We start from the raw sequence: 72,089 nt of genomic DNA, 5'->3' as shown, positions 1-72,089 counted from the left end.
GTTAAGCTAACGGGAGCAAAGATCAAAAGGATTAGAGAGCGGATACATGTTGGTAACCATGTCGTTTGTTAACATGACCATGCTTAGCAATCCACTGTGATACTATTATGTGTTTACTTTTTGATTTAGGTGTAAAAACCTTTTACTTTGTGTTTATGATTGAATGAAACCTTGATTATTGGATTAATTGCTATTTTGGATTGTTTTTTTATGTTTAATTTATCTTGTAAAGCTTGTTAAAAGATCCATACGTGTTAATGATAATTATTTGCTGTTAATTGTCAAGTAAATTGAGTTGTATGAACATCTGCTCGATTGCTTGTCTCTTATGATTTTGATGACCATCAAGATTATATGTCTAGGAATAACGAATGTGAAACTAGGATTAACTCGGAAATAAGTAAATTAATGTGTGAGCCTTGTGTGATAAACCATCAACAAGAGTTAAATTGAATTAGTAATTTGATTAACTATTATTACAAGTCTTGCTTGCTACAAACTGAACACTAGGAAGCATGTTAGTTTAATAAACTGATCACTGTTTGAATTGACTTGTTTGCTAAGGGATTAGTATTAGTGAACGCGAATTTAATCATTTTAGGAATCGGTGAACATGAATAAATGAATTTGTGTATGCAATTGTCTATGCTTTTAAGGTGTAATTTATCTAAACCAAAGTACTTGAAGAGATTTATTTATCTATTAGTTTATCAAGATTTGTTAATTTATTTTTCATTTGAGATTTAATAAACCATTTCTTTACTGCTTTTGTGTCTTTTGTAACCTGTAATCAAATATTTTAAATTACTTCACTACCATTCCCCTTGTGTTCGACACCCTTGCTTATCAAAGCTATACTACACTCGATCAGGTTCACTGCATGTAAGGTGTGATTTAGATGCCATAAATTAGGAATTATAAATAAAAAACTAGTGCATGAAAAATTCACATCAAGTTTTTAGCGCCGTTGCCGGGGAACAATTTTCTATTAATTTAGTTTATTTGATTATTCGTTATTAGCTTTTAGTTGTAGTTTTATTTTAAGGTTTATTTTCGATGATACCATTTCACTTGTCGGGAAGGTTCTTGTTGTTATTTACAGGAATTCGTGATCATACGCATTGCTTGATTTTATTTTTTTGCATGGGTTTTGAGATTGCAAGCGATTAGGCAATTCTTGACTTGTTTAGTCTACTACTTTGGTGATTTGTCCAACTCAATCTACGAGGCGTAGTATAGCAAGGCGTATCCAAGTGGTTATGTGGAAGACTGAACTCTTACTATTCTTAACTAGTTGGGTCAAATCTTGTTCTAATTTTTAGTTAATGGTGCAAAGAAAGCAAAGGAAATAGTCTGACAGGTCCCGAAAGTTTTTGCTTTCACAAACCACCTCTTGCATGCAATGGATTTAATTAACAATTGTAGCTTGATTTCGACGAAGACGATTGATTGTGATATCCTTTTTAGTTATTTTGGTTTGCTATTTTTTTTAATTATTTATTTTTATTTTTAGTTTGTTTGAATTTTTGTTTTCCATGTTGATGCTCTTTGATTGTTTTAGATCTTTGCAGAATTTTCGCCCTTAGAAAGTTGGCAGTAAGTTCAACAGCTAGATCCGACTGTTGCTTTATCACGAGAGAGAAAGTCGTGTGAGAATTTGAAGTTTATAGTCAGGACCCACCTTTTTTTTTCCATAAGTGTGGGGTGCAAGTTGATATTGTGAGAGTATATTATTTAGAAGAGTGGCGTTTCTACCATATTTAGATTCCTGTGGTATGGATGAGTTGTTCCCACACCATGGAGTTATATTTCAACGCAAGGTAGAAGTATCATCCCGGCTGCCACGACATGGTTGACACTTTCCTATGTCATGGGGGAGTTATTTTTTATCGTAAGTGGAGGCTGCCATTCTATATAACACAATGTGGTCGAGACTTTCCCACGTCATAGTTACTATACATTGCATTTATTTGCAATCTTTTGCACCACATTTTCGAAGTCGGTGCTCTTGATTTTATTTACCGGTAAATTCAGAAGCAACAATCTAGTTTCCAGTCTTCCAACAATTTTCGGAGCAACTTTTAGTAGTCCCATTTGATCTCACCACTACCACCCCAGGGGAGTCTGTTCCAATTCTCTCTATTTAATTTTATGTTCTTTAATTGTTTTAGCATGCAATGAGGACATTGCATCAAATAAGTGTGGGGCAGGGGGTCGAAAAAGGTATTTAAATTGGAAAATTAAAAATTGTTAGATTAGGAAATTTTTAAAATTTATAAACTTGAAATAATAGTTTAATTTAGGAAAATCTAGTAATAATTAAAAATTGTGCTAATATTGTATGGGATGATCCGATGAGAACCCAAATGTTTACTTGAGCCTACACATGTTATAGTGTATTTGTGGCTTTCCATATCCTAGTGAAAAGTCATGAGATATGAAAGGTAATCTGATAGTTTATATGGCATAATACATTTTGCAGCCTAAGTCAGAAATCTATCCAGGAGAGCTTATGTAGTCATTGCACTTAGACTAATACCTTAACCAATAAAGGTTGAAGTTAAGCTCATTGCTTAAGCATGTAGGATTTGAGTGGAAAAAAGTGAGATAAATGTAAAAAAAGAGAGAGAAATTACCAAAAATGAAAGAATTTTAGAGCTATCAAAGTATGAAGATCAAAAGATCAAGATTCTGAAGAAATCCAAAAAGTTGAAGATACCAAAAATCAAACAAAATGTGGTGAATTCAAAGAAAGCAAATATCAAATATTTGAAGAAGTGACGAATTCAAAGAGCTCCATTGTGGTATCAAAATTGTAATTTCTAAAATTTATGTATGCTTGGCTGTTTAGCCAAAAATACCTTGAGGTTAAGAGAGATTTCTGAGGATTGATTCGAAGGATTGCAAAAATGAATGTCGTATAAGCTAAGAGGTGAAGGTTCATAAAGATTGTGAGTATTTAGGAGTGGAAAGTTCTTGGGAATTTTAGACACAAATACATGCATTGCGGTCTTGGGAGAATGGTTGTATTTGAAATGGATTATTCTATGCGATATTGGTGAGATAATAAAATCATATTGCTTGAGGGCAATCAAAAGGCTAGTGTGGGGTAGTTTGATAACGTCTATTTTATGCATATATTTATGATATTTTCTTATTATTTTATACTATGTTTTTATGTTATTTATATCTAAAAGATACTTAATATGCTTTGAAATATTCAATTACAGTAAAAATGGGAGCTGGAATGCAAAAGGAAGAGAATGGACCTTAAAAGATGTAAAAAGGATATTGTTGGCAGATTGACCCCTCTTTAGTGTTTCGGGTATATCCGATGACTCATAACTCCAATTGGTGAGATTCAAAATGTTCTGAAAACTAGACTAAATTTCCTATGACGTATGTGACATGGCATTTTTGCTAATTCCGCATTTATCGTATCAAAAATCAGCCTTGAAAATGAAGCATAAAAGCTGGACGGAAATTCCCTCCAAGTTACTTATTCCCCAAGCATCACTTACCTTATTTTTATTTGCTTAATCCCTAAGCCACCATTAGTTTCCTTATTCCAATTTAACTCTAATATTACATATTAATATCATTTCCCTTCAACTATAAATACCCCATATCATTCCACCATTTTCATAATCTATGATATTCCACTTCGACTTGTGCAACAAGAAAACTTCATAGTTGCCGTTTTGAGGGTCTAGGAGGTGGCCGGAAGGTCGTAAAGCTAACGGGAGCAAAGATCAGAAGGATTAGAGAGCGGATATGTGTCGGTAATCATGTGGTTTGTTAACGTGACCATGCTTAGCATTCCACTGTGATACTATTATGTGTTTACTTTTTGATTTAGGTGTAAAAACCTTTTACTTTGTGTTTATGATTGAATGAAACCTTGATTATTGGATTAATTGCTATTTTGGACTGTTTGTTTATGTTTAATTTATCTTGTCAATCTTGTTAAATGATCCTTATGTGTTAATGATAATTATTTGCTGTTAATTGTCAAGTAAATTGATTTGTATGAACATCTGCTTGATTGCTTGTCTCTTATGATTTTGATGACCATCAAGATTATATGTCTAGGAATAACGAATGTGAAACTAGGATTAAATCGGAAATAAGTAAGTTTAATGTGTGAGCCTTGTGTGATAAACCATCAACAAGAGGTTAAATTGAATTAGTAATTTGATTAACTATTATTACAAGTCTTGCTTGATACGAACTGAACACTAGGAAGCATGCTAGTTTAATAAACTGATTACTGTTTGAATTGACTTGTTAGGTAAAGGATTAGTATTAGTGAACGCGAATCTAATCATTTTAGGAATCGGTGAACATGAATAAATGAATTTGTCTATGCAATTGTCTATGCTTTTAAGGTGTAATTTATCTAAACCAAAGTACTTGAAGAGATTTATTTCCCTGTTAGTTTATCGAGATTTTTTACTTTATTGTTCATCTGAGATTTAATAAACCATTTCTTTACTGCTTTTGTGTGTTTTGTAACCTGTAATCAAATATTTTAAATTAATTCACTATCGTTCCCCTTGTGTTCGACACCCTTGCTTATCAAAGCTATACTATACTCGATCGGGTTCACTGTCTGTAAGGTGTGATTTAGATGTGATAAATTAGGAATTATAAATAAAAAACTAGTGCATAAAAAATTCACATCAACAGGTATGGTTGGAAGTGAGTCTTGAGCAGGAGGGTTATATGGAACAACAGTTGAGAAACGGTTCGAACCAATGTGGTTCAGAGTTTGTGGATCATAGGAACTAACTAGAGCAAGAGGACCTCCAGTGAATTCACATAGGGTTTGTGCAACATTTCACTCATGCCCTTGAAGTTCATCAAAAAGTTGTTAGAATTTTAGCTTCTTCAGATATCCAGTACTCTAAAGACATGATTTCACATTTCCCCATCCCTTTCCTAGACTGTTAATGAACTTGAGGTTGTACTCTAGTGGGTTTCGGACTATTACATGAGCAACCATGTTGTTGACAACTATTCGGTATCTGTTTGAGGATGAGGAAACAGATTCACCAGGTGTTGTAGTGAAAGTTTCGAACTCGTTGACAACCAAGGTTAGACACGTATCCTTCATGTTCTTTGACCCTTAGAACAAATCTTGAAGTGTGTTCCAAATGTCCTTTGAGGATTTTCATAGTTTGATGTGCTCAAAGAGAGAATGTGGAACAACAAACACCATTTCTGAGAAGGCAAATTGATCTGCATGCAGCTTCTCCAGATAGTCAACAGTGAGAGGTGTTTGACGTTGTTCATACTATCCTATGAGAGTTGCAGCAGCATCTTTAACAATGGTACTAACTGGAACATGTGGATCTTCTTTAACATATCTCCAAATAGATTCACCTTTTTCTTTTCCAAGTAAAAGTCTTTCCATTCTGACTTTCCAATGATCATACTCTTCAACAACTAGCATTAGGGAACGTGTAGGGCATCCCACGCTTTTCGCTATTTGCATTGAGTACATTTTTTGTGAATTAAAAGTAGTCATTGAAGTTAAGATATCTTGAGAAAAAGTGGTATATATGAGAACTTTTATATTGAACAAATAAATGATCGAAATACCAAGATAATCTCGAATCAACTATAATTTGTTCTTATGGATTGAAAGGACAACCATTAAAACTTAGATACCAATTATGATGAAAAGGATCTGATTGAGTAGGGACAAGGTTTGAAAACTCAAACCTTGAGCTAATTCTTAAGATCAATGTCTGCTTCTAATTATGAGTTCCAGTCAAGTCTAGAAAGACCAGTCGAGACTGAAGATAAGAATCAACAAAGTACTTCAAGTTTTAAATCCGAAGTAATGAGAATGATCAAAGTAAAGACGATAAATGTGCAAATAGAATGTTTTAAGATTGATTTAAGAGTAAAGTGAATGTAGAGTAAATGCGAAAATATCTATCTTTGGAGCAACAATTTGTCACATATTCTTGTCATTAAACACTCCTTATATAGAAGGAGGAGTACATCGTACAAACTTGAATGCATACATAGGACTAGATAAAAGAGTTACATCTGACACTCAGATTATCCACTTTGAAAAAAATAAACTTAGTCCTATGTACTGTTACATCAAACAAAACGACAAGAATTATAAACGTGTTGACTGGTAGACTGATTCGGACATAGACTTCATTCAGGACATCTTCATTCACTTGACTTCTGGATGTAAGCTTCACTCCTTACCACATGCAATGTTCCAGACCAAATACTATTCCAAAAATGGACTGAATTTGGAACATGGAAGATTGGAGATTACTAGAGGTTCACTTTCAGATTCCAACAGATATGAGTTCTTCTCACTATACTCGTGGGTTGTAGGAACCAATGTTGTCTCACTAGGTTATCTATCGTACTATAGTAGGTTGATATGTCGAAGTGATATGTTAGATCTTCATGGTTATTTTTTTATATATGTTTTTATATGTTGCATATGTCGACATAGTGCGGTTGGGTCGAGGCAAAACTACTATGTGTAGAAGCCGAAAAAACCTGGGAGTAACCCATACATAAGTTATGGTCCGAAAAGGCAAGCCAGACTTATGTTGTGGGCTCGGGAGCAATCCAGACATGAGATGTGGGCCAGGTGGGAAGACCTGACTCGTGACGTGAGCTTAGGGGTAATCCAGTCTGATGGTTGTGGACCTAGTTTACATGGTGTGATATTGTTGTGTGGTAGTATTTTGGGGGAACTCACCCTAAGTTGTGGCTTGCAGTTTGAATTTTATGGTTTTAGGTACTTCAAATGACAGGGGAATGATGAAGTCTTGATCTTGAAAATCATCCAGGTTTGTATGTGTTTTGATGATTTTTGGATAATCTTATTCATAGATGTGACTTTTGAGAACTTGTTTTGTAATACTTATGGATTTTTGGAATGGTTTTACAAATAAAAAAATTGCTTTGATTTTTGGGATGATACAACACACCTTATAGTTCTCATAATTCCTCTATCCCTTTATTCATAATCACACATTTGTGTTGCTTGATCTTTAGAAAACAATGGCTCCCAAAATGATGAACTGGTCAGATGAGAAAAAAAAAGAAGTTAGCACTAGCATGGGTGTTGGTTTCGAAAGATCTAGAAAATCGAATGTCTAGTCAATTTTGCGTAAAAGTTGGAAACATTTTCCATGATTTAATGGGTTGTCGAAGTCTTAATCTTGATGTAATACGTTCGAAGTTTCGCGATATTAGGGGGAAATGTCGTGAGTTCAATGGAATTTATCGATGGGTTTTGAGCATATCTACATTCCTATGTGATCATGCAACCCTAATTGCTTTGGATCTAAGTTTTTCTCTATTGAACATGCAAATTGAATACCAAAGCTATGAACTGTAGATCTAGTATATACAATTTCTAAATTCACACACACATATATATATATATATATATATATATATATATATATATATATATATTAGGGTTAGAAGATTAACCCACTTGTTATATTGTAATAACAAGAACAATCCTTTCTTGATCATGACTTTTGAAAGCATAGTGCCCCAAGTGTTGCACCTCTAATAGAGTCACAAACACTCAACACAATAAGGATGACTTAGAGAGATGATGAAATTAGACAGGGTTTCTTACAATTTCATAGGGGCCGAAATCCTTAGTCAAAGGGGTTTATATAGTTGGGGATATTAGGGTTTTTAGGTGGAAACCCTAATTTGCTTGCTTAGGCCTTCAGCAGTCCATGGACCTCCATTATATAAGCATTGGACGAATTCCATAGGTCCTCTTATAGATTTTGTGCAATCCTCCCATAGGAGTCCATTAGCCCAACTTTGCAACTATCAATGATTTGCAAAACCAATCCCTCCATTATCAATCAGTTCCGTTAATCCCATAATTAATATCAAATTAATTTCTAATTAATTACTTATTAATAATATTATTTCCAAATAATATATTAATCTTATAATATCTTAATAAAATCATTTTGAGTACCAGTTTATTATTCATATAATAAATCATACTCTTTCTCTCTCTCTCTCTCTCTCCATTATTCATCATATCAAGTTGCATGAGTGAAGGCAACCCAAAAGGACCATGCTCATAATCAAATCAAGTACATACCAATTATAGTTATGGGCTTAGACACCAAATCCAATAGTCTCCCGCATAGATAAGTCTAATAACTGTAATTACAAGTATGACTTCAGAATTTGATTAGCAATCGTAGCTTTCAAAGGACATTGTCGAACCCTGGTCTTATCAGTAACGCGTCCTTTTGATTAGGGATCAAATATTCCTCCGTTCTACAAGATATCATATAGACATGAGACATGGATTATAGTCATTCTCTATGTCTAAGGTTTGTTTCTCGACTTTCTGATTTATGACGACTGACTCAGACTACAATTGAACACATCAACTTAGTCCAGGCTTGACCAAGCGCTTATGGTGTCATCACAAAATCATTGAGGGGACCATAGATATCACTTTTATCCCATTAAGGTTAAAGGAATGGATAAACTTCAACTCATATGCTTGTATTATTTACTCATCAAATCACACAAAAAATATGTTTTATAACATCAAGTTACTAATGTGTTTACATATTATCAATGTGTAACAAACTTGTAAACAATAACTATATGTCTCCCTTTCAAGAATATAAGATATTATTGTCACATAATCACTCGTGATAAAATCCATGAAGTGATTCAAATGAGTGCGGTTTTAATCCAATACTCAAATTCTTATTTCAAGAGTACTCACTAACACTGCAGCAAACATTTGCTATGTCTTACCTCATTACTTACTTCCAACATATGATTAACTATGGATGTTTGAATAATCTTATTATTGGGGAAGTAAAACATGCGAAGTGAAACACAAGAATAACCTAATATGATATGGTCTCAAACTTTTGAATATAAATAAAACACTTATTATTTAATCACCATATTAATTAAACCTTACTTATTGTATACTGTTTTGATCAATTAACTAAATACTTGAATTAAAAGAATAGTTCCATGCTCCAAACATACACACTATGTTTATTTATGGTTCTTCCTTTTTGAAATAGATCAATTAAACACAATTCCAATGATGCTCATTTCACAATTCCAAATCCTTATCACAAGTGCAAGAATACCAAATTCTTGCCACTACAAGTATCTGTTCAAATCTAAACTTACATGCAATGTTCCTTTTGTAATGTCAAGGCACCTAAGTCACAAAGACTTTTCCAATGATATTACAAAGCATTCCATTGAAATTGTCAAGGTACATTCCTTAAACATCCTTCTTGCATAAAAGTTTCTAACTTGCACATATATTCTTAATATCCAACTCTGATTATGGAAACATTTCCATAACTTCTATACCACTATCCATTCTAAATAGAATCATATCTATTCATAATTATATCATCTTGGACGATGATCTTGGGTGTTGTCGGGGAACCCTGATCACCCTGTCCCAATCCAGATCTAGATCCAGTCACAAAACGTTGCTTAACCACCATTCTAAAATTCCATCAGGAAGATATCAGATAATCCACATAAATATCAGGGAACCAACTCCAAACTAAACCCTAGGGTTTGTGACTTTCTTGCTACGCGTGTGGGTCTTGTGCTCTCAGTAGTACGGGCCCATACTAGCTTCCACACCTACCCATATTTGCCTCAAGTATCATCACAACACCCTAACAATATACATATGCATGGTGGTTACTCAAACCTCACTCCTAGAGGAATGCTAAATATCTCATACTAGGCTACCGACCTCGCACAACCCACCCATGAAACTTCCACCAACCATGCAGCACTCTTGTATGTTATTCATACATAACGCTAGACCCAATAGACATTCGAATACTCGGTCCTACTCTAAGCCTACAACCAGAAAAGGAATAGGAAATAAAGCTAAACCAAATATTCTCGGGCTATAAGATCTTAATTATGTACAGTCGTGATACATACACTAAGCAACTACAATAATGATGTCAATTTCATATAAGGAAAAACCTAGGTTATCAGGCGCGCACGATATAATTGGGAAATTCTTTCATGCAATTCCTGAAGATCCATAGCCTAGTACTAGCATGTTTTTCTAACATATCACAATATCAAATAACTATATGGTATTTTGGGTTCTACTAACTGGCTCCGGCTGATCATACACTCTGCATCCTCTTTTGATATTTTGAAAACCATTTGAAAATATTTTCCTTGATTTGAAACTGGATTCACACGAGTGTTCCTCCAATTCCCTCAAACCAAGGCTCTAATACCAACTTCTAACACCCATAAAAATAATGCTAATTTAATACTTTTTAAAACATTCAAAAACCAACAGTTATCATAAATTTGTTTTCAAAATAGTTCCATATCAGAGTATCCCAGAAACAGGGTCATAAAATGTGAGGAGTTGTATGATCACACATTTACCTTCCCGCGATCATCCAAAGTACTTGAAACCAAAACTAAATATGTAAGTGTGAAGCTTAGTGAGTTCCCCCAAAACACTCATACACACAACAATACACATATAATCACAAACAACATACTATGGGTCCAGTCAACCATCGGGTTGGAATACCCCAGGACCTCAACCATCGGGTTGGAATTTCAACATACTCTGGGTCTAATCATCCTCGAGATAGAATAACATAGGCCCACAACCATCAAGTTGGAATGCCCACATACTACAAGTCTAATCATCCTCCGGATAGAATACTCATGGCCCACAACCATCGAGTTGGAATGCCTAGGTCTATTGGCTTTTGCGAAAAGCAGATAAGCCTCAACCACCAATCAAACATGTGCACATTTATCAGATAATTACATAACAGTTTATAGTCATACAAACCAATCTAACAGATCATAGCAACATAATAACATCCTGTCTACAAGGATACCGATCTAACAGATCATAACAGTATAACATCAGCCTATTTACAAGGATACTTATCTAACAGATCATACTAGCATAACATATCAGGATAACAATCCAAAAAGGGCCCGCCTTGGTGCCTTCACCCCTTGAGTATAGTGAGGAAAACTCACCTCACAAGTATCGAACTGTAGTGATAAGATCAAACTCTCAAATCATAGCTGCGAACTCCACCACCTATATTCACCATAGAACCACTTACATAAATTCCCAATTTACTAAAATACCCCAAGAAGTTAATCTGGTCAACCCTTGGTCAAATTCAAAGCCAATGGTCAAGGTCAACAGTCCATGTTGACCCAACTCATCGAGTGCAGTTCACTGACTCGTCGAGTCCTTCCAGAACTCGAGAAATCATGAAAACCCTAGTTGACTCACCGGGTTTCCAGACAACTCATTGAGTCCATGAGTGTCCAAAAGTCAGGAAAACCCTAATTTACTCGTCGAGTCGTCTTGCTAACTTGCCCATCGGACTCGCCGAGTTGACCATGCAACTCGTCGACTCCCTTCAGTCCATTTTCCATTCAGACGTTTTTAAGGTACCCTAAAGCTCCAAATTGTAGATCCAACTTCCTAAGGCAAAGATTCCAAATAAAGTAGCAAACTTTACATGCATGCAAGGTCTTAAAGGCTTAGAACACTAAAAATCAAGTCTAGAATGAGGTTTAGGGCATGGTGAGCGGTTCATATGAGATAAAGTTGATAGCTTTATGAGTTTGTGTTCTGGAGGAGTCCAGATCTGAAGTTGTAACTTCAAATCATGGCTAATACCTGAAATGGCTCACATATATGCTAAACATGGCCCTAAACTTAAGCATGGAGAGATCTAGCTAGGGATAAGTCAAGGTTACGACTTGTTACCTTCCAAATGATGCCAAGATGAGATAAAGTCAGATTCACAAGCTCTTCTTTGCTCCAAGCTCCTTAAGCTCCAAACCTTCTTCACAAAATTCACTAAATCACTCTTTAAATCTCATAAACACTAAAGAACAAGATCTATACTGATTAGGGTTTCTTCTAGCCATCAAAAGGTGGTAAGGGACTGGAGGTAAGGACTTAAAGTCCTTTAGATAGGGTGCAAACCCTAAAAATTAGGGTTTCATCTTCCAGCTCCTACTCGTCGAGTAGATCCAATAATCCATGCTGGCTAACCCGCCTCTACACGATGATTTAGGCCAACCAACTCGTCGAGTAGGTCCATAAATATGTACATAATGCTTTACAACTCATACCTAGGAGTCAGGGTGTTACACTCTGGTCATAATGTTATTCCCAAAAACCCTTTGTATTAGAATATTAACCTTAATTAGAGTCTAATTATTCCAACGTGTCTCCAAACTCCCACTTGGAACTAATCGGCTATCTAAAAACATGTGAGCGGAAGAAACCATAAACGTATCCACAAAGTCAAGTGAACACCCAATCTGTCTAGAAAATCTCCCAACTGAACATCATGCATGATACCTATCAAGGTATCCCACTATGTCTGCTCAATACCCTCTCCTTATGGGGAGCGCCGTAAGGTATCCAAATCTTTCCCTTGAACAAAACAATCCCCTAACTGAAAGGTACTTGTGATTATCCATAGCGAAAATCATATGGAACAAAGTATCCATAGGCATTTTTCTTGCCCACACATCATGCCAAAAAGAATAGATCATACGATGCCCCACCCGAATAAGGAACTGATAGTGAAGGTCAAAGCCCTGATATCCCAAAAGATGTAAGGAACGGATAACACCATTCCAAGAACCAACCTATGCTATCTTCAGAATAAAATAAAGAACAACCTCCGTCTCTACAGTATAACATACGAACAAATCTCACCCCCAAAGAGTTCTAACATTGAAAAAAACTCTATCTTCAACGAAAAAGCATAGCCATGTCTAAGGCAAAAAAAATTGCCCATTCCCAAACCGCCTTCAACTCTAGCTACTAGAACTCTCTCCTACCTAACCCAATGCAATCTCCTCTCATCCGAATCATAACCCCAACAAATCTAACTCTTATAGTTTCAAGTGAGAGAACCACAGACAAAGGAACCGGTAACATTGACATCCAATAACTCCCCAAAGAACCCAAGAAATTTTTTCAATAAAGTAAGATGATCACCTACAGATAAGGTATTAGATTTCCATGTTGGAAGCTTACTATGCAATCTCTCCAAAAGAGGAATCTAAGCACTAACACGGTCCATACATTGGCTAACTAGAATACCCAATTGGATAAAGGGAATAACAATCGGCTCACATCCTATCAAACCAACTACCTCCTCCACATGAGAATAAGCAATTCCCACCCCCAATCAATTTTCTTTTGAACAAATTGATTTTAAGGTCGGATGCTAAATAAAAATACCTCAAAATACAAACCATCTTCTTGGTATTTTCAACCGACCAAGAAGACAATAGAATCGTGTCATTGACATAAAAGAGATGGGAAATCTCCAAGCTACCAAATTAAAAACCCTCAAAAGTATTTGCCAATTGAGCTGTAACACCTGGTTCCTAGTACGTATTTAAATTCAAGTAATGTTGTGATTTAGTCTGGGACTCAGTGAGTTGGAGGCCCAACTCGTCGAGTAGACTCGACATTATGCGAGGATTTAAATGACCTACTCAATGAGTCGGGAGACCGACTCAGCGAGTAGGAGTTGTCTGGAAAAAAAATCCTAATGTCTAGAGTTTGCACCCTATTTAAACACTTTATATCATCCCAAACCAACCTCCATCACCCTCCTAACTCAGAGAAGCCTTAGGTTGAAACCCAAAGCCCTCATTTTGTGTTCTTGAGCCTTTTGGTGCCTTTTTGTGTGTGTTTAAAGTTGGAGAAGAAGAAGGAAGCTTGGAAGTTCCAATATAAGCAACGAGATCCAGAAGTTTTACTCCATTCTCGGTTCACTCAAAGTAAAAACCTGGAACCTTGACCATCTATTTCTTAGATTTTGATTTGGGGCTATTTCATCCCTTTTATGATTATAGAGAAGCTAAAATCGGATTTTGTGGGTATTCTTGAAGTTGCACTTCGGATTTGGAATTATTGGGGGTCCTTATGGCAATAAGGTGCCAACTTTGTTGCCATAAAGACCCCATGCATCTTGTAGACCTCCTTTTATGGATTTTTGAGCCAAAGGCCCCATGAATGTACATCAAGTTTCTCGCCTTACGTATAAAATGGACCCTAGGATGCATGATCTATGGTTTTGATGCGTTAAGACCCATTATAATCGACTGTATATTTTTGGACAATGATGGACTCGGCGAGTCGGGGTGTATTGTCCACAAAATCCTTTGTATTTATCGACCAGATGTTAAGATCGAAGGTTCTCTAGTTGTTTAGGTTCACTAGGGACCTGGAAATCATAGAACTCGGTGAGTGGATGAACAGACTTGGCGAGTTCAAAGAATTTTCCCAACCACATGAAGACGGACTCGCCGAGTTCAAGGGGAACTCATCAAGTCATAGACTGAACACCTTCTTATGGATGATGATGGGCTCGACGAGTTCAAGGACGAACTCGGCGATTCGGTTGAAGATAGTCTGATGTGTTTTTAAATGTGAACCCATCAAGCTCTTGCTAGAATCGACGAGTATGGACGAGGTTATGGCATTATATGGAAATGGAGACTCAGCGAGTTGGTGGACCAACTCGGTGAGTCGAGTCAACCATTTTATAACTTTAACCAGATGATTGACCATTGACCAAGGTGTTGACCTTGAACTTTTCTTGGACTTGAGTTGACCCTTGTAAGGGTTACGAGTACGAATTGATAAGTTAGAAAAAGTTGTTGTGTATGGATTGAGGATTCGAGGAGAGTTAGTTTTCATACGGAGATCAGTGTAGACGCTACATGACTTGGAGGTGAGTTTTCTCCCAGTAGGAGTGGGTCTACGGTCACAATGTTGGCCCATAAGTAAGAGTGTTGGATAGATGATTGCCTTTGTGATAATTATCTAGCGTTGATATGAGATATGATTGTTATGCCTGATATGATTATTGTGTTTGATATGTTTACTGTGCTTGATATGTGTTAGCAGTATTAAGCGTGAAATAGTCCCCAGTTACCCATTGAAAGATACTGAATAGGGATTGTAGCTCCCAGTTACTGGTTGAACGATACCAAAGGGGTGGTTAGTTCTCAGTTATCTGTTGAAAGATAATGAGGAGGAGCCCAACTTTTGGCTATTCCCGATAGATACCGATTAAAAGATATCGAACATTATGCGTTATTTGGTATGAGTATGACAGAGGAACTCGCTAAGCTTTGTTCTTCTGGTTTTTAGTTTTGGTTTCAGGTACCTCTTCATATAAGGGGAAGGATTCGGCGGGGTAGCAGCGCATCACACATTCACACATGATATTCCGCATTTGAGAAACCTGGGATTGTACTCTAATATTCTACTACTTACGAATATGGTTTTGAGACTTGTGATTTGTGACTTTATGTTTGAAAGGATTTTAAATTCTATTTTCTGTTAATCATTTTACAAGTAATATACTTTAAAACAAAAAAATTTGGCTCTCGAATTTGGGATTTTACAAGTTGGTATCAGACCCTTGGTTTGAGCGATTCATGCACACCATCGGGGGTGTCTTAACTCAAACTGAGGGCTTGATAGATTTTTATAAGAAAAATAGTTTTATAAAAATTTAAAAATAAGGAGTTTGTGAAAGAACAAGGTGTCTGATGCATAAAACCGGTCAAGCTCAAGTAAGTTTTCCCCAAGATACCCATACATGCTATGTTATGTTATATGCTGTGATTATGATAACTACATGCTAGACTAAGGCTAAGGATCTAGGGAGGATGCCTTGTATGCTTGTTGTATGAATTTATTGAGCTATATGTTAGGGCTGGTTAGTCAGCAGTATGGTAGCCTAGTTAGGTTATGTTTGGTAATGGTTACTCAATGCTCGAATGTTGCTTGCTTTGTGCTTATAGGGGTTCCAGCTGGCTTTAACTAACTATTAAGCGAATATGTAATAGTATTCGCAAGCTAGTTAGGTAAATATGGTAGGGACTCCTTGTGAAACTGATGGTGGAGAGTAGGTCGGAGAATGCCCGAGTACAAGCCTAGGATGAGATTAGTCTGGGAAGCTATATTAGTAGAAAAGACTTGGTGAAGTTGAAGCAATCCTTGAGGAAAGTACGGATAGATGTGCAAGGTAGTATGGGACCATACTATTGGAAGCACAGGATCTGTACTCGAATCAAGGAGGGATGAGATAGAACCAGGAAACTTGGAGAGTGTGTGTGAGATCTCTCGAGAGTATTTATGATCCTAATATTTATGCGTTTATTTCAGTATGGCTATTACACGACATGGAGCAGGAGGTTCATGGTCTGGGTCAGGATCAGGATCAGGCTCAGGTGCGGGATCCGAGGAGGTTGATGACGGGCTACGCAAGTTCATCGTGTCTGAGATCACGAGAGGCATCCTTGAGCCGATCCCGGTCATTTTCAGGTAAATCAAGGAGGGGATTATGGAGCTAATGGAGGACCGCCTCCCAACATTCAAGAGCGACTTGGTGTTCAGCCAATCGAGTTTGTGCACACTGTCCTTCAAAGACTTAAGGGGGAGTGTTGTGCCAGACTTTCACGGGGTGAAGGACCACATTATGGCCAGGAGATGAATTGTAGATATTGAGTCTGCACAGTTGACAAGCTTCTTCCCGGAGGGGTCGAAGGTCCGCTTTGTTGCGGGTTGTTTGAGGGATCGAGCCAGAGATTAGTGGGAGTTAGTGGGTGATTCACTGGGGGAGAGCTGGTGATTCAAGGCGAGAGGTCACAACATGGACCGACTTTATGTTCAGTAGCGAGGCTAGACACTACCTCCAGTAGGGTTACACAGGGAATGTTGCCTATGTTATGGATACCCGAGAGGCGGGTCAGGCGATGGTGAGTGATGTTCCAATGGTACGAGAGTACACATATGTATTTCCAGAGGAGCTTCCTGGGATACCTCCGGAGAGGCAGGTAGAGTTCAAGATTGACCTGGTCCGTGGTGCGGCTCCGATAGCCAAGGCACCGTATTGGTTGGCTCCTCCTGAGATGCAGAAGTTGTCTACACAGCTGTCGGAGCTGTTAGACAAGGGATTCATCAGACCTAGCAGTTCGCCTTGTGTAGCCCCGATACTATTCGTGAAAAAGGACGAGTCGCATCTGATGTGTATAGATTATCGGGAGCTAAATAAGGTAACGGTGAAGAACCGTTACCCACTCCTGAGGATTGATGACATATTTTTCCAGCTTCAGGGAGCATCTTGGTTCTCCAAGATCGATCTGCGTTCGGGTTATCAGCAGATGAGGGTCCGAGAGGAGGATGTGCATAAGACAAATTTTCAGATGCGATATGGTCATTATGAGTTTATGGTGATGTCTTTTGGGCTCACCAATGCTCCTGCTATGTTCATGGATCTCATGAATCGCGTGTGTAGACCAATGTTGGATCAGGTTGTGATAGTTTTCATTGATGACATCTTGGTTTATTCCAAGACTCGGGAGCAGCATGAGGAGCACTTGCGGGAGGTATTAGATACTCTTAGGAGGGAGAGCTTGTATGCCAAGTTCTCCAAGTGTGAGTTATGGTTGCGCGAGGTGTAGCTTCTTGGGCACCTTGTCAACCAGGACAGGATTTCAGTCGATCCGACCAAAGTGGAGGTTGTGATGAGGTGGGAGGTCCCGAGGTCTCCATTTGAGATTCGGATCTTCCTGGGATTGGCAAGTTATTATCGGAGATTCATTCATGACTTCTCCAATATAGTCGTGCCTTTGACCCGGTTGACAAGGAAAGTCATGGTCTTTCACTGGGGGTCAAAGCAGCAGGCTGCACTCGAGACTCTGAGACATAGATTGTGTGAGGCACCAATCTTGGCCCTGCCAGAGGGCATGGATGATTATGTGGTATATTGCGATGTATCCATCGCAGGTAGATGAAGCCTCATTAGGCGAACTATTCGACGCATGATTTAGAGTTGGGGGCAGTTGTTTTTACCCTCAATATTTGGTGACATTATCTTTATGGGCTCTGTTGTACCATTTACACTAACTATAAGAGTTTGAGGTATCTTATGGATCAGCCTAATCTGAACATTAGACAGCGTCGATGGCTAGATGTGGTGAAGGATTGTGATTAGGAGATCCTTTATCGCCCGGGGAAGGCCAATGTTATGGCCAACACGCTTAGCCACAAGGCAGCCCCGATCAGAGATGTTTGCCTAAGGATGACGGTAGTGACTCCACTGTTGGAGCATATCCATGAGGCGCAGGTCGAGGGCCTGAAGGAGGAGCACCGGAAGTGCGAGCGGATCATAGGCCAGGTGGCCTCATTTGACTATGATAGTAGCGGATTGTTGACCCTACATAGGAGTGTCTGGGTACCATACTGGGGCAGAGTACGGCAGATCTTGATGGATGATGCCCATAAGTCCATGTTCTTCATCCATCCATGGGCGACAAAGATGTATAGAGATCTTCGACCTGGCTACTGGTGGCCCTACATGAAGCGGGACATCGCCTGGTACATTGAGAGGGGTTTGACCTACAGAAAGGTCAAGGTTGAGCACTACAGGCCTCACGGAAAGACGTAGCCATTGGACATGATGGTTTTTATACAAACAATCCTATGTGTGCATGCAACCCTAGATTTGCATCTATGTTTTCACTATTAGATATACAACTTTATGACCACATGAATAAAACCCTAAAGTATGTTGCTATTTTTAAAATTCATATATAAGATTAAATCACATACCTCTTTTTGTTATGTTGTAATAACAACTTAAATCTTCACACCCTAAGTCTTGAAAGGAAGCACCACAAGTGTAGTGACTCTAATGGCTCACAAACACCATAAGCAATTGGAGAGTCTACAGAGAGAGAAGAGGAGAGGTAGAAATCAGCCTAGGGATCTCATAGAAGCAAGTGGGAAGATTTCTTAAGGCCTAGGGGTCTTTATATAGGGTTAGGATTAGGGTTTCAATCCTTATCCTTATCCAGTTACTTGCCCACCAAGCAACCATAAGATAAGCCTTGATAACCCTTATCTCTTGGACCACATGGACGCTTTCAAGGATATCCAATCCCTTGAATTCGTCCACCCTTCTCCAAGGATAACCATTGCCTTATTTTGCAACTATCACATAATTACAATTCAGCCCCTCCATTTTAATTAATTACACCTGATCACAAACATTTGCATTATCAATGTACAACCAATTAGTAAACAATAACCCATATATCTTGGTTTTAAGACCATATGATATTATCGTCTTGCGATCATTTTTGTCATATTCCATAAAATGATTCCAGCAAGTCCGGGTTTATTCCAATGCTCAAAACTTGTTCATAAGTGCTCATGAATGTTGCAGAAAACCTTTTCTATGTCTAATATCTATTAGACACTCTACATACCAATTCATGACAATCTTCATTCATACCAACTTCCAACATATGAACGATTGTGGATCATTCGAATAATTCAATTATTCTTAATAACTCAATTATTCTGGAAGTCAAAACATGCAAATTTGAAAGAACAGTTAAACAATTAACATAAGACAGTAACCTTAGTTATAAACAATACTCCTTTATTTAATCATCAAATGTCAACTACATTTATCCATTATATGTTTCTAAAACTATCTAATCTAAACTAATATCATCCTTCAGCCCAATGCTCCTAGCGTGCTGCATGTGCTTAACCCTACGCAGTCCCTTCGTAAGCGGATCTGTTGGGTTATCTTCTGATGATATCCTCTTAACCACGATGTGTTCTTCTTCTACTCAATGTCTAATAAAATGATACTTTCTGTCGATATGCTGAGATCTACCATGATCCCTCGGTTCCTTGGTCAAGGAAACCGCTCCTTCATTATCGCAGAAAATTTCCATAGGCTCTTTTATGGCAGGCACAACTCCAAGGTCAACAATGAAGTTCTTCAACCATATCACCTCCTTGGATGCTTCGCTCGCTGCAATGTACTCTGATTCACACGTTGAATCAGCTACAGTTTCCTGTTTGGAACTTTTCCAAGTCACTGCTCCTCCATTTAGGGTAAAGATCCAGCCCGACTGCGAACGGTAGTTGTCTCTGTCGGTTTGGAAACTTGCATCACTATACCATCGCACCTTTAATTCATCACTCCCTCCAAGGACTAAAAACCATTCCTTGGTCCTCCGAAGGTACTTAAGGATATTCTTAACCACAATCCAACAAGCTTTGCTCGGGTTCCCTTGATATCTACTGACCATGCTTAAGGCAAAGGCCACATCAGGTCGAGTACAAGTCATAGCATACATGATCGAGCCAACTGCAAAAGCATAGGGTACTCGGCTCATCTCTGCTATCTCAGCTTCGGTACTCGGACTTTGAGTCTTACTCAACTTGGCATTACTCTGTATCGGTAGTTCTCCCTTCTTTGAGTTCTCCATACTAAAACATTTTAGTACTTTATCCAAGTAAGTGTTCTGACTAAGTCCTATTAGTCTCTTAATTCGTTCTCTCACTATCCTTATTCCCAAAATATAGGAAGCCTCTCCGAGGTCCTTCATAGCGAAGCACTTCCCAAGCCAGGACTTAACCTTCTGCAGAGTCGGGATGTCGTTTCCTATGAGCAGTATGTCATCAACATACAAAATGAGGAAGCTAACTATACTCCCACTGGCCTTGACATATACACATGATTCATCTTTGCTTTGTACAAATCCACCAAACTCTTTGACTTTCTCATCAAAGCAAAGATTCCATCTGCGAGATGCTTGCTTAAGTCCATAAATGGACTTCTCAAACTTGCACACATTATTGGGATGCTTTGTATCGACAAAACCCTCTGGCTGAGCCATGTAAACATCCTCAGCCAACTTCCCATTAAGGAAAGCGGTCTTGACATCCATCTGCCAAATCTCATAATCATGAAATGCAGCAATGGCTAGCATCACCCTAATAGATTTTATCTTGGCAACTGGTGAGAAGGTCTCATCATAGTCAACTCCGGGAGTTTGAGTAAAGCCCTTCGCCACTAATCGTGCTTTATACGTATGCACATTCCCATCCATGTCGGTCTTCTTCTTGAAGATCCATTTGCACCCAACCGTCCTACGTCCGGGCATATTATCAACCAAATTCCAAACTTGGTTGTCATACATGGACTGAATCTCGCTGTCCATCGCCTCTTTCCAATTAGCAGACTCCAGGCCTGCCATGGCTTCCTTATAGCTGTTAGGTTCATCTAGATTTACTAGTGTATTGTCACTAATATACGTGTCCCCTTCGGTAGTAATATGAAAACAATACAACTGGGGTTGAACTCTCACTCTTTCGGAACATCTAAGAGGTAAGGATTGGTCAATTGGTTCAACCGGAGTTTCCTCCTCAGGTTGAGCGCCAGCGTTAGAGGTTCCTTCATCGCTTGATTCTTGAATCTCTTGAAGATCGATTTGCCTCCCACTATCTCCTTGGCTTATGAGTGCTCGTTCTCGGAAAACCCCTTTTCTCGCAACGAAGACAACCTTGTCACTCGGTCTATAGAAGAGATATCCAAAGGATCTCTGCGGGTAGCCGATGAAAATACATCGCTCACTACGAGGTTTGAGCTTGCCGTGAGTATCTCATCTTACGAAAACTTCACAACCCCAAACCTTGATATGTGCCAATGAGGGAGTTTTCCCTGTCCACATCTCATGAGGTGTTTTGGGAACCTTCTTTGTAGAGACTAAGTTAAGGATATGGGCAGAAGTCTCTAAGGCATACCCCCAGAATGAGATAGGTAGTGAAGCACGACTCATCATGGAACGAACCATGTCCAACAAGGTTCTATTACGCCTCTCAGCCACACCATTCAACTGCGGTGTCCTAGGTAGCGTCAATTGCAAAACTATTCTGCATTCCTTAAGATAGTCGTGGGATTCAAGACTTAGGTACTCTCCATCTTGATCGGATTGAAGCATCTTGATTTTCCTGCCGAATTGATTCTCCACTTCATGCTTGAATTCTTTGAACTTTTTCAAACGTTTCTGACTTGTGATTGATTAAGTAAATATTGTTGGGTTTTGAGCAATCTAACACTTCCTAAGTGTGCATGAAACCCTAATGAACCTTGGATCTATGTTTGTCTAAATACATGCAAAATAATAATTTTCCAAGGTTCATAACCTATCTAACATGGCATGGGGTACTTTTAAACATAAAAGAATTAGATGAGATTACATACCTTTTGAAGATGAGTTTGATTCCTAAGGAGTTTGAGGGCCAAGCACCAATAGTGTGAATGCCTCAAATGGAATCACAAATCACCACAAACTCTTGGAAAACTTTGAGAGAGTGTATACACACTATAAAATCGGCCACACACAAAACACACACACTAGTGACACTAGTGGCTATTTCATGCAACATAAGCATGCTTATATAGTGTACATGATTAGGGTGAAACCCTAATAACCCATGACCTTTCCTTTTCCAAGGATCCATGGGTTAAAAGCTCCATGGATCATCCATGGACTTCCATACACGCCTAACCCATTAACAAATGAGTGTTAGCCCACACCATATAAAACCAATAGCCCACAATCTAATTAGTCTTCCTTTTAATCTCTAAATTAATTCATAATTAATTTAAGACTAAGACTAATTAAATAACATGACTTCATATTAATATATTATAACTTACAATATATTACTAAACATATGTGTATAACTCTAATAAGATTATCCATATATAGTTTGGATGAAATGCAACCCAAATGGACCATGTCGGGTCGGGTCAAGTATATACCAAATAAGTTATGGACTTAGACACCTTATCCAACAAATATACTCATATCTACTATAATCATCGGTGAAAGTCACATAGAAGTGGTTTCCATCCTTTGTGGTGGATCTAAAGGGTCCACATACATCGGTATGTATGAGATCCAATAAACCCTCACCCCTCTCACAAGTGCCAGTGAAGGGTCACTTGGTCATCTTTCCAAGTAAACAAGATTCGCACCTGTCATCTTCCCTAAGGTCGAATGACTCCAACACTCCAACCTTTTGGAGTTGGGCTATGCGCTTCTTGTTGACATGTCCAAGACGAAAATGCCATAAAGATGCTTTATCCATACTATTGGAAGAATCCATACACAACACATCATTTCCTAGGTTATCTACAACCATAACAGTTTCATAATTTCCATTACAAGGCATTGCTTCAAAGTATAAAACACCATTTAGATAAGCATAAATAGAACCATTCTCATTATTAAATGAATATCTAAATCCTTGTCTAAACAAACCATGAAAAGAAATGATGTTTCTTGCCATATCTGGCGAGTAGCAACAATTATTTAAATCTAAACCTAATCTATTACTAAGCATTAAAGAATACACTCCAATCTCGGTGACAGGCGACGATCTTCTGTTTCCCATGATTAGATTTATTCTTCAATGCTCCACATCCCTATTTCTTCTTAGTCCCTGCAAATCAGAACAAATGTGGTAACCACATCCTGTATCAAGTACCCAAGAAATAGCATGAGATGAATCAATAGATTTAATATTATATATACCTGCATAAGATGGCTTGATCTTTCTATCCTTGATGGCTTGCAGATATTTCAGGCAGCTTCTCTTCCAATGCCCTATTTTGTGGCAATGATGGCACTCTGCCTCCATTGGGTTAGAGTTGGGCTTAGCAGGATCAACTTTGGTCCCACTAAAAGAGGAACCATCTTGGGACTATCCCTTGTGGTGGTTCTTTGATGGAGCCTTCCTCTTCTTGCCCATTCTTTGCCCAATTGCCAAAATAATAGCAGCGGGTGGATTAGGAGTTGGTGCAACAGACTTGTCCTTTAGGTTGCTTTCAGTAGTCCTTAGGAGCCCTTGGAGTTTGCTTAGGGTGACCTCCACCTTGTTCATGTGGTATGTCATCCTAAATTGGTTGTAGCATGAGGGCAAGGAGTGAAGAACATTGTTAATAGCCAAATCTTCCCCAAAGTTAACATTCAACTTGCAAAGACGATCAACATACCTTTGCATCTTTATGCAAGTGCACGGTTAGACACTCTCCACTTCCAATTTTAGCAGTCATCATATTTGTAATGATTTAATAGCACTCTTGCCTTGCGCTTTGGTGATATCTCTTGTCACACCCCAAAATCGAGAACGGCGGAAACGTTCTGGGGCGGAGGACGTCGTGTAATGTATTACAACAATGTAAAGTAGTAAACAAGCAACAACATCATCCATTGCATTAATAGTATAATTTTAATTACAAGTGTGTTCTTTCATAGTATAAGACAACATAATAATTAATCAAAATAAAAGAGGATTCTTGACTTCTCCATCTTCACAAAACCTGGTCGTCATACCTGTCTATTTGTGACATGAGAATACAAGTTTATTTTGAAAGTGAGTATCAGCAATAAAGCTGGTGAATTCAAAAGTATTAATGTGTCTTTGATTCGTAAAAACTGTAAACTAAAGACATGTAAACATTTGGAAAAAGTTGGAAAATGGTTGTAAGTATTTGTAAACGTTTGAAAACCCTAGGAAATCCTATATTTCCTACTAGTATAAAAGTAGCCTTCTACCAAGACTCGATTGTTTTGAAAGTAAGCATCACTGTAAATGTGACGGTTTTTCCCTGTTTAAGTATTATTATAAAAGTTATAGTCTACCTCGTCGATTATGTGTATGAGTCACAATATAAAGGTAATAAGGAAAAATAGTTTGTCTATATCAAATATATCCTACCTCGTCGTTCATGTGAATGTGTCACAAAATAAAGGAAGGAGAATAATATAATAACTAAAGATGTATCCTTTTGCATTAGGATATACACGATGTGGAAACTCGCCGAATAGTACAACCATGGACACCCATCGACGCTCCTTATCCCTACTGTAGCTAACAGCTTTGGGTATGGAATGGTAAGTCCCGAAATGTTTGTAACAGATCCTGTGTAATAGTATCTATTAAACGTATTAATGTAGACATTTTCATGTAAGCGTATATCTATAAACGTATCAATGTAAACGTATTTCTGTAAGCGTATCTATGTAAACGTATTCATGTAAGCGTATCTATGAAAATGTACTCATGTAAGCATATATATGTAAACGTAGTCATGTAACATGTAATGTATTAGTATAGACTCATGAATGAACTGACTCTTGTGTGATTCCTTGTACTTGGAATTGTAAGTAGTATCTCCTAACTATACCTATTATAGTTACTAGTAATGTACGAGTATAACCGGAAGTATACCTTTGCTACTTGTAACGCCCGCAGATCCGGGCTAGTCAATTTAGAGACAATAGGTGTCGAAAATGACTTTTCGACAAAAGATTATTTAGAATAAATAATCTTAACCAAGTTGTATAATATGTTTCAAGGTTTCCGTACATATAAAGAACGCCGAAATCCGAGTTCTAACGAAGAAGTTATGACCCGTTGAAGTTTCGCGACGGAACCTGTACAATATCGGGAAGCGTAAATAATGAATTTACGATAGAGCGAGATTTAGCATTAGCGATCTAAACGAAAGTCGTAGAATATGTTAAACTAAGATCATCGATAAAAAGAACGCCCAAATCTGACTTCGTATGAAGAAGTTATGATTTTTTGAAGTTTCAGATTAGTAGTGTACCACCCGAAATTCGAATATTAGAATGAGTGGTTTTTAGTCAACACAACCTAAACGAGAATCGAAGATCTCGTTAAGAGTAGTGTAATGAGAAAAAGATGGGTGAAAACGGACATCAGATGAAGAAGTTATGAGGATTTAACGGACCAATCCTGTCTCGGCCTGTTAATAATATAAAATTTAAAATCAAGTCAAAATTAGCCGATGGAGTCTAAATGAAAGTTGTAGAGTACATTCCCACCTTTCCGTGGATATAAAGAACGTCGAAAACAGAGCTCGTATGCAAAAGTTATGATTTTTAGAAGTCGGAAAGTGAATTTGCGAAATCTGTTGCGAGGGTGCTGACGTGGCTCAATCAGAGTCGTCGCTTGCTGATCACGCTTCGCTTCGGATTTACGACACGTCGCCCTTCGCATTACGCCCCACGTACGAGGTTCGGTACGCCCCGTGTACCTCCGATCTTATCCGGTTCCGATGCAAGCCACGTGCGAGACAGCTGGATGTGAACTGGCCCTCTTATCCGAAGCTACACGCAGCTTAATGCTGATGTACGCCCAACGTACTTCCGAGGCTGCGACCTATAAAAGGGGAGCGAAGGTTCTCAGATTTTTCACACATTCCACCACAACTTTCTCTCTCTACTTTCTCTCACTACCCCCTAACCATCCCTAAAGTCTAGGTGAACCCCTAGCACCCTAGGGAAGCCCCGAGGCTCCCGGAGTCCCGAGAAAAAGGGTCTTTCGGTTTCGAAACGCTGCTCCAAATAAAGTTCCGGTTTTCGATAAAATTCACTGTAAGTGAGCTACGCTTACGCAATTTTTAATATAGCTTTCGAATAATTATAGGAATGTTATTAGGCCCTTAAAATAATTATTTAGGCTATTATTATGAGTTATATTGAGTGTTATTTAACGCTTATATAATAATAATAATAATAATAGTCAGACTATTAATTTGTCGCGGTTATCATTGGACTAAACCCTAGTGGTATTGGTACTAGGTTTTATCAAAGGAAAATCGTTTTGAGAGTATCGAAGCGCTGTTCGAGTGCCGAGTCACCACCTTTCAGGTGAGTGCATAGTCCCTTTCATCTTACACATAGATATGAAGTATTTTATTATAAATTACATACTATGTGTGCATATTGTCTGAATACTCGCTGTCTATGCTGGTGAAAGATTTTTATACATGTTTTAAGCGATGTAAACTGTATAAAGTATTTTATATCTACAAAATATGTTGGGTAAAACATGGGTAGATGAATGATGAGGGATAAAAGCTGAAATAGAGGAACATTAGTAGCATGGACCTAGTGTCCTATAGGTATACATTGGCAACAGTGGGCCTAGTACCCTATAGATGAGCACAGGCAGCTGCGCCACAACCCGTATATGTTTTAGATCTACGTTAAACGTCCTAGCAGCTGCGCTCTAAGGACAGTATCAGCAGTTGCGCCTAATAGGGAGCCTTAAGACCATCACAGTAGCGTTTAAAGGTCAATACCGGCAGAAGCGCCTCATAGAAAATGTCCCAATTCTGGCAGTTGAGCCTAAGTGAGAAGATTAGCAGCTGCGCTTGACCAATTTGTCATTGGCAACAATGGACTTCATGTTGTTTCCTTAGGATGATCCTTAGGAATGAATGAATGAGAAAAAGTTGATTCTTAGGGTAGATCTTTAAGAATAAAGAAGATAATGGGGATGGGTAATTGGGTTGATTGTTTGATTGTTTAAACATAATAATTATATTATTGTGGGTTGAAAACCCTATGTACACACCAGGTTTCCCAACCTGACCCACTCAATTTATTTATATCACAGGTTTTGATGCGAAGTCACATTACACTGAGAGATTTAAAAGAGATGTAGATCACTAGTGTAAATAAATGTAAGTTATGTTTATGCTTATGTTTCTATATTGACGATAACATCCCAAATATTTTAAAAGTGAATAAAAATATATTTCTTTAGAAATGCTTTGATAACGCGATTATCATGTTTTCTTCTGGGAACAAATTCTGCAACATTTTTATTAAAAGACATACTCTGATTTTTATAAAGCATAAACAAAATCGGTCTTTTCTGGCCGTAAAAATGGGGATGTCACACTACTCAAAGGTATTGAACTGACTAATGGAACCTTTATACCTATATATGTATACATGATATATAAATAATATTTAGACGACATTCGGATGAGCAATCGATACCCTAATGCCACATCCCAACGAGGAAAAGGAAATAAAGTGAGCTAACCGTCCTAAGTCCTTTAAACATTTCTTATATAACTATACATATATGGGCATGCATTTGACAATATAAAAGCATAAAAGAAGTTTTCTAAAACCTTTGAAAAGTTTAATACTAAGAAACGATGACCTGATGTCAGTTTATAAAATGAATGAAAGTATTTTGTTTGATAAGATGGTTTAAGTATACGGAAAACCTCTGTTTGAAAACACCTTTGTAACAGAGTTTGAAAGGAAGCTTACAGTGTGTAAGATAGTTTGATAAAGAGTTTTAAACACTTAAAAACTTTTAAGAAAGTCATTTGAAGAAATCTGTTTGGTAAAACAGTTAACGTATATCCATTTGCATGCTAGTTATTAATCACATGTGATTGATATAATAACTGAACACGATTCAACTTGTATTCCCCTCCCCCCCCCCCCCCCCCCCCGCGCCCCCTCATAAAGCATTTATAAACATTTAAAAACATTTAAAAGGTTAATTAAGGGGTATGAACTCACTTGATAGATTGAAGAAAGCGTGACGAAAACCGAGCAGAACTTCTACTCGAGAAAGCGGATTTCTCGGGATTCTCGGGAATCTCGGGAGTGTAAAACTTCCTTCCAAACTTTGATATGAAAATCGGGACTTTGGGATGACTCCGAGGGTTGAAACGCAGAGCTTTGGTGCGAGAGAGGGAGGAAATGAGCAAAAATGGCCGGCACCCTCGCATCCCTTTTATAGGGGCTGGAGGTCCTCGGTACGCTGGCGTACAAGAGTACGCGGGGTGTACTCATGCGTCATGCATGACCGCATCCTCGGTCGAAGCATCGGAGCGACATGGATGAGTCGGAGCCTAGCATCCGAGTACGCGGGGCATACGAGGGTACGCTGGGCGTAACCAGGATTGGTCCGATGACTCCTCCTTCGGATAATACCGGATTTTGAATTTAATTTATATTTTAATTATTTAGTAAACTTCAAAAATTCATATCTTCCTCACAAAAACTCCGTTTTCGATGTTCTTTATATCCACGCGTAGGTGAGACTACGATCTACAAATTTCGTTTAGACTCCATCGACTAATTTTGATTTTATTTTTAATATTATATTTTTAATAGGTCGGGATAGAAAAAGTCCGTTGAAGTTCCATAGCTTCTTCATCCCAGGTCTGTTTTCGTCAGACTTCTTACCGTTGCACTAGTATTGTTGAGCCCTTCGATTCTCATTTAGTTTGTGTCAGCTAAAAGTCTCTCGATCTCTATTTCGAGTTTTTAGCTGTCTACTGTTATATCCGTTGTAACGCCTGGGTTTCAGGGCTAAGCATTTTCGTCAATGTAATAGTCTAGGTCAACTCTTGTAACTCTTTTTGAAGTAATAAAGATGACATATTTGAGGATTATGTGAATTATGTGTGTTTATGTGCTTATTATTTAATTATAAATGTATAATTAATAAAGAATAAAAATAAGCATCAAAATTAAAGTGTGAGATAAGCCCGATATTTTTATATAAAGTTGTAGTGGCGGAAACAAGGATTCCGGGGATATAAGGAACGCCAAAATCCGAGTTATAACGAAGAAGTTATGATTTTTCGAAGTTTCGAGTTAACAGTGTACAGCCCGAAATTCGAATATTAGATCGAGCGGTTTTTAACCGACACGACCTAAACGAGAATCGAAGATCTCGTTAAAATTAACGTAACGAGAAAAAGATGGGCAAAAACGGATGTCGGATGAAGAAGTTATGAGGATTTAACGGACCAATCCTGTCCCGACCCGTTAATAATATAAAATTAAAAATCGAGCCAAAATTATCCGACGGAGTCTAAACAAAAGTTGTAGAGTACGTTCCCACCTTCGCGTGGATATAAAGAACGTCAAAAACGGAGGTCATACGCGAAAGTTAAGAATTTTTGAAGTTGTAACTCGAAATTGCGAAGTCTATTGCTAAATCGATGACGTGGCAGCACCACAACCGTCCGATGATGGTCTCAGAAGTCGCTTCGGATTGCGACACGCCACCCCTCACTAACTCCCCGCGTCCGAAGTCTATACGCCCCGCGTACCTTCGCTCTTATCCCTTCCGAGTCCGAGTGCGAGCCAACTGGTGCGAGCTGGCAACCATATCCGAGCTACGCCCAGCGTAGCGCTGCTGGACGCCTAGCGTAGACCGAGGCTTTGCGCCTATAAAAGGGGTCCGAAGGAAGCCCTCATTTTCACACCAAAACTCACTCTCTCTCTAAAAAAATTCTCTCTCTAAGTGCTCTAAACACCCCTAAGCCCTAGATAAACCCCCTAGCACCCTAGGGAAGTCCCGAGAAAAAGGAGTCTTTTGGTTACGAAACGCTGCTCCAATTAAGTTCTGGTTTTCGATAAAATTTGTTGTAAGTGTGCTACGCTTACGCAATTTTTAATATAGATTTCAAATAATTATATGAATGTTATTAGGTCCTTAAAATAATTATTTGGGCTATTATTATGAGTTATATTGAGTATTATTAACACTTAATAATACTAAGACTAATTAATTTGTCGTGGTTATCGTAAGACTAAACCCTAGTGGTATCGATACTAGGTTTTATCGAAGGAATATCGTTTTGAGAGTATCAAAGCGATGTCCGAGTGCTGAGTCACCACCTTTCAAGTGAGTGCATAGTTACTTTCAGCTTACACATAGATATGAAGTATTTTATATAAATTACGTGCTATGTGTGCATATTATCTGAATACTTGCTATCTATGATGGATGAACGTTTTATACATGTTTTCAATGATTTAAACTGTATATGTATTTTATATCTACAAAATGTCTTGGGTAAAACATGGGTAGATGTAATAGTTGATGTGTGACAAAATAAAATAACGAGAGGCCTCGTTATAGATGTTATTGATGATCCAGTCATCTAGCGGAGTATAGATGATGACCACGGACTATTCTAGACAGTCCAGTGGAACACTAGCAGACTCGCAACCTGTAGGTGTTTATTCGAACTGTGTGTTTATTTGAACTGTTTGCTCACCATATGTACTCCATCCCCCACATGGTTGCCTTAAAGACATTTATTGCTGAGGAATCCCCTTAGCAGTAGTGTTCGTCTTGATGATAATCCTTAGGATAGGTCCCTTATGATAGATGCTTAGGGACGTAATGTGAGGATAACGGGAACAGGTAATCGGGCTTGTTTAATTTAATGAAGTTAATAAACTTATTTATTGTGGGTTGAAAACCCTACGTGCTCACCAGGCTCCCAAACCTGACCCACTCAGTTTTATGTATTACAGGTAGTGGCGCTTGAGCATAGATATGATGTTTGGACGAGGGATTACGGATATAGGCATGTAGATATGAAATAATGTAGTAAGGCTTATATTGTACTGTTTATGATTTTGATTTGTACGAACATGACATCCCGAGTCTTTTAATGAAATACATTTCTATGGAAATGCTTTTGATAAATCTTTATCAGATCTTGTTTTGGGACACATTCCGCAACACTTTTATTTAAAATGTTACTCTTATTTTTAAACAAAGCATAAACAAACCGGTCTTTTCTGGCCGTGATTTTGGGGATGTCACAGTTGGTATCAGAGCATTAGTTTAAGCAAACTAGGATTTTGTAGGATTTCTAGACTTAAACTTAACATACTAAGCGATGATTGTGAGGTGTGAGCACTAGCTTATTTTAGGAATTATGCCTAAAATGCTTTTATGTGCTAAATGCTTTGTGCTTAATATGTTGTTAATTGTTCGGATCTATGGTCTGTGGCCGACCGGATCTAGAAACCTTATGTGTGTAGGATTCTAAACGTACGACTACGATATTAGAACTAGCATGTAAATGTTTCGGTGTGATAAGGACGACCTGAACATCAGTCCTAAATAAAGATCTAAATTCACTTTATTCGGTGTATAGATCAAAATGGCAAGGACCCGTATCGGAAACATGAATGCAAATGGGAACAGAAACCAACCCCCAGTGATTGAGCAAATACCGGTGATGGAAGCCGCTGCTGAGCCAGTCACAATGGCTGGAGTGCAAGCGATGATCCAAGCGATGTTGGATCATCAAATGGAGGAAACTAGACGTTTGCTCCAGCAAAATCGAGAGGAAGCCACTATTTAGATCGAACAACCTGAATTGAACGAAGGGCAGACTGAGGAAGGAGACTACAGTGGAACTGTTGGTCAAGTCAACCCACCAATAGTTCAACAAAACAACCAAGATGACGGATTCGAGAGAAATGGATGCAAGTACAAGGATTTTCAGACTTGCAAGCCATCGACTTTCACGGGAAAGGAAGATCCAATCGGGGTCATGGATTGGATCTCGGAAATGGAGTTAGCTTTCATGACATGCAGTTGAAGAGGGAAGCTACAGACCATATTTGCAGTGTGTCAGTTTCGAGGAGGCGTTGTACGTTGGTGGAATACCTTGGGGAAGACATTAAGCCCCAACAAGCCCCTGCAACTAACATGGGCAAAATTTCTAGTGCAATTCAAACGAAAGTACTGCTCAGCTCAAAACCTGCTCGAGCTAGAGAACCAGTTTCTAACCCTGAAGAAGGGGAGCATGTCAATCGATGAATACACGAACAACTTCACAGAAAAGATGGAATTTGCCTTGCGTCTTGTTCCGGATGAGCTGACAAAAATTGATAAGTACGCAAAGGGACTTCCATGGGAGTACGCAGTGCCAGTGCGACAGGCACCTACTCTGGAGGCAGCTATCTGGGCTGCCAAGTCTGTGGAGGACATGATTAAGGGAAGAGCTGCCAGCAAAGTCGAGGTTGGCGAGAAGAGGAAATTTGAAGGGTCTGCTGAACCCAACAAAAAGAAGAGCAAGTTTGGTTCAAAGAAGTTCGGGGGAGGAAATGAAATTAAATGGTGCGAGAGGTGCAAGAATAGCACTTGGGAAAATGTGGTGAGGAAGTAACCTGCTACAAGTGTGGGCAAACGGGGCACTATGCCAATGAGTGAACCACCAACAAGAGGGTGTGCTACGAGTGCCGTGAAGAAGGTCATATTGCCAAGGATTGCCCAAAGAAGAAAGATGCGGGAAGGCCCAACATTCCACCGAACTCGAAGGCGAGAGCCTTCCAGATGACACTCGAGGCTGCGAAGGAGGCAGCAGATGTCGCTTCAGGTAACTTTCTTGTAAATGGTTTGCCTGCAAATATACTATTTGATTCCGGAGCCAGCTACTCTTTTGTGTCGCATAAATTTGGTGGGAAATTAGCATTGCCTGTAGAAAAACTTGATAATGCCCTGATTGTAGAAGTTGCCAGTGGCAAATTCGTACCTGTTAGTAATTGTATTAGGAACATCGTCATTGACCTAAACGGAAACGAATTTCACGAAGAGCTGTTACTCATAGAGTTAAACGGTTTCGACATCGTTTTGCGTATGGATTGGCTTAGTGCCAACGATGCCGAGCTATTATGCCGAAAGAAGATAGTTAGGATAAACCCACCCGGAAAGGAATCATTTATGGTGTACGGGGACAAACGCAGAGTGAATTCTGGAATCATCTCCCTGATGAAAGCCAGGAAATGTTTGTCCAAAGGATGTACATCGTACTTGGAATTCGTAATCAATGTTAAGAAGGAGAAGAAAGAGTTGCAGAATATACCGGTTGTGTGCGATTATCTGGAAGTCTTTCCCGGAGATCTTCCCAGATTACCACCTGATAGACAAGTGGAGTTTCGTATAGACTTGTTACCAGGAACAACACCGATAGCAAAAGCACCATACCAATTAGCACCGACGGAGATGAAGGAGCTTATGACGCAACTTCAGGAGCTATTGGACAAAGATTTCATTCGACCTAGTTCATCACCCTGGGGAGCTCCGGTATTATTCGTGAAGAAGAAGGATGGAAGCATGAGAATGTGTATAGACTACCGAGAGCTGAACAAGGCAACGGTGAAGAACAAGTATCCATTGTCGAGGATTGATGACCTATTCGATCAACTTCAAGGTTTGAGCTACTTCTCAAAGATCGATCTTAGGTCGGGATATCATCAGCTGAAAGTGAGAGATCAGGATATCGAGAAGACCGCATTCAGAACGAGATATGGACACTACAAGTTCTTGGTTATGTCGTTTGGACTAACCAATGCTCTAGCAGCATTCATGGATTTGATGAATAGGGTTTGTAAACCATTCCTCGATAAATCCGTGATAGTGTTCATCGACAACATTCTCATCTACTCGAAAATCCAGGAGGAGCATGGCAAGCATCTACGAGAAGTGTTGGAAGTACTAAAGAAGGAGAAGCTTTACGCTAAGTTCTCCAAATGCGACTTTTGGATACGAGAGGTCCAGTTCTTGGGTCACGTGGTTAACCAGGAAGGGATAATGGTTGATCCCGTAAAGACCGAGGCTGTAATAAAGTGGGAACGTCCAAAGAGTCCCACGGAGATCCGAAGCTTTCTAGGATTAGCCAGATGTTATCGACGATTTATCCAAGGCTTTTCTTCGATAGCCTCTCCATTGACAGCTTTGAACCATGAAGGAGCTACATATACATGGAGTGACAAACACGATGAGGCATTTGAGAAGCTAAAGAAGAAGTTATGTGAAGCACTGATACTTTCTCTACCCGATGGAGTTGAAGACTTTGCAGTTTATAGTGATGCATCTGGAGTCGGGTTGGGTTGTGTTCTGACCCAAAGAGAAAAGGTGATAGAATACAAATCTCGACAATTGAAAGAGCACGAAAGAACTACGCCACTCATGATCTGGAGTTGGCAGCGGTAGTATTTGCCTTAAAGATATGGAGGCATTACCTCTACGGCACAAAGTGCAAGCTCTTCACTGATCATAAGAGTCTCCAGTATCTCTTTGATCAGAAGGAGTTGAACATGAGGCAGCGATGCTGGCTAGAACTACTCAAGGACTACGACTGTGAGATAGTGTACTACCAAGGTAAAGCAAATATTGTTGCTGATGCTCTAAGTCGGAAAGTCAATCTTGAAAGGAAAAGGCCAAGAGCATTAAGAATTAAAGTTATCTCGACGATTGTGGAAAGTATCAGAAAAGCTCAAGAAGAAGCTTTAGAGAAGAATGATCGAAAGGAAGAACGTTTGGGCAAAACGTTAGTGTTCGGTACAAACTGTCGAGGACTGAGGGTATTCCAAGATCGAATTTGGGTACCTAAGACGGGAGGAATAAGAGACCTTCTGATGGAGGAAGCACATAATACCATGTATTCAATTCATCCCGGTAGCACTAAGATGTATAGGGACCTAAAACCCTACTATTGGTGGCCGACGATGAAGCTCGATGTTGAAAAGTATGTGGCCGAGTGTGTGACATGTGCGAGAGTTAAAGCATAACATCAGAAACCGTATGGGAGTTTAGAACCCTTACCTGTTCCCATGGGTAAATGGGAAGACATCACCATCGATTTTGTGACTAAACTGCCCAGGACGAAGAGCAGACACGACATGATTTGGGTAGTCATGGATCGTTTCACCAAGAGTGCACACTTTATAGCAGCCAATGAGAAGTGGTCTATGGATAAGCTCGCAAATGCTTACGTGAAGGAAATTGTAAGCCTTCACGGTGTCCCTCTTACGATTGTATCAGATCGTGATAGTCGTTTCACGTCAAGGTTTTGGAGGAGTTTACAAGAGAATTTGGGTACGAAATTATGTTTGAGTACGGCTTACCATCCGCAAACTGATGGTCAGAGCAAAAGAACGATTCAGACATTAGAAGATATGCTGAGAGCATGTACCCTTCAATTCAAAGGAAATTGGGACGAGCACTTACCTCTGGTAGAATTTTCCTACAACAATAGTTTTCACTCAAGCATCAAGATGGCACCTTACCAAGCCTTGTATAGACAGAAGTGTCGTACGCTGTCTTGTTGGCTTGAAGCCGGAGAGAAGCAGTTTTTGGGCCCCGAGATAGTCCATGAGACTGCTGAGAAGTTGAAGGTGATTAGGGAAAGAATGTTAGCGGCCCAGGATCGTCAGAAGAGCTATGCTGACAAGAAAAGACGACCGATAACTTTTGAAGTTGGGGATTCCGTTTTGCTTAAAGTCTCACCGTGGAAGGGACTTATACGATTTGGAAAACGAGGAAAGTTGAGTCCAAGGTTTATTGGACCGTTCAAAGTTCTTCAGAAGATTGGGAACCAAGCTTAAAAGCTGGAATTACCCAAAGAACTCAATAGTATTCATAACACATTCCATGTGTGTTATTTGAGGAAATTCACGGGAGATGTTCCCGACATAAGTCCAATCTCAGAGTTAAGGATGGATGAGAATAAGAGGCTGATCGAAGAGCCCGAGGCAATTGTTGACCGTAAGACTAAGAAGTTACGATGCAAGATGGTCGAATTAGTACTAATCCAATGGAAACATTCGAATGGTCCGAATCTCACTTGGGAAACAGAGGATGACATGATGAGTCACTATCCACATCTGTTTGCTGATGCATGATTCTGGGACGGAATCATCCTAAGGGGGAGAGAATTGTAATGCCCGGGTTTTAGGGCTAAGCATTTTTGTCAGTGTAATAGTCGAGGTCAACTCGTGTAACTCTTTTTGAAGTAATAAAGATGAAATATTTGAGTATTATGTGAATTATGTGTGTTTATGTGCTTATTATTTAATTATAAATGTAAAATTTATAAAGAATAAAAGTAAGCGTCAAACTTAAAGTGTGAGATAAGCCCGATATTTTTACATAAAGTTGTAGCGATCGAAACAAGGATTCCGTGGATATAAGGAACGCCAAAATCCGAGTTATAACGAAGAAGTTATGATTTTTCGAAGTTTCAAGTTAATAGTGTACAACCCGAAATTCGAATATTAGATCGAGCGGTTTTTAGCCGACACGACCTAAAAGAGAATTGAAGATCTCGTTAAAAGTAACGTAACGAGAAAAAAATGGGCACAAACGGATGTCAGATGAAGAAGTTATGAGGATTTAACGGACCAATCCTGTCCCGACCCGTTAATAAAATAAACTTAAAAAGAGAGCCAAAATTAGCCGACGGAGTCTAAACGAAAGTTGTAGAGTACGTTCCCAACTTCGCGTGGATATAAAGAACGTCGAAAACGGAGGTCATACGCGAAAGTTACGATTTTTTGAAGTTGTAACTCGAAATTGCGAAGTCTGTTGCTAAATCGATGACGTGGCAGCACCACAACCGTCCGATGATGGTCTCAGAAGTCGCTTCGGATTGCGACATGCCACCCCTCACTTACGCCACACGTCCGAAGTCTGTACGCCCCACGTACCTTCGCTCTTATCCCTTCTGAGTGCGAGTGCGAGCCAGCTGGTGCGAGCTGGCAACCATATCCGAGCTACGCCCAGCGTAGCGCTGCTGGACGCCCAGAGTTGACCGAGGCTTTGCGCCTATAAAAGGGGTCCGAAGGCAGTCCTCATTTTCACACCAAAACTCATTCTCTCTCTAAAATCTTTCTCTCTCTAAGTGCTCTAAACACCCCTAAGCCCTAGATAAAACCCCTAGCACCCTAGGGAAGCCCCGAGGCTCCCGGAGTCCCGAGAAAAAGGAGTCTTTCGGTTACGAAACGCTGCTCCAATTAAGTTCCGGTTTTCGATAAAATTCGTTGTAAGTGTGCTACGCTTACGTAATTTTTAATATAGCTTTCAAATAATTATAGGAATGTTATTAAGTCCTTAAAATAATTATTTGGGTTATTATTATGAGTTATATCGAGTATTATTAACACTTAATAATACTAAGACTAATTAATTTGTCACGGTTATCGTTAGACTAAACCCTAGTGGTATCGATACTAGGTTTTATCGAAAGAATATCGTTTTGAGAGTATCGAAGCGCTGTCCGACTGTTGAGTCACCACCTTTCAAGTGAGTGCATAGTTACTTTCATCTTACACATAGATATGAAGTATTTTATATAAATTACGTGCTATGTGTGCATATTATCTGAATACTTGCTATCTATGCTGGATGAACGTTTTATACATGTTTTCAATGATTTAAATTGTATATGTATTTTATATCTACAAAATGTGTTAGGTAAAACATGGGTAGATGTAATAGTTGATGTGTGAAAAAATAAAATAATGAGAGGCCTCGTTATAGATGTTATTGATGATCCAGTCATCTAGCGGAGTATAGATGACGACCACGAAGTATTGTAGACAGTCTAGTGGAACACTAGCAGGCTCGCAACCTATAGGTGTTTATTCGAACTGTGTGTTTATTTGAACTGTGTGCTCACCATATATACTACATCCCCCACATGGTTGCCTTAAGGACATTTATTGCTGAGGAATCCCCTTAGCAGTAGTGTCCGTCCCGGTGATAATCCTTAGGATAGGTCCCTTATGATAGATGCTTAGGGACGTAATGTGAGGATAACGGGAACGGGTAATCGGGTTTGTTTAATGTAATGAAGTTAATAAACTTATTTATTGTGGGTTGAAAACCCTATGTGCTCACCAGGCTCTCAAGCCTGACCCACTCAGTTTTATGTATTACAGGTAGTGGAGCTTGAGCATAGATATGATGTTTAGACGAGGGATTACGGATATAGGCATGTAGATATGAAATAATGTAGTAAGGCTTATATTGTACTGTTTATGATTTTGATTTGTACGAACATGACATCCCGAGTCTTTTAATGAAATACATTTCTATGGAAATGCTTTTGATAAATCTTTATCAGATCTTGTTTTGGGACACATTCCGCAACACTTTTATTTAAAATGTTACTCTGATTTTTAAACAAAGCATAAACAAACCGGTCTTTTCTGGCCGTGATTTTGGGGATGTCAGATCCGTAACTTAGAAAAATCACAACTTCCTCATACGAAGTCAGATTTGGACGTTCTTTTTATGTACGTTTACAGTTTAATGATATCTAAAACTTTCATTTAGATACCTAAGGCTAAAAATTGTTGTATTGAAACTTCGCGTTTTACATCTATTAGTGTTGCCGGTTTTGCCGAGAATCTTCGGTTGGTCATAACTTCTTCGTTATAACTCGGATTTTAGGGTTCTTTATATGTATGAAAACCTTGATACGATTCCTACTACTTTATTTAACCCAAATAAGATTTTAGGAAAGTTAAATTTTGACCTAAAATTGACTTGTGTTCCATCATATTGCCTCGAAATATCGGGTTGTCACATCATCCCCCCGTTAGAGGGAATTTCATCCCGAAATTAGAGTTTAAGCAAGACTTGATAAATATGTTACAGACAGAAGTTTCATTAGATCCTCGCATTCCCAAGTGAACTCAAGTCCTCGCCTGTCATTCCAGCGAACCTTTCACTATCGGGATACAACTTTGCTTCTTTCGTTTGACTCCACTGGCATAATAACTCTTCTTGGTAGAATTTATGTTGAATGTTTTTCACTTCATGACGATGTGTGCGAGGAATGTGTGATATTCCTTTCATAATCACTTTTGAGCTTGAATACACGAACTGATGCAAAGGTTCATAATTGATTTGTCTCCGCAAATAACAAGAGGTTCTTTGATAGGGAGGTTAAGATGAACTGCTTTCCCAAAGCGTTTGATATCGGCTTGATGTAGACTCAACCAATTCATACTGATTAAGATGTCAAAACCTTGTGGTTGATTAGATGTCATGAAGATCTAAAAGAAAGTATGATTACTCCTGAATTAAGGAAAAAGGATAGATATTTCTAATTTTATTCTCACGGAATCACGATCACTCGCAGTCTTGGGCTGTCTCTGTCTTGAAGTTCATAGTAGAACTCATACCTGGTTCATCAATCAAAGTTTCGGGTATACGATTCGTATATAATTAATATTGAAAAGGTAGTCGAATAAATGATTCTGCTTTAAGCCCACGTCCCAACGAGGAAAAGAAGTTAAAGTGGAATCATCAATTCTAAACCTATAGAACCTTGATTATATACCACCCCTATGTATACATTCTTCACCGACAGATCAACCGTATGGGTCTTTGGATTGAACTTGACGTACTGTAAGAGTAGTACTTCGGGGAGGTTTGCTGAGGTTTCTTCGAAAAGGTTAAAAAACATAAGGTACTCTATGCATGAGTACTTCGGAGTTCTGGAATGACGGCTTCGCTAGAAAGATGTTTTCGGAGAAGGAGACGTACGCACGAAACTAGTATTGTGTAGATCGAATTGACTCTAGTTGTATGATAATCTCGGACTTGCTTAGAAGTAAAAGATATCCGATTTGAACATAAAGGCGTTATAGACAAAACACAACGGTGTAACTTTTAATAGGGTTACAGTACTTTAGTTTTACTACAAGACTATTTCTGCGAACAAGGTATACTACAAAAGGCAAGTATACGCAACACGAGGGTCCTTTTTACTGACAGGATCTCAAAAAAGTTAAGACTCGAGTTGCACTAGTTTTAAACATGTTTAACAACATACTTAATACTGACGATTGGAAGTGAACCCCTATTATAGTTGGGTCCTTCATTGCCTTTTTTCATTCTGAGGTCAAACTCCTCTTGTTCCACTATCATTCTTCTCTGTTGGGCAGTCCCTCATGAAGTGTCCCATCACGCCACATAGATGGCATATCCAAGAAATTTCGACATTGGTGGTTGAAGTAATGTGTTGGATCCGAGTCCTGCAGAAGCAGGTAGTGTGTCCGTTCTTGTTGCAGGTCTTGCAGTGTAACAGACGACAACTACCTAGGTGATGGAAGTTGCACTTATTGCAGTTTGGTAGGTTTCCAGCATACTGTCTGGCTAGGTTAGGGGCAACTGGGATACCAGAAGGGATGGTAGTAGGAGGTACAGATGTCATGGATGCGAAGGCTGCCACCGTTTGTTGTCTTTTGCTCGCCCCTTTGGGTGATTTGCCTTTAGCTTTAGCCCAGAACTTTCGTTTGCTATTCTTGGGCTTGAGATTCGGGGTGTCATGGTAGTTTGTTGCTCGTTGAGGGATTTGATTGTTACTTGGATTGGAATTATTGTTAACAATCCCACTAATATTTGTGTTGTTAGCGTTAAGGTGGGTCAGAACAGCTGACACGGCAGCCAAGACTACAGCTTAAAGGTAGTTGCATCAATCTGAAGAGTTGGTGTTTGGTTGATGGGTTGGTCGTTTTTCTTCGGCAACATGATTCTGTTACACGGAAAGAAAAATGAATTTGTGAGTGAGTATGGTTGAACCTGGATGCACTTCGATCGCTTAAGTAAAGAGTAGAAGTATGTTCTTGAAGGTTTGACCTACATCCCTATGATGCAGTCCTAGTACAGATTAGAGTATGTTCATGATGGTTTGACCTATATCCCTATGATGCAGTTCTAGTTCAGAGTAGGAGTATGTTCTTGAAGGTTTGACCTACATCTCTATGATGCAGTCCTAGTATAGATTAGAAGTATGTTCATGATGGTTTGCCCTACATCCCTATGATGCAGTTCTAGTTCAGAGTAGGAGTATGTTCTTGAAGGTTTCACCTACATCCCTATGATGCAGTCCTAGTACAGATTAGAAGTATGTTTATGATGGTTTAACCTACATCCCTATGATGCAGTCCTAGTTCAGAGTAGAAGTATGTTTGTAGAATGGTCTTAAGACCTTTGTCGTTCAAGCCGAGGTATTATAGGTTGGTGGATAATATGGTTCAACCTTTAAAAGAGGCTTGAAAATGATTTCGGAGTTAAATTACCATAGTCCAATAACATGACTAGATGGGGTTTCAGATAGACTCCAACGATAGTATAATGAAGGTATTGAAACAAAGAGTAACACGCAAGTTAGCCGACTGTCCATATAATCTATGTTTAAGAGGTAATAGGTTCGGGAAAAGTAACTTTGTAGAAGGTCTTACATCATATTCGGAGTAGAAAAGTCTTTGACAGCATAAAGTCCTAACTACAAGTACTTACAGTACAAGATAGTCACATAGAAAGTACTACACATAACATAGATAGGAACACAATTCTTTAAAACAAATAAGGAATTAAGGTATCTCCTACTAGTGACGGTCACCCCTATGGTGAACCCTTAGTTCGGTTAGTTGACGTTCCATATCAAGAAGGTGTCTCTTGTACAACCCTCTGGCATACTTGGAGTTCTATGACTTTGGCTCGGGTTTCAGCTAATGTTCGTAGCAGGGTTTCATCATTTCTCTCAGACCTCTCACTCGTGATCAAGGCGATTGGTACGAATGGTATGCATTCTTGCATTGGCATTAACCTCTTCGATACGTTGAAAAGTCGTCTTGCCCTGAATTTCGTTTCGGGCAACTCTACGTATTAGGATTTGTAGAACTCTGTCTGCTGAGCTCCCTTCGTTTACGTTGTAGAAGCTTCGGTCTCCTTTAAACGGCATAGGTTTATCTTGCTCTTCGCTCCATGTTTCCAAGCATTCTACCCAAGGAGGCGTCGGGCCATGAAGAGCTGGACGAGGGTTAGGGTTTGAATTGGGAGCTACCGGGGGTAGGTTCTCATCCTCGAGTTTAGAGTTATCATCATCCGAAAGGTCTTCAGCATGGTGATCATTCAAAAGGTATTGGATGATCATTCTCTGGTTCTTCTCTGAGCCATCCAGCATTGCCTTGGTTCGGGAAGTACGGGTTGCCATGGGGATGGAGTCCAGCCATGTTATCTATGCGAGGATTGGGGTAAGAAAATAATTATTAGATAATATTCATTAGTTACATCACAATTTGTAAAGTGCATACCAGTTATATATAATCAAAATAGGATAGGCCTTCGAATAAGTGACCTTAACTCCAAATTCACAAGGAATAGGGGTAAAGCAAAATTTTCACCGATTCTAAGTCTATGACATCCTAGTTACATATAACCTTAGTGTATCCACTTAGCAACCATCAAATTAGTAATGAAGATCCTTTTTATTTATCAAGTAAGTAATTATAGTAACACAAAATACTCTTATAGTATTTTAGACTTAAGGTATGTTATAATGCTCTCATTGTGGTAGTGTTGGTAAGTTTTTAGACTTGTTGACACATCACAAACATTCTTGGGCATGTGCTAATTACTCCTCGGACCAGCATAGTTGATCAGGCTATGCCATTCCCAGGACTAACCATACATCCCCGAGCTTACTTGTGATATTCAACAATTGTAATACTTTTGTTCTTGTCATTGTGACACGGATTTTAGTATGAATGCAGGCACGTATACTCAATCAAGTATTTTATTATTTAAAAGCATAAACTCTTGGTCAGAGTATTTTTAATCCCATTGTATTTATAGTTAGTATATCTTTTATGGGTTGATATACTTAATTCACTATAAACAATGCTCTGATACCAATCTGTCACACCCCAAAACCGAGAACGGCGGAAACGTTTTGGGGCGGAGGAGGTCGTGTAATGTATCACAACAATGTAAAGTAGTAAACAAGCAACAACATCATCCATTGCATTAATAGTATAATTTTAATTCCAAGTGTGTTCTTTCATAATATAAGACAACATAATAAATAATCAAAATAAAAGAGGAGTCTTGACTTCTCCATCTTCACAAAACCTGGTCGTCGTACCTGTCTATTTGTGACCTGAGAATACAAGTTTATTTTGAAAGTGAGTATCAGCAATAAAGCTGGTGAATTCAAAAGTATTAATGTGTCTTTGATTCGTAAAAACTGTAAAGTAAAGACTTGTAAACATTTGGAAAAAGTTGGAAAATGTTTGTAAGTATTTGTAAGCGTTTGAAAACCCTAGGAAATCCTATATTTCCTACTAGTATAAAAGTAGTCTTCTACCAAGACTTGACTGTTTTGAAAGTAAGCATCACTGTAAATGTGACGATTTTTCCCTGTTTAAGTATTATTATAAAAGTTATAGTTTGCCTCGTCGATTATGTGTATGAGTCACAATATAAAGGTAATACGGAAAAATAGTTTATCTATATCAAATATATCCTACCACGTCGTTCATGTGAATGTGTCACAAAATAAAGGAAGGAGAATAATATAATAACTAAAGATGTATCCTTTTGCACTAGGATATACACGGCGTGGAAACTCGCCGAATAGTACAACCGTGGACACCCGTCGACGGTCCTTATCCTTATTGTAGCTAACAGCTTTGGGTGTGGAATGGTAAGTCCCGAAATGTTTGTAACAGATCCTATGTAATAGTATCTATTAAACGTATTAATGTAGACGTGTTCATGTAAGCGTATCTCTATAAACATATCAATGTAAACGTATCTCTGTAAGCCTATCTATGTAAACGTATTCATGTAAGCGTATCTATGAAAATGTACTCATGTAAGCATATATATGTAAACGTAGTCATGTAACATGTAATGTATTATTATAGAGTCATGAATGAACTGACTCTTGTGTGATTCCTTGTACTTGGAATTGTAAGTAGTATCTCCTAACTATACCTATTATAGTTACTAGTAATGTACGAGTATAACCGGAAGTATACCTTTGCTACTCAAAGGTACTGAACTGACTAATGGAGCCTTTATACCTATATATGTATACATGATATATAAATAATATTTAGACGACATTCAGACGAGCAACCAATACCCTAAGGCCACATCCCAACGAGGAAAATGAAATAAAGCGAGCTAACCGTCCTAAGTCCTTTAAACATTTCTTATATAACTATACATATATGGGCATGCATTTGACAATATAAAAGCGTAAAAGAAGTTTTATAAAACCTTTGAAAAGTTTAATACTAAGAAACGATGACCTGATGTCAGTTTACAAAACGATTGAAAGTATTTTGTTTGATAAGACAGTTTAAGTATACAGAAAACCTCTATTTGAAAACACCTTTGTAACAGAGTTTGAAAGGAAGCTTATAGTGTGTAAGATAGTTTGATAAAGAGTTTTAAACATGTAAAAATGTTTAAGAAAGTCATTTGAAGAGATCTGGTTGGTAAAACAGTTAACGTATAGTAAATCCATTTGAATGCTAGTTATTAATCACATGTGATTGATATAATAACTGAATACAATTCAACTTGTATCCCCCCCCCATAAAGCATTTATAAACATTTAAAAACATTTAAAAGGTTAATTAAGGGGTATGAACTCACTTGATAGATTGAAGAAAGCGTGACGAAAACCGAGCAGAACTTCTACTCGAGAAAGCGGATTTCTCGGGATTCTCAAGAATATCGGGAGCGTAAAACTTCCTTCCAAACTTGGATATGAAAATCGGGATTTTGGGATGACTCCGAGGGTTGAAACGCAGAGCTTTAGCGCGAGAGAGGGAGGAAATGAGCAAAAATGGTCGGCACCCTCGCATCCCTTTTATAGGGGCTGGAGGTCCTCGGTATGTTGGGCGTACAAGAGTACGCGGGGCGTACTCATGCGTCATGCATGACCGCATCCTCGGTCGAAGCATCGGAGCGACGTGGATGAGCCGGAGCCTAGCATCCGAGTACGCTGGGCATACGAGGATACGCTGGGCGTAACCAGGATTGGTCCGATGACTCCTCCTTCGGATAATATCGGATTTTGAATTTAATTTATATTTTAATTATTTAGTAAACTTCAAAAATTTATATTTTCCTCATACGAACTTCGTTTTCGACGTTCTTTATATCCACGCGTAGGTGAGACTACGATCTACATCTTTCGTTTAGACTCCGTTGGCTAATTTTGAATTTATTTTTAATATTATATTTTTAATAGGTCGGGACAGGAAAAGTCCGTTAAAGTTCCATAGCTTCTTCATCCGACGTCCGTTTTCGTCAGACATTTTACCGTTGCGCTAGTATTGTTGATCCCTTAGATTCTCATTTAGTTTGTGTCAGCTAAAAGTCTCTCGATCTCTATTTCGAGTTTTTAGCTGTCTACTGTTATATCCGTAACTTAGAAAAATCACAACTTCCTCATACGAAGTTAGATTTGGACGTTCTTTTTATGTACGTTTACGGTTTAATGATATCTAAAACTTTCATTTAGATATCTAAGGCTAAAAATTATTGCATTGAAACTTTGCATTTTACGTCTATCAGTGTTGCCGATTTTGCCGAGAATCTTCGGTTGGTCATAACTTCTTCGTTATAACTCGGATTTTAGGGTTCTTTATATGTACGAAAACCTTGATACGATTCCTACTACTTTTTTTTAACCCAAATAAGATTTTAGGAAAGTTAAATTTTGACCTAAAATTGACTTGTGTTACATCATATTGCCTCGAAATATCGGGTTGTCACATCTCTCCATCAAGTCTATATGCATCTCGTAGGGATACATATCCCCATAGGACTTTTGGAATTCGAAGTTCATTGTGGCTATCATGATGCAATGGACTTTCATTGCATCACGCTCATGTGTCTCAAAGACAGCCATCTCTTCGGGAGTAGCAGTTTCAGGATTGATCTTCTCGAGCTTCTCATCGAGAACATACTCTTTGTCCTCGTAACGCGTGATAGTGCGAATGTATCTTATCCGTTCGCTAAAGTTCGATCCATCAAAACTCACTTTTTGGCAAACGCTCATTAGCGTGAATGAGCTAGCAGCAGCGTTGTTTGCGTTAGACATCTACAAATAGAAAGGACAAAGTTTGATTAGAATTGAATCCCTAATTAAACACCCAGAATGAAAAATTAGGGCTAGGATCCAACAACATTATTTACATATTAGAAAAGGGATGTCATAATCCAACACGCAAATAATTTGGAGGTAAGTGAATGACGATTCACTAATTCTTCACCATGAAAAACCTAAGCTTAAGTTTTAAATGTATTGATAATTCCTAGATTTTCTTGGAGATTCACTGAACTTTTCAATGGCATGTTTAAATCTCGATATGCCCCTCTCGTTTGTGATTGGGATGCCGAGGATCACAAAGTGGGTGTGAATAACGATGCAAATCTACATTGTGCCTTCATTGTTACAATCACCTATTCAATGTGTCGGTAAACCACACACGCTCCATCGAACTATGACAAACAATGAACCACCCTTTACCACCTTTGCTTAGAACCAATTAGTGTGTCGGTAAACCACACACGCTCCACTAACTTCTTAGCAAGGGTGCAAAGTGTAATTTCATTGGATTGCATCAATTTCACTTTTGCCTAAAGTAACTAGGATTGTGAATTTTAAAAAAATGTTTAGTTACTTTATTTATATTCATTATACTTATTAATGAGGAGAGGATTTCCCTATCCTACCCGTTCGGCTAACGACCCTCCACCAGTCAAGCAAGCGGTGGGTGTGAGTGTACACCCATTAAGCGCCTTTTTATAGGCAGCAACCTTATATCCACCTTATAGACCGGCTTCGTGAATGAGGCCTACTAACGGTAAGACTAGCATGTTAATTATACATACATATATATATATATATATATATATATATATATATATATATATTAAGCTTGTAATAATATAATAGTATAGGGTGTATTTTAAACATTTCAAAATACTAAGGTTTAATCTTCAATTTAAAATTTTTGAAATTTAATACCATTCAAATTAAAATTTTAAATATTAAAACTCTTGATTTAATAATTATCTCGAATTAAACTATTAATTCAAATTATTAAATCATAAGGGATTATTAAATATTAAAGGATAATTACCAATTAAACAATTAACTTATCCTAATCCCTTTTATCCCTCTAAATTTCGAAAATAATGGGAGGGGATAATTCAAAATCTGTAATTACCATATTTAATGATTAAGAGATAATTACAAGATATTGGATTATCCAAATCCCTCAAATTTAGGATCTTATCTTGGGGAAGGAGGCAAATCTCGAAATCTAAGGGTTTGCAAACCCTAGATTTCGAAATCTTGGATTAAAAGGAAATGATTCAAAAAACCCTTCAAGATTTTCGCAAATTAGGGTTAGGAAACCCTAATCTCGAAATCTATAGCCTCCTAGGGTTTATAGGCAGTAAACCCTAATTTGTCAAGTTCATACAATTGAATAATACTAATTGAAAACAAGTTAACCAAAGGCTCTGATACCACTGATGGGTTTTATACAAACAATCATATGTGTGCATGCAACCCTAGATTTGGATCTATGTTTTCACTATTAGATATACAACTGTATGAACACATGAATAAAACCCTAAAGTATGTTGCTATTTTTGAAAATCATATATGAGATTAAATCACATACCTCTTGTTGTTATATTGTAATAACAATTTAAATCTTCAAACCTTAAGTCTTGAAAGCAAGCACCACAAGTGTAGTGCCTCTAATGGCTCACAAACACCACAAGCAATTGGAGAGGCTATAGAGAGAGAAGAGGAGAGGTAGAAATCGGCCTAGGGATCTCTTAGAAGCAAGTGGGATGATTTCTTAAGGCCTAGGGGTCTTTATATAGGATTGGGATTAGGGTTTCAATCCTTATCCTTATCCAGTTACTTGCCCACCAAGCAACCATAATATAAGCCTTGATAACCCTTATCTCTTGGACCACATGGACGATTTCAAGGATATCCAATCCCTTGAATTCGTCCACCCTTCTCCAAGGATAACCATTGCCTTATTTTGAAACTATCACATAATTACAATTCTGCCCCTCTAGTTTAATTAATTACACCTGATCACAAAATTAATTCCTAATTAATTATTGACCAATATTAATTAAAAAAATATGATGTCACCTTTAATATATTATTATTATAACATATTAATAAATCATAATAACCACTTTCTCTATTTATTTCTCCATTCAAGTTGCTTTGGTGAAGGCAACCCAAAAGGACCATGCACAACCGGGTCAAGTATTTACCAAATATGGCTACGGGCTTAGACACTAATCCAACAGGACATCCCCATGTGGAAATGGGAAGATGTTACTATGAATTTCATCACAAAACTTCCGAGGACTGCTGGGGGAGTGGATTCGATTTGGGTCATCGTGGATCAGTTGACCAAGAGTGCTCATTTCATACCGATCCAGGAGAGCATCTCGCCCAAGAAGTTGGCCGATATCTACATCCGAGAGGTAGTAGCTTGGCATGGAATTCCAATCTCAGGGATTTCGAACCGAGACGAGCGGTTTACTTCCAGATTCTGGAAGAAGTTTCATGATGATTTGGGTACTCGTCTGCACTTCAGCACTGCTTTTCACCAGTAGACGAATGGTCAGAGTGAGCGGACCATCCAGACTCTGGAGGATATGTTGCGGGTGTGTGTTCTAGACTTCGGAGGTAGTTGGGATACTTACCTTCCTTTGGCTGAGTTTTCCTATAATAACAGCTATCATGCGAGTATTGACCATCCTCCCTTTGAGATGTTGTATGGGAGGAAGTTCAGGACCCCTATATGTTCGGGTGAGTTTGGACAGAGGGCCATGGGGAGTACCGAAGTAGTACTCTAGATGACGGAGAGGATCCAACAGGTACGGAGCAGGCTTCAAACTGCTCAGATTCGGCAGAAAATTTATGCCGACAAGCGTCGTTCGAACCTGGAATTCCAAATCGGGGATATGGTACTCCTGAAGGTGTCACCTTGGAAAGGTTTCATCCGATTTAGGAAGCGGGGCAATTTGGGCCCCAGATACATTGGACCTTTCAGGGTTGCAGCCCGGGTGGGCAAGCTAGCGTATAGGTTGGACCTGCCAGCCGAACTCATCCAGATTCGAAGTACTTTTCACATCTCCCAGCTGCGGAAGTGCATGGTGGATGACTCGGTAGTGGTGCCTTTAGATGATATTCAGGTGGATAATAGTCTGAACTACATAGAGCGACCAGTAACTATCCTCGACAGGAAGTCGAAGGATCTTAGAAACAAGAGTGTGGAACTAGTGAAAGTGCAATGGCAGCATCGCAAGGGCTCGGAATGGACTTGGGAACCGGAGGACAAGATGAGGGAGCACTACCCCGAGCTTTTTCCGGATTCAACAGAAGACTTCGAGGACAAAGTCTAAAATAAGTGGGGGAGATTTGTAACATTAGGTTCCTTGTACATATTTAAATTCAAGTAATGTTGTGATTTACTTTGGGACTCAGTGATTTGGAGGCCCAACTCGTCGAGTAGACTCGACATTATGCGGGGATTTTTAGTGACCTATTCGACGAGTCGGGAGACCGACTCAGTGAGTAGGAGTTGTCTGGGCAAAACCCTAATGTCTAGGGTTTGCACCCTATTTAAAGACTTTAACTCATCCCAAACCAGCCTACATCACCCTCCCAACTCAGAGAAGCCCTAGATTGAAAACCTAAGCCCTCATCGTGTGTTCTTAATCCTTTTGGTGCCTTCTTGTCTGTTTGAAGTTGGAGAAGAAGAAGGAAGCTTGGAAGTTCAAGTATAAGCAAGGAGATCCAGAAGTTTTACTCCATTCTCAGCTCATTCAAGGTAAAAAGTTGGAACCTTGACCATCTATCTCTTAGATTTTGATTTGGGGCTATTTCTACCCTTTTTATGAGTATACAGAAGCTAAAATTGGGTTTTGTGGGTATGTTTGAAGTTGCACTTCAGATTTGTAAATATTGGGGGTCTTTATGGCATAAAGGTGCCAACTTTGTTGGCATAAACACCCCATGCATCTTGTAGACCTCCTTTTATGCTTTTTGAGCCAAAGGCCCTATGTATCTACATCAAATTTGTAGCTTTACATATAAAATGGACCCTAGGAGGCCAGATCTATGGTTTTGATGCATTAAGACCCATTATAATCGACTGTATAGTTTTGGAAAAAGATGGACTTGGCGAGTCGTTCTTGGGACTCGGCGAGTCAGAGTGTATTTTCCACCAAATCCTTTCTGTTTATCGACCCGATGTTAAGATCGAAGGTTCTCCAATTATATAGGTTAACTAGGGACCTGGAAATCATAGAACTTTGCGAGTGGATGAATAGGCTCGACGAGTTCAAGGAAATGTCCCAACCACATAAAAACGGACTCGGCGAGTTCAAGGGGAACTCGACGAGTCATAGACTGAACACCTTCTAATGGATGATGATGGACTCAATGAGTTCAAGGACAACCTCGGCGAGTCGGTTGAAGATTGTCTGATGTGTTGTTGAAGGCGAACTCGTCGAGCTCTTAACTCGACGAGTATGGACGGGGTTATGGCATTATATGGAAATAGGGACTCGGCGAGTTGGTGGACCAACTCGGCGAGTCGAGGCAACCATATGTTAACGTTAACCGGGTGATTGACCATTGACCAAGGTTTTGACCTTGACCTTGTCTTGGACTTGAGTTGAACCTTGTAAGGGTTACGAGTATGAATTGATAAGTTAGAAAAGTTGTTATATAGGGATTGAGGATTCGAGGAGAGTTGGTTTTCATATCGAGATCAGTGTAGAAGCTACATGACTTGGAGGTGAGTTTTCTCCTAGTATGAGTGGGACTACGGCCACAATGCCGGCCCACAAGTAAGAGTGTTGGGTAGATGATTGTCTTTGTGATAATTATCTAACATTGATATGAGATATGATTGTTATGCCTGATATGATTATTGTGTTTGATATGTTTACTGTGCTTGATATGTGTTAGCAGTATTATGGGGTGAAATACTCACTGGTTACCAGTTGAAAGATACTGAATGGGAGGGTAACTCCCAGTTACCGGTTGAAAGATACCGAAGGGGAGGTTAGTTCCCGGTTACCGGTTGAAAGATACTAAGGAGGAGCCCAGCTCTTGGCTATGCCCGACAGATACTGGTTGAAAGATACCGAAGATTATGCATTATTTGGTATGAGTATGATGGGGAAACTCACTAAGCTTTGTGTTTACGGTTTTTAGTTTTGGTTTCAGGTACCTCTTCATCAAAACCAAGGCCCTACCAGAATATAATACATCTGAAATCCATCTACACCAATCTATCCCAAAACAAGTAATCTCCATTCCGACAAAAAAAAATCATACGCCTTCTGAAAATCAACTTTAAAAATCATCGAAGGATTCTTATTAGCCATACTCCAGACCACCACTTCAGAAAGGCCCATCCGATCTCTTTAATCACATTTAAATATTTTATTATTATTATCATTTCATTACAACATAGCAATCTTATAATATTTTTATAATTTTTTATTTTTAATAATTGCATACTTGATATAAATAACATCAATATCACGTGTACTTAAAAAAGGACAAATTAGATGAGAGTGATTTACAAAGCATTTCAAATAAATAATGATAAATGCTTAATTATTAAAGTAAATGTTTCCATAATGAAAAGCTAGTTCACTGGACTAACTAAAAAATATATGTTTTGTGTAGATAAGATTAACAAAAATTTTATTTTGACAAAAGACGAAAATAACATAAATTTATAACTATAGTTAAATATCTTAATAATTTTTTAAGAAATAATTATTTAGCTATGAAATCAGCCTCTCCAACTGCAATTTCATGCCCTTCATCTGCAATTCAATACCCTCCGACTGCTTGTGTATAAGAATGCAATTTCAGCACAGATGGCTAAGGCCCCGTGTGATACGCATCTTTTCAAGTCCAAACAGATCTTTCTGGCTGAATGGACCGGAAAGACTGTTTGATTTGCACAAAAGAATTGGTTTTTTCCGGTAAGATATGTCTTTCCCAGAAAGCCCCAAAGTTATATCTTTCTGGCTGAATGGGCTGGAAAAACAATTATACACCAAACTTTGCCTCTTTTTTTCTTTATTGGATTATTAATTTTTAAAAAAAAAAATTTTTATTGAAATTTACTTTTTTTTATCATTCAGCATAGTCAATCAGATGTACAATCAAACAGTATGGTTTTGTTTCCCAGTCAGAAAACTTTCCCAGATAGCATTTTACCAAACAACATTTTCCCAGACATAAACTATTAAACGGAACCTAAATGTTGCCTGCAACTTTCTCCAACGTGACGTGAGATTTCATTTGATTTTTAAAGTAATAAACCATAAATTTTTATAATTCCAATAAAAGCTTGTAAGTTTGATTATGATTTTACATATTTTTAACACGATTTTTGAGGTTTTTTACTATGATTTTTTAAAATTTTCATTAATCTATATATAAAATGTTTTATAAAAATTAGAATGTTATTATTTTATGTATTAAGTTTTAGCATTATATTTATTATAACTTAACACACACACACACACACACACACACATATATATATATATATATATATATATATATATATATATATATATATATATATATAGAGAGAGAGAGAGAGAGAGAGAGGAGGGTTCAATTGAGAAAAAAAAAGTTGAGAATGGGAGAATCATTCTCAACCACTCATTTATTTTTGTCGCAAAAGTTTCCGTCGTACCAGCGGAAATGGAAAAGTAATAAACATCTGTTTTCCAACAAAACATGTTTTCTTAAACTATGCTAAGTATTACCTTAATATATACAAAAACATAGTTTTTTCGTTTTTTATTTTATTTTTAAGAAGCTATTTTTATCGAAAAATGATTTTAAATATACCAAAATTCATGATTTTTTGTCTCTACAAATAGAGATCCATATTGATATAGTTTTAAGATAAAATAAAAAAAATATTTTTTTTATATTTCAGCTATCGTTATTCATAAGTTAATAAAAATGAATCAGGTTTTTACTATAGTACATTCGTTATTCACTTATGAATAAAAACTATGATTAATTTTTTTTTTACAATTTAAGTATCATTCATATATGAATATAGTATATACTAAACATAGTATATTCATATTTAAATATTAAACGATTCATTCACTTGTGAATATTACATAGTATATTCACTTGTGAGTATTAGATGGTATATTCACTTATTAATATTATATAATATTTTCATATGTGAATATTATATAGTATTACATGGTATATCACATGTGAATATTACATAGTATATTCACTTGTAAATATTAGATGATATATTCACTTATAAATATTACACAGTATATTCACAAATGAATATTACAATGTGTTTTCAGAAATATATATAATTTTTATATGTTATTCACATATGAATAACATACAGACTTGCATATTCATTTTTTTGTTTTAATAATCATATAGTGATTCAGGTGAGAAAACATATTCATATATGAATATAACGTGGTAATTTAGTTTATGCATTTCATCAAACAGTTGTAGTGCATACAATTTAACTTTTTTAAAAATGTTAAAAACATGATACTTTGACTATTTAAATCTTAGAAAATAGTAGATAGATAGAGAATTATATGAAATTTATCAAAAAAAAAAACGATTTGTCTTTTTCTAACCTCAATTTTGAAGTTTTATTTGAGAATCGATGTTGAATGAATGATATGAAGTGGATTTTTTTGTTGATTATCAATGATGTTGATCTAATAACGCTGGGAGTATAATTAATCGTAGATGTTGAAGATCTGATCGTATTCAAGCAGAATTGAAGGTTTGATTAAAATAACCAAAAACAAATTTTTGTTGTTAACTGTTGAATCATGTTGATAAACATGTTATTGACGAAGATCGATGATTGATTAACACCGAATGATGTTGATGATGGTTTAACTGAAGAAATCTGGATGATTGTTGAAGGTTGAAGGAGAAATTTGGATGATAAACGATCTAAATTTCTATACAGTTACATATTTGAGATTGAAGTTTATTATCATATTTACAAGTTTGTCACCGTGTCTTTTTATGCTTACATTAAATGAGTAACTGAAAATAATTCTCCCGTTCTCAACCTTTTTTTTCTCAATTGAACTCACCCTCTCTCTCTCTCTCTCTCTCTCTCTCTCTCTTTATATATATATATATATATATATATATATATATATATATATATATATATATATATATATATATATATATATATATATATATATATATATATATCATGTTGTTATATGTATTAATTTTTCTCGTAAGAAAAAGTATGAGTCTAATTTTTTAATAGAACATTTTAAATATAAAATAGTGAAAATTGTATAAAATCATAGTAAAATACCTCAAAAATCATAATCAAAATCTACAAAATTCTATAAAATAATAGTCAAACTTGCAAGTTTTTATTGGAATTATAAAAAAAATTATTACTAAAATAGAAGGGAAATGTAGATTAGTTACATGTTACTTTAACCATGTGTGATTCTTAAAAAAATTGGTTTTTATATAATCGAAATTGCATCCTTATCAAAGTTCTAAATAACGTAATACGTGACCTGACAGCAGTGTCAATCAAGCTGTTTTGAGTCGTAGCGAGCCATGTCGGTTGTAAAGCATGACTTAAAGCGACAATTTTTTATATAATTAATAAATTTATATGTATTTTCTACTATTATATTCATTTTTATATAAATATGTGACTTCATACGGTATTTTATCGAAACTTGACGGTAAGTACAAGCTTTGGAGCCGTGACGAGCTTTTTAGAACATTGATCCTAATACATGATATCGCAATTAGAGAGCATTGGATCACTACGACAAAGTATGAAATCATGGCTTCAAATGTCGTTTTTATAGCTGGCGGTAATTACATGTGAAATGAATGGCTATTTTTCTTTTAAAAGCAATTTATTTTTGTTATTTTTTGAAAAATTATTAAAGTGTTTTGAACATATTTGTAAATTTCTCAATAAATAATAATTACAAAGAGTTAACCATAATGAATGTTCTAAACTCGTATTCTTCCTTTAAGCTCAAAACGTTACACAATCATTGAGTTAAATGATGCTTGTGTTACTTTCCATCAAGATGATTAGTTGCTTGCTTTCTCAATAATAATGTAATCAAAACGACATTGACAACAACGTAAGGTGAAGGGAATCAATCATACGTTAATCTAAGGGCCTACCTATATACACAATAAATTGTCGTTAGAATATAGTTTTATATCGGATTTAAATTACTATGAGTTTTAACAGTTAATGGTTATTATGGGGTTAAATCATTTGTTTATTTTCAACACATAAATGTGTTGATATATTTATTGGAGTTAAAGTCAACAACCACCAACCTCCCTTTTGACCCATATAGCAATGAATCGGTGGTGAGTTGTTGTTCATCATATTAAACCATTCAACATAAATGAATTTCTTGGCAGTCCAATTATAAAAAGATTTATTTGTAGTATGTTTGACCTGTTTGTTTTTGACGATATCTCCCAGGGCAATTGTATTAAACTTTTAGGCGATTTTTGAATCGCTTGTACAATTTTTAAACTAAATTTTATATTAAAATTGATATAAAACCAAATAAATTAATTTCATATATTTTTTCTAATCACTTGAAACAATCAAATTTTTTATACCATGATGTTAAAGTTATAAGTTATGTTTAGCATACTAGTTGTAAAATTAGTTGTTAACTGAAAAACTAATTGATAGTTGAAAACATAACTGTTAACTTATAAAACATCTGATTTAGAATAATGTTTGGTAAAAACTAAGCAAAAAATATAAATATGTGTTTGGCAATAAACGTTTCAAAGTTTCTACCTTTTAACTTTTAACAAAACATTTTATTTAAACAAAAAGTTCCATTTGGCCAGTAGCATAGCTACATATACTCCAAGTGGGTCCTAAAACCTACCTAAGTTTTAATATTTTATGAAAATTTATACTGAGAGCTACCTTTCAATTATTTTTGATAAATACTCATATAACAAATAAAAACTAAAACTATTAGATTCAATTAGGTTTATCAAACATATCATTTAACATAAAAGGGAATTATATATATATATATATATATATATATATATATATATATATATATATATATATGTTTTTATATTTAATTAAGTATATTTGTTTAAATTTTAAAAAAACTTATGAAAAATTAATCTAATAAAAATGGGTTTGGCATGCCACACTTAGCTAAAAAGCTAACTTATTTTCCAGAGTTTTTTTTTTTTTTTTTTTTTTTTTTTTTTTTTTTTTTTTTTTTTTAATTTTTTGTCATATTTGATAAGTCAAAAATAACTTTTTATTTTTTTATTTTTTATCAATATTTGATAAGTCAAAAATAACTTATAAGTTAGTTTTTTTTTAAATTATTTAGATTAGATTTTAAGGAGTTTTTTTTAACTCTAAAAATAACCTTAGTTAATTACAAATAACTCATTTTTCTATATATTTTTTATATCAATTTATATGTTTTAGCTATTTTATCGTCTAGTTTTACCAAATGTTATTTATTTTCCAGTTAGCTTATAATCCAATTGCAAATAGATAGTTTTGCAACAAATACGTCAAACATAACATAAGTATCTTTAAAAAAATTTGTTTACAAATTATTTTTTAAATTATAAAGATAACAATATAAAAAAGTTCGAAAAATAAAATAAACAGGAGCACAGCAAAGACAAACTTCCATCCAATTTGATTATTTTATTTTTTTAGTATTTTTTTTTTATCTCCAAATAGTTCTCTATCTCTAAATTAATGACATAGTTATTTATTTTTATTTAAAAAATGCTTTTAAGACGAATATCCAACATGCATTTTTTTTATACCGATTTTCAACGAAAAGATATATTAAACTACAGTGGATCACACTCGTCAACTTTATTAAAGAAAATTTTGGAATCAACGACGACAAGAGGACATGGTTGCTAAGGAGGCATTTGTTGTTATCCGTCATGGTTTTCTTTTTTATTAAATATTGTTTGGATTAGATTGTGTATAAATTAATAGAAGTTCTAAATGTTTTTCTAAGGCTTAATTATAGTAAATGATCCTTTAAGTTTTTGGTTTCAAATTCGTGCCATATTAAAAATCAATATCCCTCTAATAACAATCCTTAAAGTAAATTATAAAAGATAAAAGTTATAAAATATTCAATAAAAAGTATTTGATATGAATAAAGATATAACTTTTTAGGTATTTGAATGTAAATTATAAAAGAAAAAAAAGTTATAACCTTACTAAATGTTTTATAAAAAGTATTTTGATGTGAAAGAAGATATATTTTTTAAAGTAAATTATAGGAATGATCTTTTAGTTTTATAGTTTTTCCCTAAAATGATCCTTACAATTTTTTTTACGTGTGAGAGTGTTCTTATAGAGCAAACATTTCATACAAATGATCCTTACCGTTAATGTCCGTTAGATTAATCGTTGAAATAATTTTGGATAAGATTTATTTCTACTATTTTATAAAACTTGTTTAAGGACCATTTGTGAAATTTTCACAATGAGCATTTGCAATATTACAATTTTAATCTCTTATTTTTTTTAAAAAAATTCGGTTGTATTTTTTTACAACTTTTTTATTATATATTTTTTAATTATATAAATAATTTTTGTTGTCTAGATTTTATCTAAAATATTTAAATTACAATACATAATTAAATATTTTTGTTTTCAATTTTTTATCTAAAAAAATTTGAAGCGTAAAAACATTATTTTATTACTTTTTAATTTTGGTGTGATGTAATATTTTAGATTTATTTTTTTATCTTATTCAAATATATTTATTTTACGAAAAGAACATGATGTGTTATTACAAAAAATACATTATTATAGAAATAATAGTATGTTGCTATATTATCTTAAAAACATAAGTATGTGTTTTGAGTTAAAGAAAAAAATATATCTCGATTGTGATTTCATAATATAAGTGCAGTAGATTTTGTATTGTTTGTAACATCCCAATTCCTAGGAATGAAATTTTGGGACTTGTGCATTTTTGGGAGTCTACTCGACGAGTTGGAGGCCCCAACTCGTTGTGTAGAAACCAAGAGGGATCGTGTATGCGGAGAACCTACTCAATGAGTTGGAGGATCCAACTCGACGAGTTGGAGTTGATTATGAAAAACCCTAATTTTTGGGGCTTACACCATTTTTAAAGGCTTAATAGCCACCCTCTGCCTCTCTTATCGTCCCTTTCAACCTCAGAAAACCCTAATCATGTATCACTCCTCATTTTTTGTATGTAAAAGCTTGGAAGGTGGTTTTAGTGAAAGAAACTTGAAGACTTAAGAGCTTGGATCAAGGAGAATGTCACACCCCCAAACCAGAACGGCAGAAACATTAGGGGGTGAAGGACTTCATGTATAGTATCACAACAATGTATAATAGTAATCAAAGTACAACAACAACCATTGTATTTACAAAGTTATAAGTTTTACAATTGTGTTAAAAACATAATGTATATGAACTCAAAAGTAAAAGTTTAAAAGACACGAGTTTATAGATCTTCGTCTTCTCAAAAGTTGTGGCTATACTTGTATTACTGTTTCCGTGAGAATACAAATAGTTTTTTAAGAAGTGTCAACAATTAAGTTGGTGAGTTCATAAGTATGTTTGCAACTGAATTTTGTTTTCTTGTGTATTGATAAAGTGAACATGTTTTTCCCAGAAAATCCTATATTTTATGCTATGTTATACTGTAAGCAAAATATATAATGATTTCTGTAACAACATCTTGTAAAAATGTAGTTTAGTTCTCAAAAAATCATGAAAAGTATGTTTTCTCTGAATTGAAATAGTATTCCATGTTTATACTTGTAAGATAATGTATTATAGTTTTATAATTAAATAAAACTATGTGAAGTGTTACTTATTCATACAATAATCATTTTGTTCAATACCAAATTATGAGTTACTATAGCCATACTAGATAACCTAGGATCGCCTGAACACGACGTTCTTCAGGTGTCGTAATATGTAAGACATTTGTCACCCCAGGCATGCCTGCCTAACTGTAGCTAGCAGTTCAGGTGTGGGATTGTCAGTCCCATATACATCTATATATAACTGTCGCACTCTCCCTCTAGGAGACTCTGATTATAATTCCAGGACTTGTTTGTCACTTAGAAAAGTACATGAAGATAGTCTCACTAGTGCTATATTGATGATTACATGTAGAATAATGAAAAGTTACTTTGTAATAACTATATTGAAAGTGAGTTTAATAATCTGTATAAAATATAGTTTTATATGTTTGTTTTTCAGTAAAGTATTCTATTTGTTTTCTGATAATGTTCTTTGCTTGTTTTCCATCATGTACTATGTTTGTTTTCTGTTATGTACTTTAAACCTTGAAACCAATGAGCGTGTCTTCTAAACTATACCTATTATGGTTTAACTGTTTGTTTTACTGTAAGAATCTGTAGTACTGTTATTTTATGAAATTCTCTGTTTGAACTCAAGTAGTATTAAATAGTTTGAAAATCATTTTTATATTAATATAAATGTAATATTTATGTAATTGTGATTAATTAGATCTTCGATTAAATAGCTTTACCCCAAGCCCACAACCAAACAAGGAACAGGAAATGGGGTCAAATTACATATTCTAAATTTTCTGAATCCAAATTATATAATTTACACAGATATAAATATGTAATTTGAAACAATCATAACAATTTAAAAGTACTAAAATATTTAAAAACTTTTGAGATAATAACACAATTTTATTGTGTTTCACTTGTATTCCCCCCTAAAACACTTAAAAATCATAAAAATGTAGGGGTATGAACTCACCTTTTGTGAGTGATTCGTTTGAAAATTTGATCTTAGGAGGTAATTCGCACGAGTTATATTCCGAGTCCTATAAGCATTTCTTGCAATATATGTATGTTTTTAGTGATCATAATCATAAATATAGCAAGGAAACAAATTAAGTTGCAAGCTTAACTTACAAAAGATGGTGTTAGAGTTGAAAAGGGAAGGCTGGAAGGGGTTCACGACCCACACTCTAGTGTGTGTTCTTGGTGAAATGATGATGATACAAGTGTTCACGACCCAAATGATGAAGAATCATGGTTGGAATTAAGAGAATTACATATGAATTACAAGAAGAAAGGTGCTTCTTATGATATTGAGGAGAGAGAGGAGGGTTTTTGGCTGATGAAACTTGAGAGAAAATGGTTGAGTTCACGGCCAGGAATGAAGAAATGATGATAAATTCCATCAAACACACACACACACACACACACTTATATATATATATATATATATATATATATATATATATATATAGGCCGAAGGTTCGCTACCGAGGAGTTCACTGCTAAAGGTTCACGGCTGAGGTTCACGGCCCAAAGGCGGTTTTCGACCGAGAACAAAATCTGAAGTGATAAGGTTCCTTTTCCCGTGGTGATAGAATCAGAAGGTTTGCGGCCCAAGAAGTTTCACGGCTATGCAAAGGTGTTCACGGTCTGAGGGTTTGCGGCCCATGTTTGCAGTCCGAAGGGAAGAAAGAAGGAAAGAGGATGCGAAGTTTCTCGGTTTTTCAAGTGTTTTCCTTTTAAATTCTACCAAAAATATTCTAAGGTTTTTAACATGTAAAAAGTATTATTCTAACCTTAATAGAAATCCAAACAATAAAGGGGACTTTAGTTGACCCAAGTTTGACTTTGGTTGACTAGGGTTGACTTTACAAGTAGAAAATAACGAGATGTTACATTATCCCCCGGTTACAAGGAATTTCGTCCCGAAATTTAAGACTATACAAGTACACTAAGATTAGGGAAAGAGATGTGGATATTTATGTTTCATCTACTCTTCTCGCTCCCAAGTGAATTCAGGTCCTCGTTTTGCATTCGAACGAACCATTACTATCAGAAACGACTTTGCTTAGTTCTCTTGACTTCCCTATCTAGGATTTCTATAAGTTGTTCTACGAAGTTGAGACTCTCATTTAATTTGATTTCATCGAGTGGGATAACAAGAGTCTCGTCGGACAAACACTTCTTGATATTTGAGACATGAAATACGGGATGAATGTTATTGAGTTCATGCGGTAGATTGAGTTTTTAAGCAACATGACCAATTTTAGCAATGATCTGGAATGGTCCAATGTACCTTGGATTTAGCTTTCCATGTTTACCAAAACGTATCATTCCTTTCTAGGGTAAGACCTTCAATAGAACGCAGTCACCAGCCTGGAATTCCAAGGGTTTTTATCATTTATCCATATAACTCTTCTGTCTATCTCGAGAAGCTTTCAGTCGTTCCCAAATTTGGACCATATTCTCTGTAGTTTCACGAATAATCTCAGGACCGGTTAGAGCACTATCAGGTATTTGGTTCTTTGCTAGTTGCATATTGCCCACTTCAGCCCAGCACAGAGGGGATTTGCACTTATGGCCATATAGAGCTTCAAAGGGTGCAACTTTAATACTAGTGTGATAGTTGTTGTTGTAGGAGAATTCAACAAGTGGTAAATGGGTATCCGAAGCTTTACCGAAATCTATCACACTGGCCGTTAACATGTCTTCCAATGTTTGAATTGTTCTCTCGCTTTGCCCATCGGCCTGAGGATGGTACGCTGTACTCATGTCAAGATTTGTTCCCAAGGATTTCTGTAATGATTGACAGAACCGCGAGGTGAATCTACTATCTCAGTCAGAGATAATAGATATTGGCACACCATGCAATCGTACTATCTCTTTTAATTATGTCCTTGTTAACTTCTTTAGTTTATCTGTTTCTTTTCTTGGCATGAAGTGGGCAGATTTGGTTAATCTATCGACAATAACCCAAATGGTATCATGACCACTCGTTGTTCTGGGTAACTTGGTTATGAAATCCATTGTAATTCGCTCCAACTTCCACTTAGGTATTTATGGTTGTCGAAGTAAACCTAAGGTTAAAGTAGAAAATCATTGGTGTCCAGGTTAAAGTAGAGTATCGAGTTTTATGGGCTTCATTCATGACCACGTCTCTATAGCCACCAATCTTCGGTGTCCAGATTCGATTCATGTAATAATGTACTCCATCACCCTTAGTTTCCAAGTTCTTCTCCATACCCCTTAAGGTGTCACCTATTATGTTCTCAATTTTCAAGCCTTCCATCTGAGCCTCCTTAATCTATGCGGATAAGTGGGAATGGATAGTCATAGTTAGAGACTTTACTCGGTGGCCCGAGTACTCTTTTCAAATCAGGGCATCTACTAGCACATTGGCCTTGCCAGTGTGATAACGAATCTCACATTCATAATCATTTAGTAGATCTACCTATTGTATTTGTCTCATGTTGAGTTCTTTCTGATCAAAGATGTGCTGGAGGATTTTATGATCAGTAAAGACTGTGCACTTTGTACCATATAGATAATGTCTCCCGATCTTCAAGGCAAAAACCACGGCTCCCGGTTCAAGATCGTGTGTAGTATAATTGACTTCATGGTTCTTAAGTTGTCTTGAGGCATAGGATATAACCTTTCCTCGTTTCATAAGAATGCAACTAAGCCCTTGATTAGATACATCGCAGTAAACTACACTATCTTCAGTCCATTCTGGGAGGGACAAGATCGGTGCACTGCAGAGGGTTTGATTTAAGGTCTGGAAAGAAGTTTCTTGTTTCGCCTCCCATTCGAATGACACACCTTTTTTAGTCAAGGTGGTGATTGGCTTTGCAATATTTGAAAATTTATGAATAAATCTCCTATAGTAGCCAACGAGACCTAGACACTATCGAATTTATGTTGGGGTTTGTAGGGTTGTCCAACTTTCGATAGCCTTGATCTTGGAAGGATCAACATGTATACCATCCTTACTGACTGCATGACCTAGGAACTCCATCGTTCAAATCCAAAATTCACATTTGGAGAACTTCGCATACAATTTATCTGCCCTCAAGGTTTCCAAAACTTGTCTCGAGTGTTAGCTGTGTTCTTCCTTACTTTGAGAATAGACTAGTATATCGTCAGTGAAGACTATGACGAACTTGTCCAAGTAAGGTCTACACACTCGATTCATAAGGTCCACGAATACTGCAGGTGCATTCGTTAGACCAACGGGAATCACTACGAATTTGTAATAACCGTAGCGAGTTTTAAAAGCAGTATTTGGAATGTCTGTCTCCAGGACTCGCAGTTGGTGGTATCTTGATCTCAGGTCCATTTTTTAGAAGAAACTAGCTCATTGGAGTTAATCAAAGAGGTCATCTATCCGTGGTAAAGGGTATCAGTTTTTAACAGTAAGTTTGTTTGATTCCCGGTAGTCTATGCACATACAAAATAATTTGTCCTTCTTTTTTCACGAACAAGACCGGCGCTCCCCAAGGTGAGAAGCTCGGTATAATAAAGCCTTTGCTAAGTAGTTCGTTCAATTAGCTGGATAGTTCTTTCATTTATAAGGGTGCAAGAGGATACGGGGCTTTAGCTACAGGGGTAGCTCCGGGAATCAAGTCAATTTGAAATTCGACTTGGCATTCAGGAGGGACATCAGGGAAATCACAAACTACGAGGATATCCTTGATTCTTTTCAATTCTTATGTTTTATCAACAATGTGGGCTAAGAAGGCGTAGTAATCTTTGCAAAGATAATTCTGAGCCTTGATGCAAGAAATGATTTGAAGATTCGCACTAGATTTTTCGCCATAGATAACGAGAGATTCGTTACTTGGCAGATTAAGACGGATGGCTTTCTCATAACACAGGATATCAACACGGTGAAGACTTAACCATTCCATGTTGATTATGATGTCAAAATTTTTAAATAAGACCGGCATAAGGTCAATTTGGAATGAATGGTTATCTAGAGTAAGTGTGCATCCTATGTATATATCATTGGTTTTCTCATTTTTCCCGTTGGCCATCTCAACGGTGAATGTATCTTTTAGTGCTTTGGGATTTTGTTTTAGAAGGTGCTTGAACTTATGGCTTACGAAACTTTTCTCTGCACCGGTATCGAAAAGAATGCATGCGTAAGAATCGTTGAGAAGGAACGTACCGGTCAACACATTAGGATTAGCTACTGTGTCTTCATGGCTAATCGCCAAGACTCTCCTAGTACTACTAGAATTCTTTAACTTTGGACAATTTCTATTGAAATGTCCTACACCCCACATTCATATCATGCTTGACTCATTCCCGTGGCGGGGACTTGAGAAATAGGTTGCGTTAGTGCCCTACAAAACGGGCAGTATGCCCCTTTCTGTTATAATGGAAGTTGCATTTATTGCACTTTGGAAATGATCCAACATACCTACTTGGAGTTGCTAGAGTAATAGACGCAGTGGTATGAACAGGGGTTGGAACAATAGCAGCGTGTGATGCCACCATTTGTTGCTTTTTCGAGGGCTCTTGAGACGATTTCCCTTTTCTCTTGTTCCATAATTTCTTCTTCTTACTACTCCCTTCCTTAGGTTTCTCCGGTATAGGTACCATAAAGCCCTGACGAACTCCATGGTCAACTAGTGTCTGTGCCAAACGCTTGGCACTCTCAAAAGTGAGAGGGTTAGCAGCTATAACATTTCTTTGTATCTGAGGAGAGAGTCCCCATATATATCTCTCAACTTTTATGCTTTCGGTGGGAACCATCCCTGGACACAGAATAGCCATATCGCTGAACCTAACAGTATATGCAGTTATATTGGAGTCTTTCATCGTTAGACTCCAAAGTTCTTCCTCTAGCTTTTGAATTTTGCCGCGGGGACAATATTCTGCTAGCATCAGGGTTTTTAAATCATCCCAGCCCATAGCATTGGTGACTAGAAGGGATAAGCATTTGACATAGCCATTCCACCAGGAAAGGGCTCTGTCGAGGAAGGTACAAGCTGCAAACTTAACCTTGCTTGTTTCTGGACAAGCACAAATTTCAAACACTAATTATGTTTTCTCGAACCAGCGCATCAGAGTAATGACACCTCCGGTGCCATCAAAAGGTTTGGGCTTTGCATTAGTCAAGTCTTTATATGAACACTCGTGAGGGTGTCCAAGACTTTTTCTATGATTAAAATTGTGAGCACCACTGCTAGCTCCACTAGTACCACTGATATTTATTTGTGTCATGGCAGTAGATACGGCAACAGTTACTGTTGGTTGGAAGACAACAACATCGTATTGACAAGGTGGTGGTGGAGGCGGTGTTGGTGTTTCATTGACATTGACATGTCTCAGTTTCTTTCTAGGAGGCATCTTTAGCTTCAATATACAAAGATGGAAAGGTAGTAAGACATCAATAGTGATAATAAAATCATATGTCTTTGAACTAATTACATTAGTTCTACATGCATTCAGAAAGAGTTCACATAATAGTCCAGTACAAGGAAAAACTTGTAAAATGACAATATAAAATTGGATAGTGATTTTTCAAAGGAAATAAGATGCTTGTCACATTTTGGTATATGTGATACATAGAATTCGGAAAATTTGACCTTGTAATAGGTCTACAATATACTAACTTAACTGAAAACTTGACAACATGCTGACCTATTGAAATGAAATTTTGAGGCCGTACTATGTGTCACACCCCCAAATCGGAACGGCAGAAATGTTCAGGAGCGGAGGACGTCATGTTTAGTATCACAAGACATCCATCATATTAATCAAAGTAATAAACAACCATTTCATTAGAAAGAAAGTGTTTACAAAGTATATGGTTCACATAACATAAACTTCACATGTAAATAACAAAACAAGACATTAAGCTATCATGCTCCATCTTCTGAATCCGAGTGTGCGTACCTGTCTACTAGTTTCCTGAGAATATAAGTTATTTTGAAAGAGTAGAACAACATTTAAGCTGGTGAGTTCATAAGATTTTAGTGATGTAAGTAAGTTGTAAGTTCTTTTTAGAAAAGTTGGCCTATTCCTCCAGAAAATCCTATATTTTCTACTTTGATGAAAGATAAGTAAAAATGATTCTACAATCCTTTCTATGAGTACTAAATAGATACAAGTTATATAAAAACCAGAGTAAACAAACAATCGATTGTGTTTATCTTCCTTATGCCCACAACCAGACAAGGAACATGGAATGAGGCAGAAGGCACACCTCCTATTGTTTGTTAGATCATCATTGTATATAACCCTGGCGTATTCACTTGGTACTCACGGAGTGAACTGCAATAGTTCGTTTATATTTGATGAAAAAAATTCTTTAATAAAACACTTATTTCTTTTAGTGAAAATGGTAACCACAATGGTTCCTTCTAAAATCACTTGGTTTATACTAGCTATATATAATCTAATATCGAATAGATAGTTAGTTATGTACATCTGCCCTAAGCCTACAACTAAACAAGGAACAGGAAGTAAGACGGAAAGTACACATCTAACTACCTATCGGGTATTAATTATATATAAACCTGATGTATAAACCAAGGTATTATAGAATTAACCATCTAATGTCCTTTAAGTTATACTGGTTTAATAAAATGGATTAAACCCATTGCCAGTAAGTTTCTAGTTTAGTTTACTCATGATCTATCTGAAAAGTATGTTTTTGTACTAGAAAACGATGTATTGAATTTGTATACTATGACCTGACCCATACCTGGTACTCCTTATGACTACTTGGTGTATACGCGATATATATATATATATATATATATATATATATATATATATATATATATATAGCTAAGATCAAATAGATAGTAGACTGGGTGCATCTGCTCTAAGCCCACAACCAAACAAGGAACAGGAAATGAAGCGGAAAGCACACATTCTATTGTCTGTCGGATCCGATTAATATATATCCCTGATGTATGCACTAAGGAATCATAAAGTTAGCATTATAGGCCCCTTTCTATTGAATGTACTATGACTCGACTGTTCTGTTTGTCGCTTGTATTGATGTAAGTTTGTTGTTGTCTTTTAAATTGACACAACTGAAGTATTGAATACTATAAAACTAGCTCGTTTTGTTAATGTCATAATGTGATGTGGTTGTACCCATACTATACGCTCTCCCTCCAAGAGATTCTGGTTACAAAACACGACTTCAGCAAACAAATTATTGAGCCGTGAAGTAATATCACATTAAGGTTTTCTTGTTCTTGTATACCATATTTATTATCACCTTTTGTTTAGAACAAAGAGTTAGTGATCATTGGTATAATGTTGTTAATCATGATTTGTTCTTCTGTTATAGTATTTAGCATGTTCTCTCTATTATCATGTATTGTATCTTCCTCCCTGTTTCTCTTTATAGTATGTTCTCTCTGTTATAGTGTGAACTGAACCCCTAAACTATTCCTATTATAGTTTACTAGTATGATTACTTGAGTTGATACTGACTTGAAGAAAAGACTCATTTGATCTACTAAGTTATGATTATACTTTAAAAACGGAGTTTTGTAAACTATAAAGTAACATAACTTTTAAAAGTGTTTTTGAAACATTTTGATCACTTAATAAAACATAAGCAATCCTTTAAAAGATGTTTATAACAAAACATTTACACAATTAAAATTTTGTTCAACTTGTATTGCCCCCCCCCTAAAAGCATTTTAAACAGTTTAAAAGATTGATTATAGGGGTATGAGCTCACCTTATGTGGGTGATTCAATTGTAGATGTGTGTAAGGATGAGAAGTTCCACAAATGAGCTCCCGAGACACAAACGAGTCCTAATGACATATAATTGCATATATTGGCATGAATTTAGTGTTTAAAGCGACTATCATGCAAGAAACACTCCAAGGCACTAAGGAACACTTGAAGTGAAGTGATCAATCACATCTGATTGATCAAAGGGATGTTTATGGACACCAATTGGTGTTTACAGCCATAGGTTTATGGCCATGGAGTGTATGGCCGTAAGCTCATGGTAAAATGTGCACAAGAGGGTGATTGGATGATAGGGAAGCTTGTGGGACTATTTATTAAGAAGAGGATGAGAAAAACTAACCTTTTAGAAGGTTTTGAGGTGTTTGCGGCCACACCAATTGTGTATGGGTATAAACACTCCAAATGGTGTCATTTTGGGTCTTAAATCAAAGGGGTTTCAAAGGTTCAAGTGTTCTAATGGATGGCAAGAACCTAGAAGTGTTTAAGGTTCAAAACATGATCAAAACAAGGGTTTACGACCATAACCAAGAGTTTACGGCCGTCAACTGTTGAAGTTTATGAGATTGATGATGTTTCAAGACTATGGTCTAGTGTTTAACATGACTAACTAGATGATAGATGGAATACTCACACTTTTGAGGGCCCTTGAGGAGTTTTCGGCCACAAAGAACAAGTGTTTGTTCTTGGTGAAAGATGATGATTATGAAGATCTAAACAAAAGAGTTGATTTTTTTGGATGGAATCAAAGGATGATACATGATTATGATGAATAACAACTCAAAGACGGAAGAAATACATACGTTTTTGAAGATCTAGGATGAAAGGCTTGATGATACTTGAGAGAGAATTGAAGTTTCTTGAGTTGAATGTGTAAGAATAAAGTGAAGGAAATGAGACTTAAGGCAGTGAGTTTACGTCCAACCATGAGTTTACAGCCATAAACTCATGTGTTGTGGCCGTGAACTCCTTTTGGTGGTGTTTAAGGCTTGAATGTTATAGTGACTCTAGCAGGTACTTCCTAATACTCATTCCTTGAATGTAATAGGCTTAGAACACTCAAATAGACTCTAAATAGTGCTAAAAGATAGCAAGAGTGAGTCTGACTTAAGGTTGATTGGCTTGTCTTTACAAGGCAAACAAATTTAGGTTGTCACATTATCCCCCCGTTAGATGGAATTTCGTCCCGAAATTAGCTTTCTTAGCAGTACTACTGGGGTTGTGCTCCTCTAAATGGCAGAATACCCACTCGTCGACATGGAAAAATTGCCCTAATGTTCATTATAGGATTCATACTTAGTCCATCTATCATTACCTCGTGTATAGAAGTCGTATATAATTAAGATTAGTTATACGGTCGGATGTGCGACTCTGCCCTAGGTCCACAACCAGACAAGGAACATGAGATAGGGCAGAAGCACACATACTAAAGCTGCGTAATCATGATCATATACCACCTGCATGTATACATTAAATGGTGATTGGTGGGCTATATTTGTCCTTAGCCTCTATGCTTGAACTTGATCTACTAAACGAGTGGTATTTCGGGGAGGTCTACCAAACATAAGGCGACAAGGCTTCGGAAAGCAAAGTAATATTCGCATGAGTACTTCAAGGTTTAGAATACTAGGTAGACGATCTACGGTTTGGGTTGGGTTGTCGTTACAAATGAAGAGAGTTTCATGAATTTGACGGTCAAGGCGATGGAAAAATATGAACTTAGTATGGTGAGGACCATGCCAATTCATGACGAATGATGACAATGGACAATTATAGAAACGAAGGTTAGGATGATTTGAAAGAAACGCTTGATATACGATGGTGTAATCCCGAGTGTGTTCGACAATGTACTCTGTGTAAATGTTCTAGTACTTTCTATTTTCCCTTGATGTTAACACTGCCACTAATCGTACCGCGATAAGTGAGTACTGATAATGCAATGTTTTGATAACTAGAATTGATACTTTATATTATGATCCTCCTCAGTACCACCATGATCGCATGACATATACAAGTTACGTATAATTAAGATGAATAAGACAGTCGACTAAGCAGTTCTACCCCAAATCCACAACTAAACAAGGGACAGGAATTAAGGCGGAATCACTCACTTTGATTCTGCAACATCCCAATTATACACAACCCTGATGTATACATTAAGTCATCATAGCTTCCCTGAATGGATCTTTAGTTCCTTTGTGAATGTTGTGACGTTTTCAGATGAGTGAGTTATTATAATTACTTTTAAATGTTTTCCCCAAATTTTAATCTTATACAAATATAAATTAATTTTTAAAGCAATTCATAATTTGAAGACGTACCGCTGGTCGTTAGGGACTTTGGGGTTGCTTCTCCTGTTGTGATCATCAGAATCCTTCCATCCGCGCCTGAGTTCCTTGTTATCGGGCAATCCTTCTTGAGATGTCCTGTCTCACCACAACCATAGAAAGCCTGGTTTACTTCTACTCCGGGGACTTGGGAGATCGGTTGAGCCAGTACCATGTAGAAACGGGTTGTGTGTCCCTTTCTGTGGCAGTTCAGGCACTGCATTTCCCGACATACTTTGGTATGGTGATAGCTGCACTTTCCACACTTCAGGAGAGTTCCAGCATATCGAATGGAAGGTGCTGTAGCAGCAGGTGTTGTAGCGGTGTATATAGTACTCATTTGTTACTCCTTCAGGGTTTTCTGAGTTGTTCGCTCCATCCTCTTTTTCCCCAACTTTCATTTATAGTCTCCTCCCTTTGATAGCTCGGGAACAGGGACCACTACGCCATGGCGGACTCCATGGTCAATGAGTCACTGGGCCAGACGCTTGGCGTTATCGAATGTAGCTGGCCTAGAAGATAGCACATATCCTTGAACAGGGGAAGGTAATCCACATATGTATCTTTCTATCTTCTTACTTTCTCGGGTAACCATCTCAGTGCATAGTGCTGCTAGGTCGCTAAACATGTCAGTGTAGGCCACTATTTTTGAGCCAACCATGGTATGCTCCCATAGTTCTTGTTCCAGGTTTTGAACCTCACCCCTTGGGCAGTATTCTTCCAACATCAACTCTTTTAGGTTTTCCCAACCTATCGAGTTAGCCATTGATAGGGTTAGTGACTTAACATGGCTATTCCACCATGTTAGGGCTCTTTCGGAGAAGGTGCAGACAACAAACTTAACTTTGCTCCCTTGTAGGCATGAACAGATTGCAAAGACCGAATCTGTTTTCTCGAACCATCGCATTAGAGCGATGACTCTACCATTTCCATTAAAGGATTTGGTTTTGCAGTTCATGAAGTCCTTGTACGAACACTCTCTTGGGTGTCCGTGAGTAATTCTAGGGTTTGTTTGGTGGGTACCGCTACTAGTTCCATTGGTACCACCTTTGTTGATGTGAGCTAAAGCAGCTGCTACTGCAGCTGATATCGTTGCTTGGAGAGCAGCAGGATCGAATTGTGGAGGAGGTAGTGAAGTTTGATTTTGAGTTATTGGAGTAGTGCGTCTGTTCGATCTGTGAGGAGGCATCTTTGCTAAAATGAATACAAAGATAAAATGGAATGAGTCTACATCAGAGATTATAAGCAGAGAGCTGAAAGACTAAGTTATTCTAGTTTTGAGTGTATCTGGTTTTGACTTTCATAGGGTTATGGAAACAATTCATAAAGGGAGTCTATACGAAATAGACTTTATGAATCAGGAGTGGCTATCCTCGAATGAATATCTGTGAATTGAGCAACTGATAATGGATGCATGAAAAGAAAGTAATCCTAACACATAGTGTGAGTAGTGTATTCACTAGCTCACTGAGTCATTCATGGGTATTATTTATTAGTCTGTCGTATTTAAGATGTTTTAGTTTCTCCGGTTGATCACTTCTTGGAAAGCTCTTGTTTCTGGTTGACTTCTCTGCTGACTGTCATGATGGAGTGGTTACATCTCTTAGGGTTTTCGTACGAGAATGGAAGTGTCTAAAGAATCTATGAGATTAAGGGTAACTTTTATGGGGTGATCCTTACTGGCCCCCCCCCCCCCCTATAATTTCTCAATGTATACAAGTTGTATATAATTTAAGATTTAATAGACCTTCGAATAAGTGACCCTACTTCATAACCACAACCAAACAAGGAACAAGTAGTGAAGCATACATCACCAATTCTAAGTCTATAAAACCTCAATTATATGAAACTTTAGAAGTATACACTCCGGAATCATAGACCTACCAAAAGGGTCTTTTAAA

The sequence above is a fragment of the Lactuca saligna genome, chromosome 5 (assembly GCF_052625555.1).
Source record: "Lactuca saligna cultivar CGN05327 chromosome 5, ASM5262555v1, whole genome shotgun sequence".
NCBI classification, from domain to species: domain Eukaryota; kingdom Viridiplantae; phylum Streptophyta; class Magnoliopsida; order Asterales; family Asteraceae; genus Lactuca; species Lactuca saligna.
The sequence above is the reverse complement of the archived record's forward strand: the minus strand, read 5'-3'. Positions refer to the sequence as shown.